The 72,089-nt window shown below is 43.4% G+C and overlaps 2 protein-coding genes across 3 annotated transcripts in view; both read right to left on the reverse strand.

Moving 5' to 3' along the window:
- The window catches only part of LOC310859608 (uncharacterized protein), a 14,277-nt gene extending 6,213 nt beyond the window's left edge, over window positions 1-8,064 (reverse strand). Inside the window, exons 1-3 of one of the 2 annotated variants that reach the window (XM_083766238.1) lie at window positions 7,767-8,064; window positions 7,504-7,674; window positions 5,010-5,119 (exon numbers count right to left, since the gene is read on the reverse strand). In XM_083766238.1, coding sequence (XP_083622364.1) covers window positions 5,010-5,119; window positions 7,504-7,674; window positions 7,767-7,803 — 318 coding nt within the window. In that variant the 5' untranslated portion in view covers window positions 7,804-8,064. Of the gene's footprint in view, window positions 1-3,051; window positions 5,120-7,503; window positions 7,675-7,766 lie in introns of those variants that run through there. The other variant, XM_083766237.1, reaches the window with a different exon arrangement.
- Window positions 8,065-20,292: 12,228 nt separating this feature from the next.
- Window positions 20,293-53,920, reverse strand: fhdc1 (FH2 domain containing 1; the record flags this gene model as incomplete). The annotated part of the gene is given in 14 exon segments (XM_083764379.1): window positions 20,293-22,521; window positions 22,984-23,148; window positions 23,966-24,083; window positions 25,692-25,762; window positions 32,167-32,274; window positions 34,121-34,191; window positions 35,459-35,559; window positions 41,460-41,545; window positions 42,138-42,240; window positions 47,358-47,419; window positions 52,171-52,214; window positions 52,217-52,385; window positions 53,089-53,341; window positions 53,838-53,920. Coding segments are annotated over 14 exon segments (3,663 nt in total).
- Between the last annotated feature and the right edge of the window lie 18,169 nt (window positions 53,921-72,089).

The following is a 72,089-nucleotide window of genomic DNA, read 5'->3' on the forward strand; positions in this document are numbered from 1 at the left end:
AAATGACAGTTTTCTGAAAAAGCTATCAGTCAGTCAGTCGTTCTTCGATTTTTCAAAAATAGCAGACCTACAAGCTCGTAGTGCGCCACCGTATGAGCTTGTAGATCTGCTATTTTTCAATAGCTAAAGCATAACATAATGTTAACACCAAAAGGGGTTCCCGCCCAAATGGGTACATAATGGAAGTGGAAAGAGGAGGAGCCAAACAGAGTTCCTGATTTGCACAAAAAAAGAGTTGGTGCCTCCAGACAGACATAGAAAGGAGGCAAGCTTCTGTGATGCACGTGGAAGCTTGCCAAGGGGGACGTTCGGTAAGCCAATCAGAGGCAACGTAAACGTTTGTTTTCTCATGCAAATAAAGCTCCTTTGGATTGAATTGAAAGGACACGCTGTGATTGGCCAGTAATCACTTGAGTGGCAGTGATTCAGTGCAATACAGGTCGCTCCAATGAACTGCAGCGACCAATGAGGCATCTAAGTTTTTATATGTATGCCCCCCAGAGGCATAAAAAACCATTACAGAACGCCTACCCAGATAACTAAGTGATGTCCAAACCGCAATGTATTTTTTACAAAACATAAAACTCTTGAATCGTAGGTTGCACAATCAAAATAGATAAATACAATAATAATAATGATGATAATAATAATAATATAAGTCAACTCTGGATACATCCAAACAGTTCTTAACATTTACTACCAAATGTATTTTGCCCCCTGTTCTTCTGCTGCCAACTCTATTATTTTGAAAACACCTGAGGCATGAATATTGTAAAAATTATTAATATTGTTGTTATTATTATTATTATTATTATTATTATACATGAATAGTGTAACCACGACCAGCGACACTTTAGTTATGAGCATCACTGTTTTGATTTAAAAAAAGACAGAGGGGAACTTTTTCACCGACGGACCATTTGCCATTTAGCGATCGCCTAGCAACCAGATGGTGGTCTGGACAGCGATCGCACTGAATCAATACAAAAATTAAATAAAGTTGTTAAAGTCGTCTTTGGCAGTGGAGACCAAAGTCGGGAGAGTCTTTGGCAGTAAACGTTACATCCAACATCAACCAACATCAACCACAGTGTTTATCTGCAGTTATACCATAGCATAAGTATGTAGCGTCATAATGCCACTTCTGTACCAATCTGAGAACCCATCATCAAAAACAAACAGCGCCCTCTGCTGCCCAATAGAATGTGAATAACAATGATGGCCCGTTTGACACATGTACACATGTTTTGAATGCCTCTAATATCTGTGGTATGGCAAAATAATATTTTAAATAGTGTTTACATGCATATGAATGCATAACAACATGTAGATGGAGGAGAAAAAAAAATCACAGGTCAATTTGTCTGCTAACATCAAAAGTGTCAGCAGGTTTCTAACACAATGCAAGTGTTAATAGTTGTCAATTGAAGTTGATGACATCGTAATTATGTTTATATTATCTTCCATAGAAATGAACAGCCACTAGCGGGAATCATGTTGCCAGACGCAGAGAGCCCGACCGATGGCAGATTTCTGGGTCTGATCCCGATGTCGGAGAGTCCTAATGATGTTTTGAACGATGTTTTGTCAAAAAGTACAATTTTCAAATCAATGTCATTCCTTTGTGAACAGTATGCAGTTTAGCTCAATTAGCAGGCACTCTCCAGAGTGACTTATAGAACTACTAGCTTGCAAAGTGCAATATAAGAGTAAATGTCAGGCAAGCAGGGGTTATTATCGCCACACCGGCTTGTGGAATCAACATTTTTAGAATGAACATACAAATGAATAGACAATAATATAACCAGAAACAGTAAGACCAAGCCCTGAATTACCATAACTGGTCTGTAACTCTGCAGAGTTCAAATTGAATCAAATTGACCCATAATGGTCCACTTGGTGATTTGAACACAGGGGTCCATGCAAATAAAATAAAAATTGAGAACCACTATTTCTAGTTTGAGTCCTAATATTGTCCAATATGACAATATGGCCCATTGTTATTGTAAATAAGCATTATATATTCTTAAGAAAACCTTGATACACCTGTGGTGTGCACAAATCAAGGCTTGGACTTAATGCTGTAGGAAATACTTGCCATATAGTGGTTGCAAAGGTATTAATTAATTAATTGCCTGCAAACCGGGGTGGGAGTTCTGGTCTGGTTTGCTGAATATATAGTTCTGGTCACTTGGTGGAGGTCTGGGGGCCACTCATTACAAATATATGAATCCACAAAACTAGCGTAATTTGTATTGTTAACCTATTTCTACGACATAGAGCAACATTCTTTCAACTTTGTCACATGGAACTATTGTTTGTGCCACTATCACCACACCAGCAGCAGCACAAAAAAATAGTTCCATGTGACAGAGGGGTCATAGTTGAACGAAAGTTGCACTAAATGGTAGAAATAGGTCAACAATACAAATTACGTTATGTGGATGAATTTATTTGTAATGAGTGGCCCTCAAGTTCCACCAATTGGCCGGAACTACTTGTAAACCACAGCACATGTCGGACTAACGGGAGGTCTGACTTCACTTAAGGGCAGTCCCCTATCTTTGAACGTGTCTTTTGAGTATGTGTGCGTGTGCATGTGTGTGTGTTGATTCACTGATATATAAGAAATATAAATTAAAAAAGGCTCTTAGTGGTTCCAGAATGATGTTATCACCACATTTTGATAACCTTGATAACCTTTCTTTAAATATATAGCACGGGGCATGGGGCGACTGTGGCTCAAGAGGTAGAGCAGGTCGTCCAATGATCCATGGGTCGGCGGTTCGAATCCCGGCTCCTCCTGTCTATGTGTCGAAGTGTCCTTGGGCAAGACACTGAACCCCAAATTGCTCCCGATGTGCTGGTTGGTACCTTGCATGGCTTCCGCCGCAATCGGTGTATGAATGTGTGTATGAATGGGTGAATGTAATGCACAATCTATGTAAAGCGCCTTGGATAAAGGCGCTATATAAATGCACCATTTACCATTTAGCACAAATAAAGTACCAATAGTGAAACCTTTATTTAGGTACAAAGGGACATCTCTTTACAAAAACAACTCTACAAACAAACACAAAAAAAGCTTTTGAATCTAACTCCAATTTGTGCTATGATAATGTGACAGTTATAAATGTTTCAAAACAAATTTAGGCATTTAGCAGATGTTCTTAATCCAGAGCAATTGAAATATAGGTAAAATATAAAATGCATAGAAATAGCAATCTAGGATCATAGATAAACCAAAAACATCAGTCTAAGCAGTATAATATAAAACAATCTGCTCATCAGCACATCGCATAATAAAAAACAGTATTTCTATACAAAAAATGAGAATTAACATAAAATATTCTTTCCCCTTTAAATCTGTCAAAAAAGTCACATTTATGAACCAATTACTCAAATGTGCCTATAAGTATGCTCTTGATGGATGGGTTTTCTCCTGTATGAATCATCATGTGACTTTTCAGATTACCCATTTGGCTAAAGCCTCTGCCACACACTGTACAACAGAAGGGTTTTTCTCCTGTATGAATCCTCATGTGTATTTTCAGAGTATCTATGCGAGCACATCCTTTGCCACAAACTTTACAAGTAAAAGGCTTTTCGTCTGTATGAGTCGGCAAGTGTTTGCTTAGACCAGCCTTTAGACTAAAACCTTTGCCACAAACTGTACAAGTAAAGGGTTTTTCCCCTGTATGGGTCGTCAAGTGTTTTGTTAGACTACCATTTACGCTAAAACCTTTGCCACAAACTGTACAAGTAAAGGGTTTTTCCCCTGTATGAGTCATCAAGTGTCTTCTTAGATGACCCTCTTGACTAAAACCTTTGCCACAAACTGTACAACTAAAAGGCTTTTCCCCTGTATGGGTCATCAAGTGTTTGCTTAGACTACCCTTTTGACTACAACCTTTGCCACAAACTGCACAAGTAAAGGGTTTTTCCCCTGTATGAGTCTTCATGTGTCTTTTAACATTATTCATGTCACTAAAGCCTTTGTAACAAACGGTACAAGTGTAAGGCTTTTCCTTCATATGAATATTCATGTGTGACTTCAGGTGTGTATTGTAGGCAAATCTTTTGCCACAAACTGTACAAGTAAAGGGCTTTTCCCCTGTGTGAATCTTCATGTGGTCTTTTAAGTTACTACTATTAGCACAGCCTTTTCCACACATTGTACATTTAAATGGTTTTTCTCCTTTATGAGTCCTCATGTGCTCTCTTAGATGACCTGTATCATTACAGCCTTTGCCACAAACTTTACAAGTAACAGGTTCTCCCGTATGAGTCCTCATGTGTGTTTTTAGAGTATCCATGCGAGCACATCCTTTGCCACAAACTTTACAAGTAAAAGGCTTTTCGTCTGTATGAGTCGGCAAGTGTTTGCTTAGACCAGCCTTTAGACAAAAACCTTTGCCACAAACTGTACAAGTAAAGGGTTTTTCCCCTGTATGAGTCTTCATGTGTCTTTTAAGATTGTTCATGAAACTAAAGCCTATGTAACAAACAGTACAAGTAAAAGGCCTTTCCCCTGTATGACTCCTCATGTGTGTTTTTAGATCTTGCTTTCGACTACAGCCTTTACCACAAACTTCACAAGTAAAGGGCTTTAACCCTGTATGAATCATTGTGTGCCTTTTCAGACTTGCCTTTACACTAAACAATAAGCTACACTCTGTGCAATTAAACCTTTTCTTCCCTATAAAAGTCCTCATTGAGTGAGTTTGTTTTGACTTCAGATCCTGGGATGGTTTGTTGCTCAAAGACATTAGTTGTCCTTCCACATGTTGTGTCTCGTGTGATTTTAGTGTGTCTAAACCTGATTGATCATCCCTGTTCTCCCACCCATCACCGTCTTCAGTCTCAGATTCAGAACAGTGTGAGGAGAGGCTTTTCGGTCCTTGTTTTTTAATGTATTCAGTTGAGGTGCTAGCAAGAGGCTCTGTGTCTCTGTTTTCATCATCATCCTCTTTTTTCACTGCCAGTAATACAATTGGTCTTTGAAGTACCTCCTCCTGTTCGTTTTTAACGTGCAGAGGTTCAGGTTCCTCCTGAACCAGATCGGGGCTCCTCTCCTGTTGTTCTGGGAAAACCTCCTCTTTAGACACAGAGAGGAATTCTAGGCAAAGAATGAAATGAGAGAAAGCCATTGAATGTGTTGTACTTTATATTTAGTTAATATCTTGTTCCTCATTTCAAAGGTTGTGTATATGTATACCTATGTATATGTTTGGTCATTGGATGGAGTTAATTCAGATAAATAATGTAAATTGATACGAATAGTTTTGACTGTTCAATATCGCACTCTCGACAATTATGAAGCAACACCACCTCTCCTCATCCTGTCTACCCTTCACAATAAAGTGTCTCCCCTTTACCTCCCAATGCCGCACATTTTACCCAGGTTATTAACAGGATATACCTGTAGGTGTAACTTAATTAACATCGTGGGAGAGAGCAAGGCATCGAGTGAGTGAGAGAGCCTAGGGTGGTGGTAGCCGCAATTTGCAACTCTAGATTATTTTATAATAATGGGATGAATCTAGAGTTGCAATACCCTCCATTGACTCCCCACTCAACCAAATTGCTTTTGCAATCTGCTTGTAATAAACAACGTTAAACTCAGCAACATTGCAGCTCTAGGCTGAGCTTGAATTATCCTCTTTCAATCTGCCAAGCTTTTGTTTCATATTAACGGGCTGCGCTGCTGCCTCCTGCATTATGTGCAAATTCGAAACAGGTAGTACGCAGGACTGTCCAGTGACTTTGACGAGTGCTTCCAAACTCCAACACAAAGAATCAATTGCACAGAATTTCTTGACAGAAAGTAGCTCATAACATGTCTACGGTGGATTATTATGAAACAAAAGCTTGGCAGATTGAAAGAGTAATTTAAGCTTGCTGCAATGTTGGTGAGTCGATTAATACAAGCAGATCGCAACAGCAAATTGGATGAGTGGGGAGTAGGCATGCCACGGTATACCGAATTTCGGTAATACCGCGACAGTAACAGCCACAGTGTCAATTTCCGAGTTTACGGTATTTGAATACAGCGTCGATGGGCGACGCATGCTGCACATATGCTGTGCAACTCCACTCACAGGCAAAACATTTATTTTCACCACACAGCTGCAGTAGATTGAAAAGTTGCTTCCTACCTTTGAGTTAGTGTTGCTGAAAGACACCCAGATCCAATTGTATATTTCCATATGTACTAACTAAGTGTGAACTGTCAACACGGAGACACACATAGTTGTTTGGGGCAGCGGTGGCCGAATGGTTTGCGGAGCGGTCTTGATATCGGAAGGTCGCTAGTTCGTATTCCCGGACCGGCACGTTAAAATTACCACCTCAAGTGCCCTTGAGCAAGGCATTGAACCCCTACCATGAAATGTTCTATGAGCAAGGCCTGGCTCTAAACAAGTTATTGAGCTTAGTCCAGTTACCCTGGGTAAACATGGTAACTTTGCTTTGCTTTGTGAGCATGCGCACTAGCTCTGCTGCAGCGTGCAGGGTACACGTACCATAAACGGCCATTAGGGAGAGCCATAGTACAGTGTAATAAAGTGGGGAATAGCTATTGATTCATTGATTGAATACTCTATTGGCAGAAATGTAATCAGTACAGGGTACAGTCAAACACATGTCCAAAGGGATCACTGAAAACAGTCCTTGCAGTCTTGTTTCCATTCAGGTCCTGGGTAATCAATTCATAATCATGACATGACAACTTGCAGTCTTGTTTCCATTCAGGTCCTGGGTAATCAATTCATAATCATGACATGACAAATAACAAAATTCAAATTATCAGGTCAAAATAAAAAATAAGATATGTAGGCCTACAGGTTGGGGACCAAAGAAGGGCTTATAAGGAGGTGGGGGTAGTCACTAGAAATAGGTGTGTGCCACACACCTATTTCTAGTGACACATTGAGAGACAGTTCAGGTGTTTAGACTTAAGAGCTATACGTGGTATGGGTGGCCTAGTATTATTTCACTGACATTTGTGCTTTATATTGTGTTCCTATAATATATGCTACATTAAATGGTGACTGTTGGACATTACATTGTGTATATAGATGTGGCCTGCCCTACCTGATATTGTAATCTGTGTATATTATTCAACCGTTTGGTCATGGCATATGGGTGTAGGCTATTCTCTGTGCACATAACTGACTCTGTTTGTCCAAGTTGAACAAACGGCCCTGTAAAGGACTGTTGTCCCTTTTCCTTCTATTTTAGATGTGATGTGTTTTGTGAAATAACCACTTCTCCCCATTTTAAATACCGTCTCAAACACTGCTTTTAACATGTTTTTGATATGCAAACAATTAAAGTATTTTGTACCTTTATATAAATACAACTATTGTTATGCTTGTACCAAACTCCAGTATTCCTGTCCAATTTATTTATTTAGCGGGGTCACACTGGTGAAACATAGCAAAGGCCTCTATGAGACAAAAACATCTTGTTTTTAGAATAGTACCAATAAAAGTTTTTAACCTGAGAGAGTGTCATCCCTTGCCTTGCCATCTAGTAATGTCAACATTGATCCATCAGACTCCTCTGGTCCTTGAAGTAGCTCTTCCTGTTCCTCTTTTATCTGCAGAGGCTCCGTTTCCTCCTGGACCAGATTGGGATCCCACTCCTCCTCTTTACACACAAGGAGGAGGTCTAGGCAAAAAGTTAAAGAAAACCATCAAATGTTTGAGAGAGACACACTGACATTAAAAAGAAGAAGAAGAAGAAGAAGAAGAAGAACCAACCTGCTCTGTGTAGTTTGATGTATGGCTGTAAAAGCATGTCCAGTTTGTTTTGTTTCTCCAGCAGTGTCTCCACCTCTCTCTAGTCTAGAAGATCGAGGTTGCACATGAAGTCTTGAACCGCTTTGAGTCGCTCCAATTCAACATTAACAACTCTGACATTAAGCAGCTCCACACTACAAACATCAGAACCACGCTGCTGATATCTCCTCAACTACCGACGGATGTCGTGTGTTCATGTATCAACTGCCGCAGTGCCGTACGGACTCCATTTGACACATTTTACCTATTTAACTTTTTTTTCACCCGTGTTTTTCCTCGCCACGAAAACAACAACAGTTTACATCATGGAGTGGGTTTACATCCAGGCCAGAGTAGTCTGATCCAGGCGGGTCAAAGTGTTTCGCACATGCGCAGTTAACCTACGGTTAAAACACTGTTGCCTTATGCCTATCGCCACCTGGCGGAGGAAGTGTGTATGATACTAACATTAGGCATGTGCTGCCATGACAGAAGGAGATCTGCGTAGTCCCTTGAGCTCTCTCCCCTGAGTAGAACCTTCAAGCTGTACACAATGCCACATGGGCAAAGTATAGCTGCCCAGCCGGGCACGCGCAGCTCGCCGCGGGCACGTGTATGTGGGTGTGTGGACAGTCAGTCGCACACACACACACACACACACACACACACACACACACACACACACACACACACACACACACACACACACACACACACACACACACACACACACCACGTCATGACATGATGAACAACATTATAAATAAACATATTATAAGCTTTTAATCCAGAATTGATCGATGTCACCATGGGCCACATGCTATACACATACAAATAAATTATATAAAACAAGAAAAAAGTGTAAAAACATTGACGTTCAAAAGGGCATGTTGGTCCAGAGAGGGCCACTAAGGGGTGCTCAAGCACCCCTTAGCGTCTACGTATGCACGCCCCTGAAAGCATGTCACATTATTACAGTGGAAAGGTTTTTCTCCCGTGTGGATACGCTGGTGTTTCTTCAGGTGACATATCTGACTGAAACTCTTGTCACAGTGTTTACAGAGGAAAGGTTTTTCTCCCGTGTGGATACGCTGGTGTTTCTTCAAGACACCTAAGTGACTGAACCTCTTGTTACACTGTTTACAGTGGTAAGGTCTTTCTCCCGTGTGGGTACGCAGGTGTGTTTTCAAAGAATCAAGACGACTGAAACTCTTCTCACATTGTTTACAGTGGAAAGGTTTTTCTCCCGTGTGGATCCGCTGGTGCTTCGTCAGGTTATTTAAATGACTGAAACTCTTGCCACAATGTTTACAGTGGTAGGGCTTTTCTCCGGTGTGGATACGCAGGTGTGTCTTCAAGTCACCTAACTGACTGAAACTCTTGTCACAATGTTTACAGTCAAATGGCTTTTCTCCCGTGTGCATACGCTGGTGTATTTTAATGTGACTAAACTGACTGAAACTCTTGTCACATTGTTTACAGCGGAAAGGTTTTTCTCCCGTGTGGATACGCTGGTGTGACTTCAGGGTACTTAACTGACTGAAACTCTTGTCACAATGTTCACAGTGGTACGGTTTTTCTCCAGTGTGTATACGCTGATGTGTCTTCAAGTCAACTAACTGGTTGAAACTCTTGTCACAATATTTACAATGGAAAGGTTTTTCTCCAGTGTGTATGCGCTGGTGTATTTTCAGGTAACTGAACTGTCTGAAACTCTTGTCACATTGTTTACAGTGGAAAGGTTTTTCTCCTGTGTGGATACGCTGGTGTGTCTTCAGGTCACTCAAATAATTGAAACTCTTGTCACACTGTTTACAGATGTGGGGTTTCCTTCCGGTGCAGGTTGTCTGATCAGTCTTCACTTCTCCTGGCTGAGTTACAACAGTCTCGGTAAGCTGTTGACGAGAAGGCAAGCTTGGTTGGTTCGTGTCTTCTTGTTTCTGGCCGTTTAGACAGCTGTTAATCATCTGACAGGCGGCTGTGGGGATCTGGCCTTTGCACTGCATTTGGCAGTCCAAGTCATTCTGGCCGCTCTTTGTGTATTCATGAAGGTGGACCTGAGACATTGACCCATACGGCCGCTCAGTAAAGCTGACCTGAGTCTGGGGAGACCTCATACCTTACAATTCTCAGAAAGGCTGCTATAAAGGGACTGTGATGGGATTGAGTCACAAAGAGTCTTTCTGAAATCGTAAACGTTTTTTCACACATTATATAGGCTGAGTTCAGGGCTGGCCGACATCACACACAACAAACCATCACCTTGCATGACAACCAAGAACACCACTTTGTTCAGGTGCTGCTGCAGTTTGTGCATGTGTCCTGGATTTGGCACAATCTTATTCTAATGTGGTTGCAAACGTCGGGTTCATGGACCACCAGGGATCCAAATGGTCCTTTACCTTTCTGTACAAGGTAAAGGTAAACTGAGTATACAAATGGACGCTTACGGGCCAATATCTACAAGGCAGGCGGGACATGTGAAAAGTGAACTGGACCCGTGGCTTCTCTGATTGCCCTGTGGTGCGTTTGACGTTGTATCAATGTGCACCGCAGATCTACTGCTGTTGCCCTGCAACGTCACTTATCATTCACTAAACTCACCCCACGATCATAGGACTACTGAATCAAAATAATGTTTACTTTTTACCGTAGGTTTTTCCTCTCGAGTCTCAAACTGGTGCTAAACCAGTGAGTGTGGATAGAGTGGCACTGGCTGATGACGTATCAGCAACAACGTGGCTACATAACAGGTGACGTTAGTAAATACGAGTCTGCTGCCTACTGGCCACTGGCCAGACTGAGTAGCACAGTGACAATACAAATCCACGGAACACAGCGAATCAGGCTGGAACCCAGGATAGCAGTGTTGTTCACATTGCCGGGTCTGAACACAGAAAAGTAGTGTTGTTGTACTTGAGTCCTTGACTCGTCTCGAGTCCGGTCTCGAGTCCAGATTTTCATTGACTCCATCTGGTCTCGGTATGGTCTCAGTCTCGCCCTTGATTGGACGTGGACTTGACTCGGTCTCGGACCCAGGACTCCACCCCACCAAGTTTACTCGAGTCACATGTCATGAGGAGTCCATTTGCATTATAAGAGAGCTGCCTGGAGCTTATAGACAGCTATCTTGTTAAGTAACAAAGCACAGCTGACGTACCTGTCTGTACCTGTTTATCATATTCGTAGTGAACTTTTTTGAATCCTCATCTAGTGTGAGCTGCTGATAGGCCTGAGACATGTCCAGTTTTGTGAATATCTGTCCGCCCCCCAACACAGCCAGCAAATCTTCTGTCTTTGGAATGGGGGTAATTGTCTAGTTTAGACTCTGGATTCACTTTATAATCCCCACATATTCTTGTTGTTTTATCATGTTCTAGTATGGGCACTATTGGGGTGGCCCATTCTGAAATATTCACAGGCTCAATGATGCCTTCCTTCTCCAGTCTGGATAACTCTGTCGAGCTACTTTTTCCCTGAGAGCAGGGCCTGGCTTTGATATAATGTGGCTTAGCCTCTGTGTCCATTGCTGTGGACCCCACTAAAGTGCCCATCTCCCCTTTGAACACCTCTCCATGGCGATAGCAGTGTATTTAACTCCTGTTGTTAGCCAATTTGAAATTTGAAAATGGCTCTCCAGTCTAGCCTAATAGCTTTTAGCCAGGTTCTCCCAACCAGATTTGGACCAGCTCCTTCTTTTACAACCAGCAATGCCAGTCGATTGGTTTGCCCTTTGTAATTGACTTTTGCCCCCCCCCCCCCCTCCCCCATCTTTATGTAAGTTTCCTCATTCAGAATAGTCATACCTGTACAACAGTGTCAATTTCAAACTCAATATCATGTCCATTCACTGACATTGTCTCTTTGTATGGCTCCACTCTCTCTTCATCATCCAGGTTGTACAGCATGTGAGCATAGTCCGCCTCCGCTTCATCTTCCGCCAGCATGTGTGTTGCACCTCTTCTGTCACCAGGAAGGGGTTAGACAAAAAAGAAAAGGATGAGCTGTTATGTTATAATTGCTACTTTTTTTGTGTGTAAAAGGTGTAATTACAGAGCTGTCTGTACTGCGGCCCGTCCGCACCCACGTTGCAAAATGTATGTGTAAAATGTCAAATGTAAAAGAGATGAATTGTAGTTAACACAGTACCTCAGTTCAACCAGTAGGTGTCCTACTAGACCACAGATCATGGAGATCAATGGCTCTGATGGAGACCAAAGCACTGGAGATGGATTAACCTCTTCCAAGTCTAGATTCCATAGAAAACCAGTGGATTTCAAACTTTTCCATATCAAGGTCCATTATTGTCTCCACCAGGCCGAAGGCATGGGGGGAGAGTATGTTTTGCACTCCGTCCGTCCGTGTGTCCGTCCGTCCGTGTGTGTGTCCGTGAGCAGCTAATCTCCGGCACCGTTAACCCGCTCGATGCCAAATTTTGCACACACACTCCCTGGATGCCAACGATGAACCTCTGCCCCAAAACTTCCAGAACGGCCTGTTATAGCGCCACCAGGAGGCCGCTTTGTGCAAAACAAGTTTTTGCACAGTACACCTACAGATTTTGTCCAAACATCGCGCAAATTGGTAACAGTCTCTCTAGAGCCATTCAACGAAACGGGTCTTTCAGATTTCTCAGACTCCATCCTGATTGGTTAAGATTGCCTTCCAAAGTTCACAGGAGTGCTCAGTTTCAAACAAAATGCTGCAAATCATGAACACATCGCGTGATTTCCGTGAAATTGTGCACGCACATTCCCACTAGGCCGAGGAAGAAATGCCACATGAACAATTTCAACTCAGCCTCAAGGTGGCGCTATAACTGGCCGAAAAGTGTTTTTACCTCTAACTGCACGGATCTGTGGATAACTTTGTATGCCAACTCCCTAGAGGCCAAGGAAGAACCTTTGCCTGGAAATTTTTACTTTTGTTGCCCTTTTATCCAACCACCAGATGAAGGCAAGCTGCAATGTCCTACATTCCTATCCTGGTGGAGGAGACCTGTGCCCAGAAGGGCACTTTTTCTAGTTTATTCTGCATCTGAGCCATTTGATGAGATTGTGTTGTCGTCGGCTACGATTTTGTCTACAATTCCACTGTGGGTTTTTTTCTTATTATTTGACAAAAGTATTTATAAAACAATTATTCACACGCACGCACGCACGCACGCACGCACGCACGCACGCACGCACGCACGCACACACACACACACACACACACACACACACACACACACACACACACACACACACACACACACACACACACACACATTTCTACATTCATCTAAAGTCTAATTACCATTACATCCTGATATATATGAGAGAAAATATTACAAAAGACACCAATACAATAAGTTGTTTTTGTATAGCCTATGGACAATGCAAATCAGTTGGAAATATTACATTTTGACACCACATGTAGACGTATTTAAATTGTATCTTGTATTGGCATAATAACCACAATCCAGCCAGTGCTTTATAGGTGACACAGCAATATGTGATTTTATTGATTTCTTATTTTATATCATCATCAGAAGTACATCAACTGCAGTAGAGTACAGTAACAATACACAGCCCTGTGGTATGACATCATATATGATGATGATACTCTGCTCTCCATGGAAACCAACCATCACACACACATCATGTTGTAAAGCTTAATTTATACCAGAGCCATTGAAAGTAGAGTTCTGCAATTATTAAGGGGGCAGAAAACGGCCCGGTGACATGGTTTGTGTAACTCGTTTGTCCATAGACTCCAATGCATTCCGTGAACTTCCGGTTCACGGTTCAGTCCGTCAGTTCGTCACACTTCGCCAATAGAAGTCTATGTAGAAGAGTCCATTGGACTGGGCCCATGAAGTGAACGGAGTTGTTGTAACGCTCTCATTTATACGACTGTGATTTGTACCAGTGCTTTTCAAACTGATGTCTGCTGTGGACCAACGTGGGGTCCTTGAGTCCGCAAGCAGAGGGTGCAAGTACTGCGATCGGCTGGGTATGTATGTTGATGTTGTCCACCGGCCAATAAGATGTATGTATGTCAGTGTTGTTGCCAGTAAGGGAGCTCCAAGGTGACGTAACTCAAGGTTGGTATAAGGTCAATAACGGGTCTAGGATTTAGAACAGCAGTTGTATAATAGACATTACTTAGTAGCAGCACAAGTAGGCCATGAATGGCCTACTTGTGTGCAAGGTGCAAGTTGGAACCTCGACGGTCATGTGGTCTATCCCGATGGTTCTCAAACGTTTAGATGTCAAGTTAACTCTTGACACACATGGAACCAAATAGACCCTAACACAGGGATATTTCGTCCCATGTGTGTCAGTGTTACATGGTCAATTTAGATCCCCCGCCTAAAGGAACCTAACCTGACTCCGCCAGCTGGTGGCAGTAGTGAGTTCCTCCTCCTGAGAATCTCTGGAATCCACTTGAGAACCACAGGTCTATCCTAAAATTAAACTGGGGGTCTGTGGTCTGATGCGCATCTTTTCTGGGTGTCCTTGACACGAAGAAGTATGGAAACGTGACACTGACACACTTGTCTATAAGGATGGAGAAGTAAGCTTTACAACAGGGCTCAAGTAAGTAGTACCACCAGGGGAGCAGAGCAGCTATTTAACCTCCTCAGAAGGTGTGAGATCTACAGCAGAAACATGCTCAGAAACATATTTACCACACAAGAAACACTTTTTAGAACAAGCAGAGAAACACCTTGGACATTTCCCCTCTGTGTGTGCACAAACTGTCGCCCTTAAAGCCTGATGCTTCCTTTTGCCTATCCACAATGCGACACATGATGTGAGCTTGTAGATCTGCTATATAAAAAGAGAAGAAAACTAAAATAAAAGGTTTTTGGCGTGCCCAAAATAGGGACACCAGGTTCAACGTGACTATAAGAAACCCATGCTGATGTGTGATATTAACATGTAGCAATTGTGGTGGATGGTACACAGATGAAACGTTTCACATACTTCAAACATCAAAGTCACAGTTGTCATTGTGCAGGTGACTGTTAGAAAGAGTGTGGGCCAAAAGAAGCTGCTGACATTCAGGGTCAATAATGTCACAGGCGTCAATGGTAGTGTGTGGGTGAGTTGGGGCGCCAGGGGTTGTAACTCTGACAGGATTTGGAGGAGGCCTGCATTGACTGCAGCTTTAGAGGGCCATTAGTTTTAGACTTTTAGTGTTTCTTTCTCTTTTTTTGTCTCCCGTCCATCAGTCTCCTCTATGGACTGTGTGTTGCAGACTCCCCCTTTTAGCCCAGGTTACTGTGGCAACCAGCCCATAACTAGGGACATGGGAACGGTAGGAAGGGTGACTGCATAGGGTACTTTTTTTTAGGGTACTGCAACTTTAAAGGCAGCACTGGCTTCATTGCATTTCTTTCTTTCTTTCTTTCTTTTTTATCCCCCAACGTCAAAATGTTCATATCTATCATCTACCAAATCTATTAGTTTAAATCCAGAGTGGACTGGATTTGTTTTTACGTCCGTATACCCCGTCCAGGACAGTAAGAAATGTAAATGCCGTACTGCGTTTTATCATTGAAACATGTTTCACCCACGTGAATTATTATTTGTTTTGAATAAAAAATCGTTTTTGGTCCAGCATCAAGAATCAAAGACAAAAAAAAACAGAAGCACCCTATGCTGGTCAAGTATAGGTATTCAAATTCCACAGAGCCTCATAGCCACCCCTCCCACTGTCGTTGGTCGGCGACATTTAATGTAAAGGCCACCTATTGTAGCAGCCCTGCAGGGCTCCTAGAAAGGACTCGCAGCAGGAGGCATTGTGGGATAGTCTTGGGAGGTCTTCTCTTGAGAGGGAAGCCTGAATAGAAAGCTGAGGATTGGGGGGGGTATAAATTGTGTCTGTCCGTGTGTGTGTGTGTGTGTGTGTGTGTGTGTGTGTGTGTGTGTGTGTGTGTGTGTGTGTGGGGGGGGGGGGGGGTTAGCCTGGGGGTAGACCGGAACAGAGCAGCTCAGCTGTGATATGGACTGTATAGTAAAGTACAGTGTATAACGTCATGTCTGGGCCAGACTTGTACAACAACACACAGTATTACGGGCGGCAGTGGCTCAGGAGGTAGAATGGCCCTCTGGGGGATTGCCTATAGTGTCCATGAGCTAGATGCACGATTAGTCTTTCATCATATCGGCTGGTATTTACTTAAACCCATTTAGGCCTGGAATCCCTTTTGGTGTTAGCATTATGTTATAATTATGTTATAATGCCACCGAGTGGCGCGCTATACGAGCTTGTAGGTCTGCTATTTTTTTTTAATCTAAGCACCACTGACATAGAAACATAGCTTTTTCAGAAAACTGTCAGGATGTCGAAGACATTTTTTGAATCTGATCTCAGGTCAAAATGGGTTAAACATAAAAAAAATTGGTAGGCCATTTCCCAAATAATCCCATTATCTTTAGCCAATATTTTATTTCATAATCTTTACTTTGAATGTGAATCTGAACCAGCCTTTTGTTTCTGATACAAGATGCAAGAAGATAGCAGATTCAATCAGTGTTTTCTGGTTGAGCTTTCAAAAGGGTCCAACCTGTGGAGAATAAAAAGCAAACGAGTTGTAAAAAAAAAAAAGCTACATCTTCAGTACATTTAGTTATATTATTCAGAGTTATACTATGTCTATCAGAAGACCTATACAAATCAGGTGATAAGAATGTATTGTGTGTGTGTGTGTGTGTGTGTGTGTGTGTGTGTGTGTGTGTGTGTGTGTGTGTGTGTTTTTAGAAGTCTTCTGTACCTCGAATCACAGTTACTGTAACAACAGGTGTAAGTAAAAAACTTTACCGGTTGTCAGATGTACCCTATCAGACAAAATGCCAATAATGTGCATCATAAAGCCCAAACCACACCAAAGGGTAAGGGTCGGGACAAAAGGTTTTTTTAAGGTCAACCACACAGATGCAACTCCTTGGTGTGGTTTAGCTTAAAAATGGGTTTTGTCCCGACCCGACCCTTTGGTGTGGTTTGGGCTTTACAGAGCGGGACACTTTAACCCACAACTGCACCACTCGCTCTGGGAAAATCACCACTGGGTCCAAGGAGAGTTGTCATGTTCAAATCCTTCCTTCCTTTCATAATGCTGCAATCATCACACCGAGTGAGGTTGAGATAAATATTATGTATGCTGAATCGTCACTTGTCAGACAGAAACCTTATTTCCATATTACCGTGGGTTTCTTTTTAATAAATTGATGCCCTACTTGATTTGTGTGTCACTCAAAAGTATCAGAAATAGCAGATCGACAAGCTCAAAATGCATCGCACCGGGATGCGTTTTGAGCTTGTGCATCTGCTGTTTTACAGTTTTGGTTGCCACCCAACAGCAACAACATGTTAAGGCAAAAGACACATGGATATTGCATTAATGTATGTGACGGTGTATGTGAAAGTTACCCCCCCCACACACACACACACACACACACACACACACATACTGTATGCAGTGTGCACTGTTTGTAAAATGTTTGCATGTTTGCAGTGACGGCTCCAAAAAATTGTGACTGGGTGTGCTATGGGGTGGCTGGATATTTAGAGGGGGGGCTAATTAATCTTGGTTTACATAGTAGTCAGTCAATTGGGCTTGTTTTGAGGGGGGGGGGCTTAGGGGGGCTAAGCCTCCACCAGAGGGGGCTAAAGACCCCCCCTTGCCGTCCCTGGAGCCGTCCCTGCGTGTTTTGGGGGGGGAAAGGCCTACATTTTGATTTTATAAAAAAACGTAATTTGACTTTACACAAACGCTTTACTGTGGGAAATAACAATGCTGTCTGTCTGTTGCTGCATATGCTGTTCACAAACAGTGACATACAACATAATCTAATCTCAGTATGCTGTACTCGTTGTCAGTGCTTTCTTTGCACAGAAGTGTTTAGGAAAATAAGTGAAAGTATCAGCAGTCTGGCTCGAGAGACTAATTTTGCATCTTACTGTGTAACCCTGAGTGTTAGTTATATTCTGAGAGTGCACATTGTAAACTAAATGGACCCACAATTTGAACACTTACAAGTGGATAAATCAAAACTGAGGATATTGGTGTCCACAGCGATGCAGTTTTTTCATCATTATTTGTAATGAAAGATATGCAATACCTTCTTTCAACTGCAGAGCCAGAGGAGCGATAAAGATTATGTTTTATATATTTATTAATATTGTATGATTCATGGTCACTGTGTTTTTTCACCCTTCAATGTATGCTATGTAAACATATTGATCTAGCTCTAGATATATAGTCCAAAAATACTATGTCTTTACATTATTTACAACGTGACTTACTAAGCAGGGTGGATCTCAACATCCACTTGTGTTTTAGGCGTGATGGAATGTAAAGGGTCGAGTTCTACTAACTCATATTTACAATCAAGTGTCTACTGGTGATGTGTTTTTGTGTTGTTGTTGTTGTTTTTCTTCTGCTGGAGCGGCTACATTAGGCTTTATGGTAATGTCCCGTTGTTTTGATGTTGCTGTTGTCTAGGCAATGGCGCTGTGTGAGGAAGGCAAGCGTGTGAGGTGCAAAAACAGGGCTGGAGTATCCTATAGTCTATAAAAGAAATGGTATGTCATGGTGGGGGTTTCAAAATGTACATACAGTATATATATATTCTTGGCCAGGTTTTGTACATTTGTAATATAACTATATACACATTAGTATAATTGTTTTGGTATGGGATGAGCAGCTGTGTTGATCATTTTCTATTATTGAGATGCCAGCGCGAGTTCGCACAAAATAAGAGAAAATATTATATATAAAAATATAACAACATTCACCACAGGAAGAAAATGAAATCAAACATTACAGCAAGAATAGCATCCAAAATAATTACATTTAAAATATCATGTTTGTCAATAATCACGTCTGGGGTTATTTAAATTCCAACGGCTACAGTATGTGTTCAATGCTTTTGTTTCATAGCATTAGCGTTGATCTACAGGATTAGTCTATAATACAGGAAAAAATACTTTTCCTACGTGCAGTCTACTCCATATCCAATGGAGGTGTTCTAAAACATTTACACATTGTGACCACTGATATACATATTGTACATACATACGTATTGTACATACATACATACAATTAGTGGAAGATGCACCACAGCTGGTTTGCACTGGTATAATTCCAGTAACCCCACGTAATGCAACAACAACAACGTTGCACTGCAGATGAAATCACAATGCCGACTTGAACAAGAACCAATTCCAGGCTCTGTTAAGGCTCATACATAGTCTGGATTTTCGGTGGTTAGGTGACCACCGAACTACAACATGACGTCACGAGCCGCGGTGAAGAGCAAACCACCGCCACCGCTCCAGCCCTTCTCTCTGTTTTTTACTCACCACCACTCAACGTTATTTCAGCTCCGGTGGTCAGCTCACCACCGCAGCGGTGGTCACCTCACCACCGAAAATCCAGACTATGTATGAGCCTTTAGGGTCCCGATCAGACAGCACGCATTTGAGCAGCTTGGGCCAAGCAGCTTTGTAATTCCTTTTAGTGAAGCTTTTTCCCGGGGCAACTTGTATTCTTGTGCTCTATGTGCCTTGATTGTTTGGAGTGCCCTGGACAACTCAAAACAGTAAAACGTCACACACCCCCCCCCCCCACACACTGTCAAGACAGTATGCTGTAGTTAAACTTTTTTAACTAGCCGTCGTACGTACATGTGATATTAATAAACACTGAGCAACTGCATTGGCGCATTTGATGCCTATACAACGTTATCAGCAACAGATTATGTAAAATTGAGGTTGTTTGCACACATTGCCGCCACAGTCACCATGCAACAGCTATAGCGACAAAAGAGAGTAACAAGTTGCCTCTCAACACCAATAGAAAAACAACACTGCAAGCTGCTGTAGGCTAGACTGTACACTGCAAAGCGTGTCCTGTTTGATCAGGGGCCCTTAGTCGTTCTAGTACAAGGCCACTACAGTCTAACTGAGGTATGAAGCAGGGAGATACGTAGAAAAACAGAACAGCATTCAGGACAAACAAAAAGGCAAAGAAAGAACAAGCAGCCAGGTAAAGTGTCACGACCCTGAAATGAAAGACAATCACATGTCTCACATTGTCAAAGCTAATTACAGTAGCAGCATTATATATTTCAGTAGTGTTTGTTTAGCCTACTTGGACCGAGTCATAACAGACAGTAGTATTACAGTAGACCGCTAAGCTGGCCATGAACGCTCTGTGTCGAATGTGGGATAATTTGCCTTTCATCAGTTTAGTTCATCGTCTGGTATTATTTCTCTTCGCAATTCATAAACCAAACAATGAAAGCAAAGTGGCGCATCCTCACACAGACGAGGTGAGGTCAGTCACCACTTGGTCAATCATACATTGATCTGTGATTATATTCGTACCTTTTTGCATCAAATATTCGGTACACAAGTTGAACGTTCAACGTGTGTTAAGTCAGGAAGGAAACTAAACGTCTATTGAAGGGAATCAGTCCCCCTTCATTGAAGTTCCCGCAGGTCTATAGTTCTATTTCCAGCTTGGTTTGGGGTATTTGCTGGATGGTACAGAGTCTTTGGTCTGGACGGACTTCTCAGTAAAGCTATTACTCTTGCGAGCGTCTTCTCGCGTTGAAGGTGCCGGTGGTGGTGGTGGTAGTGGTAGTGGTGGTGGTGGGGTGTCGCTACAGTAGGAACTCTGTCTGGGGGACTTTGCGCTCTGTGCCTTACGCAGACTGCCTGTCTCACTGTGTGGAGCAGTGGCATGGGTCGTAGGCGATATTTTATTCTGTTTGGAGGAGGCTGTCCGAGCCAGAAGCGAGGGGCTCCTGGAAGGAGTGGAGGGTACAGATGGGGGGCCGAGCTCCTTCTTGGTCCTGGAGGAGGAGGCTACGGTATTCCGGGCAAAGCTGGGAACCTCCGAGGTGATCTTGGGGACAAGCGTCTGTGAACCGCTGACCTCAGAGGAGCTCACCCCGGCCTGGTTCAGGTTCTGGCTCTGGCTATGGGCCATGAGGGCCAGGGCTCTCATGGTGGAGCGGCACATCTTCTCCTCCGGTGCCAGCTTGGGGATGTTCCTCAGAGGCTTGGCGCTGGGCTTGCGGAAGGAGGACTCACGCATCGCCCATCTGGAGACGCTGCACGTGAGGCTGCCTGACCTGACTTTGGACTCGTCCGGAGGCAGGCTGGAGTGTCGCGGGGTCCGGCAGGTCTTCTCACTTCTTCCTCTGGCCGGGGTACTCTGGTCACGAAGGGGCCGATGTGGCTCACTGCCATCCAGGCATGCGCCTCGCTCTGTCCATTTCACGTGGATGCCGGCCCTGGTGGATTTGGTTATAGGCACGACCTTACGCATGCCCTGGTTCTCACTGGTGGTCAACGTTCTGATGCCATGAGTTCCACTGGCCTTGGATGCTTTGGAAGCCACCTTGCTCTTGAAGTTGGTCTGGACGGCTTTCTCCCCCACCTGTTTGCCTTCGGCAGTGTCACAGCTATCAGTGTCCCACTCTTCGGCCGCAGCACGCAGAGTAATGGACGCCACGCCCGGAGAGCGTGGCGCAGAGAGCTCATTGGTTGATGTGGAGATAGTCCGGTCATTGGTAGACATGGACTCCAGGTTAGATGACAGGGAACTGGGATTCTGCTGGTTCTCCTGGCTGTCCTTGTTATAGTCTAAGGTTCTCAAGTCGGACGTCAGTCCTTCTCTCGTCAGCGGTGAGCTGTCAATGTCGGAGCAGTCGAAGGCAACGGAGCAGTCCGTTTCTGTGCAGTCTAGGATGTAGAGTACTGGCTTCTTATTCGAAACCGAGGGATCCAGAGGGAGGGTCGTATCGCAGGTCGTGGATGAGACGGTGCTGTTGTTGTCTTCATCTTCTTCTTTCCCTTTATGAAGAGACGTCACCAACTGGGCATGAGGGACCGTGTTTCCTTCCTTGGGACTCACTGCTCTTCCTGAGGTCTTATGACCTGGAAGGTTGTCCAGGACAGGTGACTGTGGAGGGGTCTCCATCTCCAAATCAGTAAGAAGTACGTCCCCTTGGTGGACAAAGGGTGTGTGACGATTGTTATTGTTTGGACTGCACAGGTCAAAAGCTTGTGGCACGCGGACCAGCAGGTGCTTCTCAACGCTGACATTCATATGCCCCATGGTTGCCAGGTTATGCGCTTGACTTGTCTTCTGAAAGACATAAGAGTTGCGAGGCAGGACGCTGCCCTCGGACACAGACGAGTAGCTTATCGTGTTGTTGTTGAACGGGTCTTCTTCTGCGCCGAACCCCGAGGTGGAATATCTGACCAGCGGGCTGATGGGTTCCGTCTCGGCTCGCGGGGACGTCGCCGCGAGCGGCCTGTCCCGGCCCGTCAGCTCGCGGTTGTCGTCCTGGGACAAGAGCCAGGGGGTGGTCCTCCGCTGAGGGGTTCGCCCGGAGCGAGGCAGGCTGTTGAACTTGGAGTAGTCGGAGGAGCTGCCGCCGAACAGCTCCAGGTAACCTTGGAGCTCACGTTCGGCGGCCACGGCGGAGACAGTGTGGCGGTGGCGACGTGCGCTGGCGGAGCGTCCCAGAGGGCTGTGGGGGCTCTGGGACCTCTGCTGGAAGAAGTCCAGGAGACCCTCCTTGGTGAGCAGCTCCATGTCGCTCTCACTGCTGCTCCGGCCGATGCCTCCGCTCTGGTCGGCAGCTGACCAAGCGAATCGCTTCTCCTCCAGCTCTCGAAGGCGACGCTGCCTGACCTCCTCCTTCAGCTCCCGGTCCAGGTTGTCCTGACGGTGGAAGGTCAAGAGGTCAAAGATCAAGACTTTGTTTCTAGCTAACATGTTAAAGGAGTAGTACACCCAAAAAATATTCAATCAATTACACACCTCATGAAGCCTTGAATTCATGTAGATGTTTTAGTTTTTTTCGGATTCGTAAGCCAATAAGCCTAAAGAGTTTCAGAAGGAGACTCAAAGGGTCTCTTACTAAGACTCCTATTGATCAATAACCCGGTCATCAAATGATTGGCTCAGCAACGAGACAAATAATAATAATAGTAATAAAGACTTCATGGGGTGTGTAATTGATCGAAAATAAGTGCTTTTTTGGGCGAACTACTCCGTTATGACAATCTTTGCCCCAAAAGGGATGATCAATACAACGATACAACGAAATAAGATAGAAAAATGATTATTTCGGGAGATTGTTCAACCACCTCAAGTAAGAAAGTATGTTAAAGAGAAGCTCACCTTCACAGCCTTCTTGAACTTGAGACAGAAGTCCTGAAAGATGCGAAATCCCTCGTCCAGTTTGAAGGTATCCTTGTCTTCACAAAAGAAGTCAATGAGAGCGTTTCCTTCTTTGCGAAGGTCCAACCTGCGCCGCTGCAGGTCCTGCAGGGTCCGTACTGAACTCTGACACGCACGCACGCACGCACGCACACGCACACACACACACACACACACACACACACACACACACACACACACACACACACACACACACACACACACACACACACACACACACACACACACACACACACACACACACACAGAGAACACCATTAGATTAGTTAGATCACTGTTTCCCCAAACACTGGGTCGGGAGTCTGGACCCATTTGTGTTTCGTGGACACATTTGTATGGGTCCTTTTACTTTTTGTTTTCTATATTTTGTTTAAAATTATTATTATTTCAAAACCTTTATAAAAAAACATTCCCAAAAAAGCAAAACATTGGAGGTGATGGAGGGTAAAGGAACTGGTTAGAATAACGTGTTTCTTCCACGCGCTACGTCCAACCAGGGAAACTCCCCCCTGTCAGGTGAAAAGAAGCGGCTTTGGACTCCTCATGCATATAAGTTACCATAAGGTCAGTCCGTTGCTCTCCCCAGGTTGGCATAGGGAGTGTAGCACCCAGGAATACATTAGATAATTGACACTGAGTGTAAAAAAAAATGGGTGCAAAATCGCAGTGAAAGTAAGTAAGTAATACATTCCTTTTTTGGGTCACAGTCTAAAAAGTTTGGGAACCACTGTGTTAGATGACAATTGATACAATAAGATTACATACGATGAGAATGAGATCAGATCAGATGAGAGTAGGCCTACACAAGCAGTGTAGTTTGTTGGTCTGTGCGTAGTTGCGTGCGTGCGTGTGCGCACGTGTGTGTGTGTGTGTGTGTGTGTGTGTGTGTGTGTGTGTGTGTGTGTGTGTGTGTGTGTTTCACCTGCAGAAAGGGCTCCAGCTGCAGCAGGAGGTCCTGTTCTCCTTGGACCTTCTCCTCCATGGACCTGGTCCTCACATAGAGGGAGGAGAAGTCCATCTCAATGTTCTCCACTGAGATCCTGTAGGAGAACATGGACACACAGTAGACATTACCAATAAATACTGACCCTACTGAGATCTTATAAGAGAAGACAGTAGACAAATAGTCACTGAATGTGTGGATTTTTGTAAATCCACCACATAAATTAATCGACTAAAACGGCATATTTAATGCTGAACCCGATTTTGGAGAGCCCTAGAATTACTGATGTTTTGACCAATACTTAAAAAACCCTACTTAAAAGTATTCAAAAATAACAGAGCTGTTTTTTTGTTTGTTTTTACTTGAGTAATGACATGCCCAAAATTGCGACACCTTGTTGAAAGTGCATGGTCAAAAAATTAGGAGACATTGGCTGCATAATAATATTGATGATGTGAATGTCGTCCAATAAGTCAAATAATGGCCACAATACTGTATATCAGCAATAATGTCTGGCTCTAGAGAACCAACAGCACATAAACCCCCTCCTGCTGCTACTGTATGTGTGTGTTGAAGCTCTCAGTATTATTATCATAATGTTGAGCATTATGCTGTGTCATTATATTCTGCAGCTTTGTAGACTGCAGTCTAACAGCCTGCGGAGCCTGGGAGACGCTTTAAAGGACTCCACAATACAGCCAGTACACTACAGTATGCTGTGAAACAGCCCCACACGCAAACATTGTTTGTCATACACTGGTTAGGTTTCAGAAACCGAAAACATTTCATTTTCCCCACCGAGTCAGGCAGAAAACTCGTATGTCCATTGTCCATATTCTAACTGTTTGTGTTTATTTGTAAATTAACGCCCTACTTTATTATACCACAGCCGGTGTCACACAAAAGTAGCAGATTGGCAGCGTTTTTTCAAGCTTGCAGATCTGCTACTTTTGCTATTTTTGAATTTGAACAAAGTAACAGCTTTGGACATATGAGGTTTCCACCTGACAGAGACGATATGTATAGTATACTGTAGTATTAGTATAGTATATATAGTATATAGATTTTAGACACTACTACTAGTATTAGTATAGTAGTAGTAGTGTCTAAAATCTATATTTGTGTTGACTAATCCTTGTCTCTCCGACGTCCATCCATATGGCATGATGATTACTAGTCATGTTAGTACCATGATGCTGCCATGCAGCGATGACCGTGACAAACTCACACAGAGCCTGGCAAGCCACTGCCTCCCAGAGGGACTAGAGTACAAACAGACAAACAATAGTCTCTGTCTAAGTACTGTACTGTACCTGGCTTGCATATTAATGTGTCTGCAGCATGCGCTGTAATGGCTTCAATCCAACAATTAAATACACAGAGCTCTATGTTTAGCAGATTCTGATTCACACCAAACATGTGCACAGACAGAAATACTGTATGTAAAGCCAATTACAAAAAAAGGGAAAGAAAGGTAGAAATATATGAATTGCTGCAGAGGTGAATTCAGTTTCAGCTTCACCCAGCTGAAGGCTGCTCACAACATGGTCAGGTGAGGAGCTGTTTATAGTTACTTTAGGGGTTAAGTGTTTTATGAAAGGACTGTTTATCAAACACTGGGTTGGGGACCCATGAACTTAATATGGGTCGCAAGTAAAAATAAAATAAAATCTCCAGCAGTGGCGATCAGGCCACTATACTATACCTTGCGGCACTCTGAACATGTTGAAGTTTCTCTGGAAACTTCAGTAGCTTCTCATCTTTCTTCTTTGCCTCCTACATGCATGTATGAGAGAAAGAGAGAGAGAGAGAGAGAGAGAGAGAGAGAGAGAGAGAGAGAGAGAGAGGACATAGTTTACATCTTCATCATAATGTTGTTAAGTTTATTTTTACTGAAGAAGTGACTGCTGTCTGTCTGTTATGCAAGTGTCTTCTGGGTGCCATCTGCTTCCTCTCCGGCCCCTCCTGCAATATTAATCACGTCTCACGCAGTTTACCCGTCATCACCCCCCCTGCCGTGAACGACACACAACTGTTTCACCTTCCAGGCCTCTCTTCTGCACATTGCTTTTTTATTTTTATTTTTTAAGTGTTATATAATCATGCCAGCCAAAGAAGTCATCAATCAATTTAAACGTTCAAATCAGAGCGATTGCTTTTTTTCCCCAATATGAAATATTCATGTAGAAAAACAGAGAGAGGAGGAAGATGAGTAAAAATCCACCAAGGTGCTCTTTCGTACAAGGGTGATAAAGATGAGCTCATGTATCGTATTGTATATTGTGTTTATATGTGGGTTCTAGGGCTGTCCCAGACTAAGGATTTGTATAGTCGACTGATAGATGAATAAATTTGCTGTTAGTCGACTAATAGTCGACTGAGCACAAAAAAAAAAAAAATGCCCCAAAGAATTGTATATAAAAATACAATATTTACAAAAATATACAAAAATATTGTATTATTCCACTAGGTCTGTGGGGGACATAAACACATTTGAACATTCTGACTGTTCAAATCTCCAATGTGCATGTGGAGTGTGTCTGCCTGTGTGGCAATGTGCCACTGCCTGTGACTTGAATCTGGCCTGATAGACTCCAGAACAACTGAGAGGCTTGTCATTAGCCAGATTGAGCACAGCAGGTGAGACAACAGTTTGTAGAATTTACAGTACATTTTAAGCACAAACTCAATACAAAGACTGTTAACTGTGAGTGGACGACCCAATTAAGCATTACACTTGTTTACAACAGGGTCCACATTGTTCAATTCATCAAAACATTTAGAGACATACAAATAGACACTTCTATGTAGCTAAAGAACAGAACAGGAATTCATCATATAGGAAGCAAAAAGGGAAAAGATACATATACAGTGAGGGGAAATGGGGTGGGGGGGGGATTCAGATTTTACAGAGGCCAGTTTCGAATTGCAGCCATCCGTAGGTGCCCTTTGAGAGCGGTTTTGAAGGAGTCAAGGGATTCACATGTCTTAATGACTGTTGGTAGGGCGTTCCACATTTTGGTGGCATAGGAGCGAAAAGAATTTAGTCCCTTGTTTGTGCCGAATCTGGGTTGTACATGGTTTGTTGCACTCCCTCTGGTGTTGTGGGTGTGGACTTCGTTTACATTAAGGAAGTATTTAGACAGGTACATGGGTATCTTGGTGGTGTATCGAATCTTGTGGACCAGACCCATTGCAAGATGCTGTACTCTGTCGTCGACCCTAAGCCATCCCAGCCTGTCAAAGTGGGCAGGGGTGAGGTGGGTTCGGGGGGTGAGGCCAAGTAGGAGCCTGACCAGTTTGTTTTGGGAGGTCTGGAGCCTTGTTTTAAGGGCCTTTGAGGTGCTGTGGTACCAAGAGGTGGATGCATAGTCAAAGAAACCTTGTACGAGGGCTCCTGTTAAGGTCTTCAAGGTGTTTTTGCTGACCAGTGAGGAGATCCTGTAAAGGAATCTTGTTCTTTGATTGACTTTTTTGATTACGTTGGTGGCCATCTTATCACCGGAAAGATTGGCCTCCAGGATGGAACCTAGGTAGGTAATTTGGTCTTTTCGTGTGATAATATTGTCACCCACTCTAACCAAGAAGCCATCTGCCTTGCTGAGATTACTATTTGATCCGAAGAGGATGGATTCAGTTTTTCCCAGGTGTAAGGATAGTTTGTTATCAGCGAGCCAGGTGCAGATTCTACCGAGTTCAGAGCTGAGGGTCTTTTCAACCTGCAGTTTGTTCCTGTCCGAGACCAGCAGTGCTGAGTCATCTGCGAACAGGAACAAGTTGCAGTCACAAGCTGAAGTCATGTCGCTAACATATATTAGGAACAGTAAAGGCCCTAGTATGCTTCCTTGTGGGACGCCACAGCTCACTGGGAGGGGAGGGGACAGTGTTCCGTTCACCTCCACCATCTGTTCTCTCCCCTCCAGGTAGGATTGCATCCAGCTCACTGATGTGCTATCAAAACCAATAGCTTTAAGCTTGTTAACCAGTATGGAGTGGTTCACGGTGTCAAAAGCCTTTTGGAGGTCCAGCATGACCATGCCGCAGTATTTTCCAGCGTCCACTAGGGCATTAACGACTTGAGATTTTTCCCAGTCGACTTGTCGGACAGTAAAGTTGAAGTCGTATCGATTTATCGTTTCTGGCGGGGGGGGGGGGGGGGGGGGGCGGACGCGCGCGCGCGCGCGGGGGGGGATTTAACAGGGGCGGGTGGAGCTGCCGCGCGCTCAAATACGGAGCATGTCAAACAAAGCACTGTCTGCGCAAGCACATTCAGTGGCCTCTCCAATATGACACAGTCACAGTGCATGTATCTTCTATATCAGAGGTTCCCAAACACCGGTGCCGGTCCGCGGGACACGTGGCACTGGTACGCAAGAGGGGAATTCTAAGTTTTGCGTCGTTTAAAAATGTCCAATCTTTGGTATCTTTAGCAGCAGCAGCTGTAGGCTATTTTGTGACGATCGCGTTAATGAAACCAAACGCTACACGCGGTTCCGGTACAGGATTATTATTTCATGTGAATCATGTCAAAATGAAAATAATCAAAAGATGATGTTATCCAGGTAAAGTAGTGGTATTGGCACACAGCGCAACAGCAGCACCGAGAACACAATAAGAGATATAACTTACATTATTATTCTCCTCCTCCTCCTCCACAACTCGATAACGTTCTCATGTTAGTTTGTTACTCATTTTCTGAGCCATGCAAATAAACAACAACCCGCACTGACCGGAGACGGAGAGGTTCATGTGCCCTGCGCGTAAAGCTTAGCCAGAAACAGACATTGCGTCAGCATGAATGTAGCCTCGGGAACACAGACGTTATATTTCCAACACGGAGGTGAGGGGGATATCGTTTGGGGGTAACGTTTGCGTGCTTCTATCTGTTACTCCTCTGACACAGCGCAGTTCAAACAGACTTCAGCCAGTCTCAATAGTGGGACACCGCGCGCTGAGAGCCACATAGACTACACAGCTGCATTTGGTTTTTAATTAAGGGCGCGTTCTGAATGCAATGAAAAAAGGGGAGAAAAAAAAAAAAAAAAGCTCAACTTTCGACTCGCTTCTGCTGCGAGTCGACTCGTGATAATTTATCGATAAATCGATTTTTTGATGAATGCCCTAGCGTCCACCTCGTGTTTGATGTGGTCGCTCAAATAGAGGAGGCATGTGTCAGTGGAGTGGGATGTTCTGAAACCAGATTGGAACTCGTACAGCAATTTATTAGTGGCAAGATACTTTTCAACCTGTTCATAGACTATTTTTTCCATCACTTTCGAGATGGAGCTTAGAATAGAAATAGGGCGGTAGTTGCCGGGTTCTAATTTACTCCCTTTTTTGTACAAGGGGGTTACTTTGGCCAGTTTAAAATCTTGGGGGACCTGTCCCTGTTTGATGGAGAGGTTAACTATGTGGGTGATGACTGGAGCTATGGAAAAGGCTGAGTCTCTGAGAAATTTGGAGGGGATATTATCATGGCCAGTGGCCTTGTGGGGTTGGAGGGCACTCAGTTTTTTAAGTACCTCCTTGGTTGTTACCATTGCCATTTTGAAATCATCTTTACAAACACCAAGGTTTTTGTAGAAGGCTTTGATGTGCTCTACACCAAAACGCCCAGAGCGGGAGGGCAGTTTGCTAACCAGCTTTGTTGCAATGTTTGTAAAGAAGATGTTCAGGTGGTTGGCTACATCAAGCTTGTCAGTGATGAGGGTGTTATTCGATTTGATGTTTATGTTAGTAAACCTGGTTTTTAGTTTCTGACCACAGCCTAGTTGGTTGTTTAGTAACTATCAGGCCAGCGCACTGTGCGATTCAAGTCACAGGCAGTGGCACATTGCCACACAGGCAGACACACTCCACATGCACATTGGAGATTTGAACAGTCAGAATGTTCAAATGTGTTTATGTCCCCCACAGACCTAGTGGAATAATACAATATTTTTATATATTTTTGTAAATATTGTATTTTTATATACAATCTTTTGGGGCAAAAATAAAAAAATAAATGTTTTTTTTTTTTTGCTCAGTCGACTAAGAGGTGGTCAGTCGACTGAGACCCGTTCCGATCGATTAGTCGACTATTTGACTAATCGAGGTCAGCCCTAGTGGGTTCCCACCCTCATTTGTATCATCCGATAAAGGCTGGTGTTTGCTGCAATGTGTTTTTTGTTTTTGTTTAATTTTTGTACCCATGCTACTCTTTAGAGTGTCTGCCTTGAGACTGGGAGGTCGGGGGTTCGATCCTGCCAGGCCAGGTCATCATAGTAAGTAATAAAATGGGACCCGATGCCCCCCTGCTTGGCACTCAGCAAAGTCGGCATCAAGGGTTGGATTGTCGTGTAGGGCTGTCTTGATTACAATTTTAAGTTGGCGATGAATTGTATTGGGCATTGAATATTGGAACAAATGAATACAACTTTAACATTTTGTTTGGTTTTTACTAGGCTTCATTACCACAAATTGCACAACAGCAGATATGACAAATAACTAACTATACAAAGAACACTTTTAATAATATACTTTCAAGACCATTTTTAAATAGAGGAAATAGCTGATCTTCAAGGAAGCTTGTAGATCTGCTATTCCTGATATTTGTGTAAAATATTTGAAAATGTATGAACATTTTTCATCATGGAATTAGACCAGGGGTAGGCAACCTTAGGCACCAGTGCCAACATTGGCACAAAGGAGGGTGATCACTGGTACACTGGCAAGTGTGTGAGAGAGTATTTTTGGTTTTAAATAAACTATTTAAAAAAATGCAGTCAAATAAATGTCCCTCACATTTGTGTGTAAATTACATCCTGCATTCTACATTCATTAAAACTGAACTCTATATTGCTCTGAGTCTAATGATCAACAACGTGAAAGAAAATATTAAAAAACTGTACATTTGTGGACAATCCACAATTTTGGAATTTTTCACGTGGTGTCATTCCAATTAATTAATGTTGATATGGCACACTGACGATCTAGAAAATAAAAACATGGCACTTAATTTAAAAAAAGGTTGCAGACCCCTGAATTAGACGATGATGTAATAATTGTGACAGGCCTAGGGGTAAGTCCCTGCGACATACTAGCATCAAGTCCAGAGAGTGCACTTGTACAGTACATCATGTCTGGGGGATGTACTTGTACATCAAGCTGCCTCACGCTGTGGGAACAGGAGATACTGTAGCTACGCTATGGGCCACATATCCTGCATGGGAACCAACATGGCTACTTACTTACTTAGTTACTTACTTACTGTATGCATTAGCCATACAAACACAAAGGCTCAATAGAGTGTAAGCGTGCCTTGGTCAAGATTGATTTAATTGGCCCAGGCCGTAGCGTAACGGTCTGGGCACCGGACTGGTAATCCAGTCGCAGTGTGCCGCGGGTTCGACTCCCGGACCCGACACGGCCTTTACTGCATGTCTCCCCCCATCTCTCTCCCGTTTCCTGTCAGCCTACTGTCTGTCCCTTCAAAAATCAATAAAAGGCGTAAGCCGCAAAAAAAAATATCTTAAAAAAAAAAAAAGATTGATTTAATTTAAGCAACAAAATAAATGGAATACTGAAACTATAATATAATATAAACTGAAACTACTCAAAGAGGGTTCCCTTACTCTCCTGGAACTGTACGACCCGTAACACAATGAAAGTTAATAATGGAAATGTAACAAATGACTAACAATTACGAAATTAATTAATATATAAAGGACTCTGGAAACATAATATTATAATTTCTTCATTTATAATACAGTATTATCACATTTATACGTACACATTATCCCATTTTGAATGGGAACCCCTTTTGGTGTTTTAACTAAGCATTATGTTATACTTTAGATATTGAAAAATAGCAGATCTAAAAGCTCATAGCGCACGCGCTATACGAGCTTGTACGTCTGGTTTTTTTTTTTTATCGCAAAAACTGCGGCACAAATCTTTAAATATTAAAAAAAAAAAATCGCTCTGAAAGAATATATATATATATATTCTTTCAGAGCGAACTTATTTTTTAATTTCGACATCAGGCCAAATGGGTTATATAAAGAGATGGGTCTCTCGCTCGGAGACCCCATCTCCACAAGGCACATCTGGTTGCTGGAGACAGTGATTGGCAGAGGAACATTATGGATGGCCTTATGGATGCCATAAATATGTAAGTATTTCTATAAAGACGCACTCACCAGAGCCACAAAGTGCAGGAGGTTCATGCCTGGTTTGTTGGCCTTGGTGTCAGCCAGCGAGAGGAGAGAGGACAGCTTGAATCCCACAGCGTTGCCCGCATAGCCTCCCTGAAACACACGACACAACCATAAGACACAACGCAACCATAAGACACAATACAAGAACAATGGGCGTAGTGATATGGACACAAAAAATGTGATAGAGGGGTAAAAAAATAACGAAAGTTGCACTAATATTTTAGAAATAGTTCAAAAATACAAATAACGTTAGTTTTGTGGATTCATTTACCTTTACTGCGTGGCCCCCAGTGCCCCCCACAAAATGACCGGAACTACTTGATATTTCACCAAAACCAGAGCAGAACTCCCACCACGGGACTCTGGCTATCAATTAATACAGTTGCAACCACTATATTAATGGCAAGTATTTCATACAGCTTAAGTTAAAAAAATATGAACTATCCCTTTAACAATGTTTTGTGACACAACCAGATATCTTATAAATCAGTTACTGTGGGTTTGTAAATCAATGATTTGTCAGCAAACAACACCATTGTGAGTGTTAGAGAGGACCTGGGTAGATGATGTTGCAAAATGTTCCTTTAAAAGTCAATTAAACTCAAAAGTCCTAGTGATGAAATGTCCTCCTTTCCTTGGCGTGGGTTGTAATTTCTTTCCATGGCTCCTGAACATGACAGTTCTAGGACCAGAACTCTCAGAATAGCCTACTTGGTGCTCTGCATTTAGGAGGTCTACTGTCACACACACTATATCCTAACTTTGTTACTTGTAGTCACTTGTTATGTAGTCTCTAGACTGTTGACTCTTTTTTTTACTATTTTGAAAAACATTAAAAAATTGTTCAACTAGCCGATTTGTGATCGGCTATTTTAACTATTCAAATTACTATTTTGAAAAAGTTTTCAAAGCAGATATGGAGATAAGATGTTTCTGTCCAAAATCAATGATAACATAACATAACATTGAGACCGGTACAAATAGTAAAACAAATATAAAAATAACATTAAAGATGGAGTGCCACGATTCTTTTCCACCCTAAAACATGATCATCAGGTATTATTATAATATAAGGAGGAAGAACATTTTACAAAAAGTGTACAGTATTTGTTAAAATCATGCTTTTATGTGGACACGCCCACCAGTTAATTAAAACTGTTTCTGCACGTAAGACGTCCCTAAACGTCTTAAGGATTAAAAACGAGCTGAGCCGTCGCTGGACATCCTAGCCTAGCGCATCCTCAATGGCCCGTGCGCCTTTCGGCTGCCGTATGCTACGCTCTGGGCTCATATTAGCTTGGCGTTGATTTACATGTTAGCGCGGCGGAAAGAATGACTCGTATCTCCTAATCCAGGGCGCTCTCCGTGGTTATGAACGGATCGATATGCTGGCGCTTCATTTCTGCTCCTCATCCGTCTCTCCCGCAAAATATGAACGCTTTTTGGATCATATATCGTATAAATTAAAATGATCGCAATGTAAGCTAGCAATGTAAAGTCAACTTTTTTTAGTAGATTGTTTCCGGGTCATGGCTTTCAGAGTAAAAGCGCTGAGACAACCCCGGCCACCCAGAGCTCCTATTTTGAAGCACTTCCGGCACTGATAGGGTTACGTATGCTTGGTTTGCCTGGTGGGTGCGGTGATGGGTGGTGATCCACCTGAACTGAAGCCACACCCACAGCTGTAGTTGTATGATAACGGGGTTAGGGGAGGGGCTGATAGTGTCTGTCACAATATTACTGTTTATTTCACTGGCCCGTTTGACTGTCAAGGGTTCAGCCTCCAGGAAGAAACCCTAAATACAAAGTTAATACACCATTGCACATAAAAAACAACTCCAGGGTGTCTAATGTATACTGTTACCTCATAGACACATGAAAAACTGGAAAAATGCATATAGAATACAGTATAGACGCAGTAGAGCTGTGTACTCACAGCGTTCATGATGTTCCCTGCCTGCAGCACCAGGTGCAGGATAGCATGAAGCTCCTCACAGTTCATCAGCTCTACACAGAACAAAGACACATCAATTTCACTGCAACACACCACCTATTGGCACCCAGTACTGTATGTATTGTCGAAAAAGAAAACCGGGCCCATTGCAAGTTGCTATACTCTCTATCTGTCCTCGTCTACCCCAGTGGTCACCAAACGTTTTATTCCGTGATCCAAAAGAGAAATCATGTTTATGTTTGCCCGGGACTCAAACGAGTTTTCACTACTTCTTAAACATTTGTTTTTTAATTTATGGAATTCCTTTGATTTTGTTTAATTTATTCATGAAATTACTGAAAAAAGAAAATCATTGATTTTTTTTAATTCCTGGGAAAATATAATTATTTTGGAAATGTTTTTTTGAAAATGTTTTTAAATAGGCCTAATAATTATTAAAAACTAAATGTAGGAAACAAAAATATAAAGGGACCCATAAAAATGTGTCTGCGACCCACAAATGGGTCCCGACCAGTGTCTGGAAAACAGTGCTCTACCCTGAGCCATCACACCACAGCATAACAACGAGCAGGGTTTGATTGATTGATTGAAATATTTATTAACAGTTTGCAGAATTACAGTACATTTCAAGCACAAACTCAATGGGGTCATAGTGTTTCCTTTTCCTCGTAGAGCAAGGTTTGGGATACAGTTATGCTTGTTGCTTCAACTACAAGGACAATGCCCATTTAACCCATTTTGGGCGGGAAACCCTTTTGGTGTTAGCATTATGTTATGCTTTAGCTATTGAAAAATAGCAGATCTACAAGCTCATAGCGCGGCACTGAGTGCCGCACTATGAACTTGTAGGTCTGATTTTAGAAAAATCAAAGAACGACTGACATATAAACATAGCTTTTTCAGAAAACCGTCAGGATTTAGAAGACATTTTTTTTAATCTGATCTCAGGTCAAAATGTATAACATCGTCAAACATTGGTGAAAAATGCAACATCATCACTTGGTTGTTGCCCTCTGTGTGTGTAACTGTACCTATACCTACACTGGGTCATCTCGGGTGACACATTCCAACCACTTCACATAGTTCACTGCTGGCTCAGATAACTGGGTCACCTGTCCGAGTGTGTGTGTGTGTGTGTGTGTGTGTGTGTGTGTGTGTGTGTGTGTGTGTGTGCGCGCGCGTGCGTGTGTGCGTGTGTGTGCGTGTGTGCGTGCAAGCGTGTGCGCGTGTTTATACGCATCACTTTTTAGTGTGTGTAGGTTTACACAGATTGCGAGTTAGAAGTTGCGTGTGCGTGCGTGCGTGCGTGCCAGCCATTACCTTTAGTGGCGACGTGGATGACATCGATATCGCGGCTCATCACTGCACAAGACGGAAAGAACTCTTCGCGCAGGACCATGGCCTCGATGCGCACCTCAAAACTACACAGGGAAACACAAGTACACAGGTGTCACATTCATAATATACTATCATATAACCTGCCATTATGTCACCTGAGGTAAGAGGATCGATACAAGGACTGAGAGGGCGATACGGTAAGCTCGTGCTGATCGGTCAGTTGCCGTATAACCCCTATAGGGTGGATATGGAGGATGGCCAATCAACACAGCTAAAAGTGGCAAAGCTGGCTGAACTGGCATAGCGAGCCACTTCTCAAAAATCTGAGGTCTGGGACAGGGGTTCTTCAAAGTGTTTCAGGGCAAGCACCCCTTAGCTGAGAGAGATGAAGCAAGGTACCTATATATATGTACTACATATATTGTATAAAATTGTGTGGCATATTATATACCTTATGTTTCTGTATCAGTGGTGCTCAATATTTCATGTCAAGGACCCCAAAAATGATATGTAATATGCCTCCGCCCCACCGTCTGAAAATATGTTGTTCCGGTGACCTCCCCAGAAGCAAAGATTTGAGTTAAAATGTTCACTGTAATAATATATATTCAAAGATTTGAGGCACATTTTCACGATTTTTCAAAAATAGCGGACCTACAAGCTTGTAGATCTTCTATTTTTCAATAGCTAAAGTATAACACAATGCTTTAAAGGTATATTCAGTGATTTCACTTAATTCAAATATCACTTATTTTTTTGTTTTGTTGTGATAATCCTCTCTACTATAGAGTGTGCTGACCATATAAGGAGTTCCTCCCTGTCCCCAGTTAACCCCTGGGGGTCAAAAACCCTTAGGTTTCGTTTTTGACTCTCTATCCTGATTGGACGAAAGGCTGGGTCCCACAGCCAAAAACGAAACCTAAGGTTTTTTGAGTGAAATCACTGAATATACCTTTAAAACACCAAAAAGGGGTTAAACTTTTTTGCCAGTTACTTGAAAAGCGGCTGGACTACATTTGCTACTAAGTCTAGTAGCGACCGTATAGTGGACACATTTCCATGATAGGCTGCCTCTAAGCCAATGGGAGACTTACCCATAAAACCCATAGTGTGAACGCCGCAATGTGAAGCCGTGAGCTGATAGGCAGATCGAGGCTGCGGCACACAAAACGGATTATAGATGTTCATAAACTGCCAGTTTTGACAGAGTCATTTTTTTTTAATGTTTTTTTTTGTGGCTTTCGCCTTTATTTAATTATTTTTTATGGAGGGTCAGACAGTAGGCTGACAGGAAATGGGGAGATAGATGGGGGGGATGCAAGGGGCCAGTGAGGTGCTACAACGTTGAAGCGCTGGGCCCTAGTGGTAAGAGGAAGGACTGCAGGCGGACCCATGGATTCATGACGAGGAAACCCCGTGCAGCTGGGCTTTAACATTGAGCGCTCGGTTGCACTTCCGCATTTGGGGGGGGGCGGAGCTTCGCGCCAGATCAGTCTCTATCCTTTTAATACTCTATGGGCGGATGACATGCAGCAAAGGCCGTCGGGATCGGGAGTCGAACCTGACCGAGTCATTCTTGTCTCATAGATTTTATAGATTCATATACTGTATAGACGTTTATTTTATTTTATATATTTAACCATTTAAACCCTCAATCCATAGTACACTTGACCTTTCACTCTGCTCTTTCCCCCCCTGTACAACAAACGGATACCGGAGAACTCACCAGTTTACCAAGTCGCCACAGCAAAGATTCTTCATCAATGTCTTCATCGTTATGCTAAACATGCTGTCTTCATCAGTGTAGTATGTCAAACTATAGTTCATTTCCAAAGTGATCAAATTATGTTGTGCAATTAAATGGTCAGCATCTAGCTGACCATGATAAAATTCAATTCAATGCAATTTAAATGAACAAAAATGCACTAAATCGTGGCGAGTTCTCCGGATACACCCATCAAACCTCTTAACTCCTCGCAGCGCAGATCTACAAGCTCAGACGGAAGTCTATTTATTTTGTATATTATTTATCTCTACTCTATCTGTACCTATACTGTATCCTGTGTGTTTCATTTCTTACTGCTGTTGCTGCTACAGTATGATGACCCCTGACCCCCCCCCCCCCCCTCCCCTACAGGGATCAATGAAAGGTTTTAACGTGACACGTTAAAACCTTTCAATAAACCTTTCAATCCTGTGAAAACACCGGAGTCATTCAGATATCAAATGTCCTCTGATTTCTCCGGTTTCTCATTTCAGTGGTGTACGTGGAATCTTGGATGCTGTTCAAGTTCTTAAGCCACAGCCAATTTTGACTGAACGCCATCTTGGCTGAACTGCCTGTCCCTTCCTTCCCTCCCTATGACACTCTGGCCAATGCTCCAAGCATCCTAGACTCTTCTCCCTTCCTGGCACCTCCTGGCTCCCAAGCTGTACAATGACCCCCCCCTTCTCTTGGTCATAACTGCAGACTCACTCCCCATTTTCCACTGCAGTCTGAAAAACTCGCCTCCTAATTCTCTACCTCTAGCACACACCTCTTCAGACTCCACCTCACCCCCTAGCACTCACCTCTTCAGGCTCCACCTCACACCCTAGCACTCACCTCTTCAGACTCCACCTCACCCCTCTAGCACTCACCTCTTCAGACTCCACCTCACCCCCTAGCACACACCTCTTCAGACTCAACATCACCCCCTAGCACTCACCTCTTCAGACTCCACCTCACCCCCTAGCACTCACCTCTTCAGACTCCACCTCACCCCCTAGCACTCACCTCTTCAGACTCCACCTCACCCCCTAGCACTCACCTCTTCAGACTCCACCTCACCCCCCTAGCACTCACCTCTTCAGACTCCACCTCACCCCCTAGCACTCACCTCTTCAGACTCCACCTCACCCCCTAGCACTCACCTCTTCAGACTCCACCTCACCCCCTAGCACTCACCTCTTCAGACTCCACCTCACCCCCTAGCACTCACCTCTTCAGACTCCACCTCACCCCCTAGCACTCACCTCTTCAGACTCCACCTCACCCCCCTAGCACTCACCTCTTCAGACTCCACCTCACCCCCTAGCACTCACCTCTTCAGACTCCACCTCACCCCCTAGCACTCACCTCTTCAGACTCCACCTCACCCCCTAGCACTCACCTCTTCAGACTCCACCTCACCCCCTAGCACTCACCTCTTCAGACTCCACATCACCCCCTAGCACTCACCTCTTCAGACTCCACCTCACCCCCTAGCACACACCTCTTCAGACTCCACATCACCCCCTAGCACTCACCTCTTCAGACTCCACCTCACCCCCTGGCACACACCTCTTCAGACTCCACCTCACCCCCTAGCACTAACCTCTTCAGACTCCACCTCACTCTATAGAGCGTCGCAGTCCCGCCCCCTTTCATGACGACGCCAGGCCCAGGAAATAGTTTCCAATGCATTTTTCCCATAGACATTTCAAAACGTATTTATTTAAAGACCTTATAAGCGTCGTACGAAGCCAACTCTTGTCGTGACAAATCATGACAACAAACACAATATTTTGGACCAAACAAATAATTACAGAGAAGAAAAACAACAAAAAAAGTGTTTAAACCTTCCGTTTTCTTCTTCTTTCTAATTATTTGTTCAGCCCGAAAAATTGTGTTTGTTGTCACGACAAGAGTTGGCTTTGTCCGTGGCGTAAACGTCTTTAAATAAATACTTTCTGAAAAGTCTATGAGGAAAATGAACAGGGATTTCTTTTCCGGGTCTCTCGAGGGGGCGGGACTGCGACGCTCTATAGCACTCACCTCTTCAGACTCTACCACACCAGCACTCCTCATTCCTTGATTGTATAATTTTTTGTTGGCTATTTTGTGACAGCTAGTTATACTAATGCAGATATGTTGGCTAATTATTCATACATGTTATTAAGTTGTTAGATACGTACAGTAGGTATAATGTCTCTGTCGGGTGGACATAGGCCTATTGTGGGCCAGCAATGTTTGGAATTCGCCAATCAGGATGGAATGAATGAATGGTTTATTTCAGTCTTTCAGTTAGACATTATAAAGAAATATATATATTTTTTAACGTGATCGAAAAGGTATAGGCAGAAGCTTATAGCTTATTAATGCCTATCCTCATTACATAATGACAACAAATAAAATGTAAAGAACCGACACAATATGAAAATTCAAAAGGATCTGTCTTGATCACTTGAAAATAGAGCACCGATTTGCGTGATGTTCGGAAAAAAATGTTTTGCAAAAATCGGCCTCGTGGTGGCGCTATAAATGGCAGATGTGAATGAAAAATGTGAAAGACCCGTTTTGTTTAGTGATTTATAGAGAAACTGTGTAACGATTCGAATGATTTCTGGACAAAATAGTACTGTAAAAAGAAAAATGTTTTGCAAAAATCACCCTCCTGGTGGCACTATAACAGGCCGATGTAAAACAAATTGTGGCAGAGGTTCTGCTCTGGCAACCAGGGAGTGATAAATAAATGCTGGCCCTCTACACGGCAGGGTCTGTGAGTGACACCTATAAATGGAGACATTTCCATCTATCTCTCACCACCCAACGAATGGGAACATGTGATATTTTCTCCTGCTCTTAACCACTTACTTCATCATACAACAAATTGCAAAAATGTAACTGCTAGACCGGTTATTTTCATTATTTCATGAAACATTTTGTGCCATTTTTGCCTGTAATGGAATGTCCCAAAATAGGGACACCTGGTTGAAAAAGCCCATTTTGGGCGGGAACCCCTTTTGGTGTTTTAAACATTATGTTATAATTTAGCTATTGAAAAATAGCAGATCTACAAGCTCATAGCGCGCCACCGAGTGGCGCTCTACGAGCTTGTAGGTCTGCTATTTTTTGAAAAATCCTGAAAATATTTATTTCAGAAAACTGAAATAATAGTTTTATTTTGAGGTCAGGCCTACATAAATGGTTTAACCTCCTAAGGAATGAACATGCATGCTAGCAGAACTCATCCCAGCTCACCTTACTACAACGCCAACCAACCCAAACAGAGATTAAAGACTAAATTAAAGACTAAAGACAACAAACAATGGTTGCTGGGTAACTCGGCACATATATCAACAAAGGAGCTGATGCTCTAAACAGCTTTTACTGTTGACTATTTAACTATGGACCAATATAAACACAATGCTTACCTGGCTTAGCATGGCTAATGTCACCAGTTTACTGTTTGCTTGTCCACAAAATGTCAAGAATGGTAGATAGCATGCTGCTTTTAGACAGATGCTAGGTTTGATTATGCTGGTATCATAGTTACTTAATTGTTTTCTTTGCGTTTTATTTACGTGATAATTTGCCCTGACTTTGTTGACTGTGGTTCATGACATTTCACTCAAATTTAAAATCTTGTAAATCAAGAGAGTCTGCCTGCCCTATACCATTGCACCATATTGCACACCATTACATTTCCCAGGCTAAATAGACCAGTTACACAACAAGTCAGGCATTTATCAAACCTTCTTATCCAGATTGACTTTAGAAAGTGTATGTTTAAGAGTATACAGCTTGAGTAAGGCATTGCAAATAGCAGATCTACATCCTTGTCCTGCTGTGTTTGGTTCGTGGCACCAACACACAGCCGAGTATAAATCAGGCATGAGAGACACAAGCTTTGTCATGTGATCGAGGTACAAAATCCAAATAAGCATATATCTATGAGTAAATAAAGACGTGATAACAAACACGTCTACTTGACTTAGCCTGGAATAAAACCCATTTTGGGCGGGAACCCCTTTTGGTGTTAGCATTATGTTATGCTTTAGCTATTGAAAAATAGCAGATCTACAAGCTCATAGCTCGATAGAAAAATCGAAGAACGACTGACATAGAAACATAGCTTTTTCAGAAAACTGTCAGGATGTAGAAGACATTTTTAGAATCTGATCTCAGGTCAGAATGGGTTAAGAATAGAAGGTAGAGTTGCATAGTAGAGATAGACGTTACCGTGGGATTTGGATGAGTTGGTACATGAAGTTATCCACCAGAGTCAGCTTGCTCGGGTCCCCTTTAAAAGACTGCAGCTTCTTGACCTGAGGACGCAACAGAGACACAAACTTGCAGGTTATAAAAGGGAAGCAAAAACGCAAAACTCCTCAAATGCTTCTACTGTATGGAGGCTACTGTATATAGAGCGTCGCAGGCCCGCCCCACGACGAGCGGCCCCGGAAGAGAATTTCCAATTCATTTTTCCCATAGACGTTTCATAAAGTATTTATTTAAAGACCTGTAAGCCTCGGTCAAAGGCGACTCGGATCGTGACAACTCATGACAACAAACACCATTTTTTGGGGGGGCCGAAAAAAGAATCGTCATGAAAGGGGGCGCTCTACATGGTTCTTCATAAAAGAACACATCTGGGTTTCTTTATTTGTAAAAACTGAATTGGTTACATTATCAACAGAGCAAGAGAACCCTCTTTTTTGATGAGAATATATCGGTTGATTTACAGTATGACTTTTCAGCCATCCACACCGACTTAGTTAAAACCTTAGCTTTAAAATATCTGTACATTTTCATTGTTGCTAATATGATGCTGTTTTGTATCATATTGCTGTTTCTCTGAATGCACGCATGCACGCAACGCACGCACGCACGCATGCACACACACAGTCACACACACACCTCCTCGATGTCAGGCAGCAGTTTGAGCAGGTCTTTGAGCAGCTCTGCTCCGTAAATCTTTCCGTCCCCTTGTCTGATGTCCTCTACGATGGAGATGTTGGACCTGCCAGGACGTCACACAAAAGCATCAAAAGTAGCAGATCCACACGCTCATAATGCAGCGCGAAGCAATGCGTTTTGAGCTTACGTATGTACTGTAGATCTGCTACTTTATCTATATAGTCTGCATGGAACAAGCTCCCACTGTACCTTTGTCAGGCAGCCTCTGTAGACATTTTTAAAGCACAGCTCAAGACCCACTTCTACAACATTGCTTTTAATTGATATTTAATTTTTTGTTATTCATGTCCTCACTGTATTGCATTACTGCTTGTTTTTTAATGTCGTTGCCTTGCTTTTTTTTCTTTTTTCTCCATTGCTCTGTAAAGCACTTTGAGCTGCATTCCATGTCATGAAAGGTGCTATACAAATAAAGTGTGTTATTATTATTATTATTATTATTATTATATTTGAATCCTGAAAAGTAACAGTTTTGGGACATACAGTATGAGTTGGTCATGCATGTGACAGAGATGATATATCAGATTTGATTCTCTTAGTTTGCATAATTCCATACTTTAGAGCTCTGTAGATGTATTCCATGAATGAATCCATGATCAGCCTTAATGCTTATTCATATATGTATCTGTGGCTGCTTCAGTAAAATCTGACAGCTATGCCAGGGTACTATTCCTATGTTAATTGGTGCTGTTGACGCTTCGGCAGCTTTTGTAAGACGGTGTATGAATGGTTGTTTTGGTTGTCGTTATTGTTCTAGGTATACATGGAACGCACTCTCGCGGGCACGCACGTACACGTGGCAACAACTAGTGGATGTAGTGGATTCTATAATTCAATATTACAATATTTTTGGACACAGAATCAAATGTTTTATGGTCATGAATCATGATTGCATGATTGCATGGATGCGCTGACCAGGCTTATAATAATGAATATGTTGTCGGAAATCACTATGGGAAAAATTGTGCAATGATAACATGGCCGCCGTAAAAAGAAAAAAAAATCCCACTACTGAAAGCTACTGTACTTTTACTGTGCTGGGAGAAGCCCAAAGGAAGGTTTTCTGGCCAAGACAATAAAGTTCTATTCTTTTCACTTCAGTGAAAAAGAGATTATCACCTGGCCAAGGCATTCGTCGTTGCCCAAAGGTTGCCTGGGTGATCATTTGTTTATCAGATATACCCAATACCTAATTACAGCAGGGAGCCAAGCTGTCTGGGAAAGGGTCTGTCAGTCTGTCTGTGTGAGTCTCAATGCAAAATGTCTTGTGCACTAGTGCCAGTGTAGGCCACAGAAGTACCCTGTCTAGTTCATTCACAATATAAAGTGAAAACATCATTTGATCAATGCCATGGTGACAGCTGTTTGCTCATGGTTACAGATTATTTTTTAGATATCTTTGGGGCTTTTCCGCCTTTATTTAATGACAGGAAACAGGGAGAGAGAGAGCCTGCGTTGCGACATGCGACTTGTTGCATTAGACGTCCTACATGTATGTATATGGTATACGCCACTATAGGACTAGGCCATCGGCACACCATGGCTACAGTTTGAGCACCTACTGGCAGCTTCTGCCATAAACGTTGCACTGTAAACGAGTGTACAAATGGTCCTAATAAACCCATCTTGATCTTGATTCTTGGTATGTACACTCTCATTAAATGAAAAATGCACTCTCATGATTTCACCCCCCCCCCCCCCCCACACACACACACACACACTTACATATCAGTGTTGATTTTGACAGCAAATGTTGATTTAGTTTTAGTCATAGTCTTTTGACTAAAATTTCCTTTATAGTTTTAAATCACATTTTAGTCATCTGAAACGTTTTAGTGTCAGTCTAGTTATTAAAAAAATCATCAGGTCGTATCATCATACATCATCATTATCTACATTATCTCATTCCGGCCAATCACAATTTGCGTCCTCACCTTCGTCTTCAATGTTTGTATTAACACAATATTTGTGTCGACTAAATCTACAGTAAATTTAGTCGACTAAAATGTATCTTAGCAGGCCATGATGATGTCGTAATGCTTTATTTTTTACTTAGCTGCATGCCGGAAAAAGCAGATCTACAAACTCACAACGCGTCGTCCTGCACATTGTAGATCTGCTTACTTCTTCTCCACTAGTCCCTCCCTAACATTTTAGTCTAGTTTTTATTTGTCGACGAAGTTGTCAATATATTTAGTCTCAGCCTTAGTCATCATAGCTTCGTTTGTATTAATTTTGGCAACGGACATTTTTCATCATAGTTTTAGTAGACGAAACCAACACAGCTTCAATCAGGACAAATAATCAGTGATTCAGTGTGGTAACCAAGTAACGAGAGACTACGTTTACGTGCATGCAGAGTGTGATGACATCACGGATCATGCTCAGATTAGTGGTGTGTAGACAATGACAGTCAAATGTGATGGAAATGAGCCATATGCAAATGAGCTGCCACGCAAATAAGAGTCTCAGACCTGCCTTCGTCAGTGCAGTGCAACACTACATGGTACAATACAGTATACACAGTGAATACACCCACGTTACGTAATGAAGAACACACACCCGCCAGATTCATTTCAGCCATTAGAAAACCTGAAGCCGATTCTAAAAAGATCTTCTAAAACGTATATTGCTATATGTGCTCAAAATGTTTTCATGTCAAGGACACCCAAAATTATATATATTTGGCCACTCACCCCCATCTCAAAATATTTTGTTCCCGGGTTTTGAGTTTTTGAGATTTGAGTTAAAGATGTTTGCTTAAAAAATATATTCAAAGAAAAAAAAATCATACAAGCTTGTAGATGTGCTATTTTTGAAAAGCGAAAGTGTAAAATTAGTGGTTACACAGATGCTTTCCCGCTTTGAATGGGTTAAGCCAGGGGTTCTCAATCGGTGGGTCGCGACCCCTCGGGGGGACCGCCAAATTATTTTTGGGGGATCGCCAGATTATTTTCCGAATGTGTAAAAAAAAAAAAAAATGTAATGGCTTTTGACACAATTGGACTAAAACAGTGAAGGTTTTGTATTCCCAAGTAGGGACGCCATGCAGGGTGAAACAGGTGAAACAGGTCTGTGGGGTTTATATATCACAGATGAAAAGTATTAAAAGAGCTTGTGACTAAATAATAATGACGCTGGCTCCATTGGAACACAGGTTATTACATATAACAAGGTTTCCAACCGACCGTGACGATATGCAGTACCAACTATGGATTCTGTTTCTAATCTTCGTTAAAACATTTTGGGGGTGGGAACACCTTTTGGTGTTTTAAGCATTACGTTATGCTTTAGCTATTGAAAAATAGCAGATCTACAAGCTCATAGCGCGCCACTCGGTGGCTTGTAGGTCTGCTATTTTTTGAAAAATCGTAGCACAAATCTTTAAAAATGTAATATATATATATTCTTTCAGAAGACTTTTTTCTTTTATTTCAACATCAGGCCTAAATGGGTTAAATTGGCTTCCGAACTCAAATAAAACACACCGCCATCCTGCTGAGATTGCATCATCAGGGAGCGTTAAGACCTGAAGCAGGGGTGTGTGCTCAGTGAATACATTTAGAAACTCCTCTGATCAAACTATGAATCCATTCAGTCTGAGCAGCAAAGTCACCCTTGGGGCCAATTAACATAAATTTTGGCCTCCTCCGAGTGGCCAAACAGGAGGACATGGTATAAAGAACGGAGCGCTGGGACATTTTCTGCAGGAAATGATTTCCTGACACCGAACTAGCCTCCTGTATCTCTCCTTATCTCTCTCTGTAACTCTCCCTGTAACTCTCTCTCTCCCCACTATCTATCTGTATATCTATAGATCTATACTTCACGCAGTACCGTTTCCTTTCTTTCTTTCTTGCTCCGTTTTATTGTCTCCCTCTCCATATTGTGAGGGCCGCTATAGCCCCTCCAACGCGTGGCTTTCAGACATGTCAGACATGTGGCAACCAAGTCTATGGACTGTATTGTTTGCTTTAAGCAGTGACGTCATGGGGCAGCCACAGTGGGCGCCCCTCACTTCACGCAAGTGTGATTTTTCTCATGCTCTCTCTCTCTACTTCTCTCTCTTTATCTCTACCTCCCCCCTCCATTCCTCCCTCCCTACCCCCCCTATCTCTCTCTCTCTCTCTCTCTCTCTCTCTCTCTCTCTCTCTCTCCCTCCCTCCCCCCACTCCCCCCCCCCCTCTCTCTCTCTCTCTCTCTCTCTCTCTCTCTCTCTCCCCCTCTCCCTACCCCCCTCCATGCCTCCCTCCCACTCTACCCCCCACCCCCCCCCTCTCTCTCTCTCTCTCTCTCTCTCTCTCTCTCTCCCCCCCACCCCTCCATCCCTCTCTTTCACTCCCTCTCTGTCATTCAAGCCACTGTTCTTCTCACGCTATAGAACATAAAGAACTATGACGAGGCACTTCGTAACACTCTCCCGCCTCTCTATACTCTCCTCCGCAGTCGGGAGGAGTGTGACGTCACTCCTCATTCTGTCTCTTGTCCCCTCGCTGTGTGTGTGTGTGTGTGTGTGTGTGTATGTGTGTGTGTGTGTGTGTGTGTGTGTGTGTGTGTGTGTGTGTGTGTGTGTGTGTGTGTGTGTGTGCGTGTGTGCGTGCTCTTGTTATCAAGCTGCCTGACACTTGAACCCGTTACACAACCGTGTTGTGTTGGGAGACCAGGGGGACGCTCCCCTCCTCTCCTGTCCTATCCTGCAGCGATCAGTGGAGTTGTAACGATATGCACACGCTCCGCTGGGCTCTGCGGATGACGACCTGACCCTGCACCCCACCCTCCTCCACTTGGGGCCGTCAGCAGCTCAATCCCCCCAGTACTGGACACACATTTTCTAACGTAAAAAAAACAGACGTTTGTTTGAGGGGCGCTAGCCCCCTCCTATGTCCAGCTTTCCGAAGTGAAGATGGAAAAGTGAGGACGCAATATGTTCCTAACGGTCCGACTCCTTCACAGTTCCCTGGGTTTCACGATTCATATACCTCACTGTACCTCACTGGTTCTCAAAGTGAGGTATATACTCGTGCTCTGGGTTACCTTGATTTGTATACTAGAGTTATGGGGTTTCCTTGAAGTGAAAAGGCCTGAGAACCATACCGGTATTGTGATGGGTATAGCAGGTGGACATGAAGTCGAAGGCATGCAGATAGACAGTGCACTTACTTCTTGAACTGCTTGAGGAAGATGCCAACGTTCATGCCCCTCTTGGAGTCCAGGATGCTGATCTGAAAGCAAAGCAGCACAGAGACCAAAACGACTGAGTCTCCAGGGACTGACAAGCCAAGTCAGATTTAGTTTCTGTCACGTCTTTCCTTTCCTTTCCATCCCGCCTTTCCAGACTCGCCCGGCAGACTACTGGGCGAGTGCTGGCGCTTTGGCATTGGGGGGGGTTAGATCAACATATGGAATGAATTCTGTACTGGCCATATATGGAGCGTGTCTTGAGTATATAGGGTTTGGTGAGGTCTGGCCATATATGGAGCGTGTCTTGAGTGTACAGGGTTTGATGAGGGCAGATCAACATATGGAATGCCAGAACAGGTCAGCACCATATATGGAGATCTAAGGGTAGCAGTGGGGGCCGTGTCTTGAGTGTATAGGGTTTGGTGAGGTCTGGCCATATATGGAGCGTGTCTTGAGTGTACAGGGTTTTATGAGGGCAGATCAACATATGGACTGCCAGAACAGGTCAGCACCATATATGGAGATCTAAGGGTGGCCCAGGGGCCGTATCTTGAGTGTACAGGGTTTGATGAGGGCCCAGGTAGGGCCAGGTCTTAATTTTCGGGCCTGTTGAGAACTGCCGGGCACTAATTACTTTGGGGCGGGCCCGTCTAGAGTTTGAATGGACAGGTATCAGTCAAAAGGGAGACATCGAAGAGGAAGGGGCGGGGGGGGAGGGATCAACATATTGAATGTCAGAACAGGTCAGCTCCATATATGGAGAACTAAAGGTTTGAGGTCAGACGTAGAGTTGCTGGCCGGCTCCATATAAGCAGATCTAGGTGATGATCCAGTCTTCTCCATGTATTGTCATCCAATGTTTGATGAGGTCATCTTCATATATGGAGACGGCCATATAAGGAGCGTGTCACTATAGGCATGACGGACTGACGACCATATATGGTGATGTGATGTGTCATGAGGCGTGGTGGGCTGACAACCATATATGGTGGCGTGACAGAGTCACTGACAGGGTCACTGACATGTTTTACAGGTTTTCATAGTAATCTGCGACCTACGGTCACAATTACTATTATTATTATTATTATTATTACATAAGTGTTTTCTTGCATGTTCCCTGTCACCTGTGTGACACCTGTATACAAACCTGTAACCATGTCACCCTAACAGAGCCCACATGCATGCGTGCAACATGCCACCCGCACCCACCATGGAATTGCCGTCTTGTGTTGCCATCGAGTGAATGGCGAGGTGGTACTGTGAGTTCTGGCTAAAGGAACCGTCTCCGAGACTAATTATAGACTTTAGCATGCACAGCTGTGGGTCAATGAAAGAAATTGGAATGAGAGAGAGAGAGAGAGAGAGAGAGGGAGAGGGAGAGGGAGAGGGAGAGGGAGAGGGAGAGGGAGAGGGAGAGGGAGAGGGAGAGGGAGAGGGAGAGGGAGAGGGAGAGAGAGAGAGAGGAGAGGAGAGGAGAGGAGAGGAGAGGAGAGGAGAGGAGAGGAGAGGAGAGGAGAGGAGAGGAGAGGAGAGGAGAGGAGAGGAGAGGAGAGGAGAGGAGAGGAGAGGAGAGGAGAGGAGAGGAGAGAGGAGAGGAGAGGAGAGGAGAGGAGAGGAGAGGAGAGGAGAGGAGAGGAGAGGAGAGGAGAGGAGAGACCTCATCGGGGAAATGTTTTGATCCAATCGAGGTTAACTTGTCTGAGATGCAACTATTGAAATAAAGGTTAGCAAGAATACACTGTTTAAACAATACAAATATTTGGATTTCTTGTGCAGTGTGCACAAGAAATCTGGCACTGAGATTAGCCACAGGCTGGCGTACTACATATACTGTATGCAAATGGGTCAAATCCTGTTCTAATCTGGCCCATTTAGGCCTGACGTCGAAATAAAAGAAAACGTTCGCTCTGAAAGAATATATATTCAAAGATTTGTGGCGCATTTTTACGATTTTTCAAAAATAGCAGACCTACAAGCTCGTAGCGCGCCACTCGGTGGCGCTCTATGAGCTTGTAGATCTGCTATTTTTCAATAGCACCCAGTGGTTCCCAATTTTTTTTGCCCGTGACCCAAGGCAGAAATTCTTCGGGGACCCAAACTGGTGAAAATAGCCGATCTACAAGCTCTACAACGCTTTATGAAGTTACCCTGAAACAAATCATATCATTGTGGTTTAATTCATGAAAACCTTTGCTCTTTTTGGGAATGTAAAAAAAAAAAATTGAAATAATAACTAAATTTAGGGATAAAAAAATAAAGGGACCCATAACAATGTGTCCGTGACCCACAAATGGATCCCGACCCATGTGTTTGGGAACCAGTGTCCTAGCCGATCATAGAATCCCAACAGAGCTTCTCCACCTGTTGCAATGCCGGCCTTCCTGACGACACAAGCTGCCAAACAGGGTTATTGTTCTGTGTATATACTGTATGACTGTGGGTACACTCCACTACTACACTGGTACTATCTAATTGCGACCATAGGAATTACTAGCAGACCAACGGATTACTTAAGGCCCTCATCAAACCCTGTACGCTCAAGACATTGCCCGCGCTGCCACCAACTGTAAATATGAACTAATAACTAAAGTTTTCAAATACATGTAGTGGAGTAAAAGTACAATATTTGAATCCAAGACGTATTGGAGTAGAAGTATAAAATAATGGAAATGAGTAAAGTGCAAATACCTCAAGTTATTTTGCACCACTGAAGGAGATTATGGCCTGCTTGCGTCAGACAAGAGACAACCCTGGTGTGTCTGTGAGCACAGCACAGGAGGCTATATTTGAAACCCCCGGTGGCCCAGTAAAACTGTCAGCGTTAATATGATCTATTTGTAACTCAGAGAGCGTATAAAACGGAACCGAATGTACGCTCAGAGTTGAATTTAGGCCGAGGATTTTACTGTGTAGTAATATGCGGAGGTTTCCAAGAGACTTTTGTGTGTGTTTTACAGCAGACCTGCGTTACACACTATTGTGGGAACACAGAAAGGGTGTTGTGTCGTGACATAAGTGTCCCTTAAGCCTCACACGGATTACTTTACCTCTCACACATTACTCTCCACGAGCGCACATTGACGGGTGAACGCTATTGTGTTGGCGATAAGTACAGGCAGCCTAAATGTATTTCCTCTTCTACACTTCTCTGGAGAACGAGGGTGTGAATTAGCCCCTTAAGGGGGAATTTGGCTTGTCAGTATTATAGGTAAGTGGTTCCCAGGTGTGCCCTTTGATTTTGTGACAACCACACATTATTGTTGTCAACGTAAAAAAAAGTTGGTCCATATTTACAGAGGACCTTCCAGACCTGCCATCTCTATTTTGGGCATTCTGGTGGTGGTCAAACACTGTACTGTGTAATTGTTGGGGTCCTTGACATGAAAACGTTTGAGCACAAATGGGTTACACGTGAGGATTTTAGAGTGTGGGTAGTCCGCTGCAGATTGTAGCGTGAATACATTTAGATCATTTGAGCAGAAAGGCGTAAGGATTGGCAGCATGGAGACCCAGCAGAGGAGTTTGGCAGGAGTGGGTTCTTGTCCATCTGGGATAGACATGGTTGGCTAGACATTGTATGGCTTAATTGTGGGCAGAAAAAGAAAAAAACAACTTTGGAAATATTTATTTTTGACATTCTTGGCAGAGAGGACAGGCACGAGAGACGAGACGGGAGTTGGATTTGAACCCGTGTTCTCATGGCCGCAGGGAGAGCTGTGCTATAACTGGCTGAGCCACCAAGGAGAACAAATTCAGCTAAAAATCACTTGTGTGACCTTTGTTTCTTAGAGTGTGTGCATTCACTAATGTATACCCATACAATTGACACTTCCATGATTAAACAATCCTACTCCCAGGAGTGCAATAGATGCATTGTTCACTCCTGTACACTGCTTGTAGAAGCGGTTTTCCCCACAAACACCTGGGACAAGTTGTTTCTTTTACTACTGGAGCAGTGGTTCTCAAACGTTCTTTATTATTGTTCAATATGCTTCCTGCTACTGACACCACATTTTTGGTGTTTCTGTCTTAACCCATTTTGGGAGGGAACCCCTTTTGGTGTTTTAAGCATTATGTTATAATTTAGCTATTGAAAAATATCAGATCTACAAGCACGCTATGAGCTTGTAGGTCTGCTCTTTTTGAAAAATCGTGAAAATGTGGCGCAAATTTGGAATATATATTTTTTCAGGACGTTTTAAACTCAAATCTTTGTTTCTGGGGGTCCCTGGAACAACATATTTTCAGATGGGGGTCGGCGGCCAATTACATATAATGTTTGCGGTCCTTGACATATATTGAGCATCACTGACCTAGAAACAAGAAAACTGGAGGATTTAGGAGATTTTGGGTTAACTTCTTTTTATTTTAGACCTCAGAAATACACCCGCCAAGTGATACGTCTATCGAACCTTCTCGAGATATCGTTGTTGTCTGGCAGAGACCTACTTAACTCCATATTCTATCTTTTTGTGTTTTTTCGTAAATTAATGTCCCACTTGTTCATACCACAACGTCACACACAAGCATCCAAAGTAGCGTATAGAGCTTGTAGATCTACTAATTTAGCATTTGATTTGATTCGACTCCTGAAAAGTAACAGTGTTGGACTTTCCACCCCTACAGGGGACATACATACAAGCCGTACAGTACAGTACAGTACAGTACAGTACAGTACAGTACAGTACAGTACAGTACAGTACAGTACAGTACAGTACAGTACAGTACAGTACAGTACAGTACAGTACAGTACAGTACAGTACAGTACATGGTGTCCTGGTTTCCCACTCACCTCGTCCTTGCTGCTCTCCCTGAAGGAGCGTGAGCGGGCGATGAGGCGGGCCGTCCGGTGACAGGCGGGGACTCCCCCCGGCCCGCCCCCCCCGCGGTCACCGCCGGCCCCTCCTCCTCCTGCTGACCGAACAGCTCCTCCACGGAGCGCACGTCGATCTGGTACTGCTGCTGCTGCCGCACGGACATCGTCCAGATGTTGGGCCTCCCGCGCACCTGGACAAGTCACAATTTTATCCAAGAGTCAAGATTCAATCAAGATTCAAGATTCAATAATTTATTTGCCATGTCAACAAGTTGATAGGAATGTTTTAGCTTTCTTTGAGCCAGATGTACTGGCTCAAAAAAACTAGGATAAGAAATTAACCTGGCATCTTTCTAAACAACATACTATATTATATATATTTGCCATGTCAACAAGTTGATAGGAATTTGTCTTGGTTCATACTCAACATATACAGACAACCATACACAAACAAGAAGGACAACACAATACAAAAACCAGCAGCATAGGAAATTGCATTCAGTTTTTTAAAGTGCTATTTAATGCATATTTCTACGAGTTCAGATGTCTAATGGCTACGGGGTAAGTGCTATCTCTGAAGCGAGATGTTGAGCTCTTGATACTTCTATATCTCCTGCCTGATGATCCAGAGTGAGAGATCAGAATAAGAGTGAACAAGTAGAGTGGCTCAAGTACTGGCTCAAAGAAACTAGGATAAGAAATTAACCTGGCATATGTCCAAACATGTTACTTTTCAGGATTCAATCAAAAGTATAGCAGAGCTTGTGAATCTGCTATACGTTTGATACTTTGACACTGTATGATCAAGTAGGGCGTTCAAAAAACACAAAGAGATGGACATAAGAGGTTTCTGTCCGACATGCAACAAAACGTAAATACGAAAAGAACTAAAACCTTCTCCTCCGGGATGGGCTTCCAGAAGAAACTCCGCACGCGCCGCTTCTTCCGCACGCCGTGACTGGCCGGCGGCGTGGTGGAGGGGGGCAGAGGGGGCGGGGGAGGGGGCAGAGGGGGCGGGGGAGGAGGGAGGAGGTGGTGGTGGTGGGCGGAGTCTGACTCATGCTGGGAGGAGCCCTGCAGGGCGTTGAAGGCGTGCATGGACATAGGGGACGGGTCGGAGGTGCTGGTCGGCGTGGAGGTGCAGGGGCTGTAAAAAATAAACGTCATGGGATATTAGTTGGTCGCTTCAGTGGTTCTCAAACTGTTTTTTTTTTTTTTAGCTTGTAGATCTGCTATTTTGGCCAAATCTTTGAATATTATATATTCTCTAAGAGCAAGCTTTTTAAACTCAAATATTTGCCTCTGGGGGGGTCTCTGGAACATATTTCAGATGGGGCCAATACATAGTTTCTGGGGTCCTTGACATGAAAAACTTTGAGAACTTTCAGAGACATTTTAACTTAAATATGCAAAGATATGACTGAAAATAATAATAATCAATTATAATGAAAATAAATTCCGGTAATGTACTGTATACCATGGGCCAAAACAGGCCAAATATATATTAATGTGATACGTTGTGAGCCTGTACAAATATGTACAAGCTCACGACATATCGCATTGCATATATATAATAATTGCGATGGTCTGAAATCAATTGCGATCAAGGCGACGATGCAATGAATATTTTTTGCCAATCCTACGTGGAGACGCTGGAGAAGCTGCTTCCCTCGCTGCTGCAGGCCTCCGTGTCATTGGACGGAGACGGGCCACTCATCAGAAGCATCACAGTGGGGGGGGGGGGGGGGGGGGGGGGCCTCCTCAGTCCCGAGGGTGAGAGGTCAGCATATGAGCCTCGTCACAAACCACCTGGTCACAGCGCTGCAAAGTTCTCGAAAAATGATTAACAAAAAAAAAAGTTAAAAATGAACTATAGCTAGCTTTCTTTCGGTCGTATCAAGTCGACTCAGAAGTCTTCTTCACCGTGAGGAAACATCACTGTATCGCTTTGCCCAGACGTCAAAAATGTCCGTGGTGGGGTTTACGGTGTATAGAAAAGATCCACTTCGTTCTCAAAAAGTTCTCTAAAATTATAAACAAACAAAAGAAATGTTCAAAATGTAACTAGCTATAGATTTCTTCAGGTCGCATGCTATAGGTCGACTCCTAAAATGTCATGATGATAAAACATCACTGTATATGTCGCCGCCAAAATGGCTGCCGGTCGCAGGGGTCAAAGTGGAGGGAGCGCACAGCCAGGGGAGGCCGCGGCCGTGTCCTTTGATGGTGTCCGTCTCCATCACTCAGCCACTCCTCCGCCACCTCCGCCAGGCCTTTGAAGGGCGCCTCCCGGGACACGGCGAAGAAGAAGCAGTGGGGTTGTTGTGGGTGTAGCGGCGGTATAAAAGGGCCATGGAGCTGTAACAGGACGAAACCAAAAAAAAAACAAGAGACGGGACGGGATTATGAGGAGGCAGTCATGCGTGATGTCGTGACCCGTGTGAGGTTGAAACCCGGGTCAGCGGAAACCGCTTGCAACACATCCAGGGCCAGTCACAACAGCTCACAATCAGGGAAATGGCAAATAATCCTATTGTGGTTTTCCTTCTCTCTCTCTTTTTTTTTTTTGTTGGCCTTTGAAGTCAATCTGTGGGGTGTAAAATGACCGGTGGCACACTGGGTACGATGTACATACAGCGTGATATCCTCTCATTGCTGAGAGCGCTCAAACGGAACCAAATGACGGTGCTGTATAAGCGATATTTTTTGGGGTTGAAACGAAACGTTTATTGTTGTTGTTGATAGTAATCATTACTATAGAGTGTTCGGTAACGGGGGTCGATCTCCCCTTCTCAGGGAAATACATGCATATGGTGGGTTACAAATGTAGTCCAATCACTTCCTGATTCCATTGTTTATCATGTTGTCTGTATGAGTTCTAACAAAGGAAATAGAGCATGCACCTCCACTCTAGCCCAGGTGCTGGACAAAAGGCAGTACAAGAGGAAAAAAATAGAGTCCGCAACACTGGTATGAAAAACTCAGCTCCACTGGTTTATTTGACTCAAATAAACCAGTGGAGCTGAGTTTTTCTATTTTTCTCCTTTTCCGTCTGTATGAGTTCTCCCTCCTGATTGGGATGAGATGTGTATCCCAATCAGGGAAAAGTGCTGGAGAGAAGGGGATACACACCTGAGAAAAGCAGTGGTTCTCAAAGTGGATTATGGCCTTAAAAAATCCTGACAGTTTTCTGAAAAACCTTATCTTTCTGTATCAGTGGTGCTCAATATTTCATGTCAAGGACCCCAAAAAATATATGTAATATGCCTCCGCCCCCCCCCCCCCCCCCCCATCTGAAAATATGATGTTCCAGGGACCTCCCTGCAGAAGCAATATTTGCGTTAAAATGTTCACTCTGTAATAATATTATATTCAAAGATTTGAGGCACATTTTCACGATTTAAAAAAAAATAGCTAAAGTATAACAATGCTTTAAAACACCAAAAGGTGAGGTCAGTCCGCTGCCCCCCCAGGTTGGCAGAGGAAGTGTAGCGCCCAGGATTACATTAGATAATTGGCACTGGGTGAAAAGAAAACTGGGTTACAAAATCGTGGGATAAAACTTTAGTTAAAAAAAAAAAACACCAAAAGGGGTTCCCGCCCAAAATGGGTACCCCTGAATTACATTGGTACTATAGCACATTATAATTATGTAATATTAACAGTAGGTAAATATTTAAATATTTCCCCCTAAGATACTTAGGCTAGTCACGAGGAAAACTTGAGAGAATATCTCTTTCCATTATAGGACAGATTGAAAATACATGTTATACTTGGCGTTTAACCACTTGAAGCATCCCTATTCTGGGGGAACATACACCCCAAATAGAAGATCTACAAGCTCACAGCACGTCACAACACAACGTGACTTTTTGTAAGCTTGTAGATCTGGTATTTGTGGTAAGGAGGCTCTCTCTCTTTCTCTCCCCCGACAAGGTGAAGACAGATGGCCGCCCACTATAGAGTCGGGTTCTGCTTGACGTTTTTCGTTACCACTGTCGCAAAGTTGCTTGCTCAGGGTGGGATCTCTGTCTGTCTTTTGCTCTACATGTAAAGTGTCTTGAGACAACGTGTTGTGATTTGACACTTTAATAAAAATTGATCTGAATTGTACTGTACTGTACTGTAGGCTGAATACCAAGAACAGTGCAGCTCAGGTCTGTTTTACTATATAGAGGGTCTACGTGGCTGAAGTGATACTGATACTGAACAATTCCAATTATCAAAGTATTCTAAGGCACGCCTGGACTTGCGTCAAGGCACCCTAGGGTGACATGTCACCCACTTTGAGAAAACCCTGCTTTAGGAGGACCTTACAGGTCTGTAACTCTCACAGTAAGTTAATATAAGGGGAGACTTTGAAAAGTAAAAGCTTTAGAACCAATGATTGCTATGGGAATATATAGCTATTTAACACCGTCCCCAATAAAGTAACACTAATGATTTTACTCTGTAGATGATAGTGACCGTTATGTGAAAAGACCTCTTCAGCTAAACCGGACTTTCCCCAAGGCTCGTCTCCCCCCAAAAATCCTTGTTCTGTAGGTCAAATCAAACCGTCTCGATTTCCAGACAAACAGCCCTGCGTCCCTTCCCCCCCACCCCCCCGTCCCCCCCGCACGACGATAATGATCCTCGACTCTGTCTCAACAAGCACACAAAACAAACAAGACAGACAGTTAGTGGATATGATGAGACGCGCGAGCAGCCGACGGGCCCCAACTATAGATCTCTCTTTCAGCAACCCGAGAGTCAGATTTGGGGCTCGAGGGCAAACAGTGTGATTGAAGAGGAGACACCCATAGTGTCCCGCAGGCCGACATGGATGACAAGAGAGGAGAAGGAGAGCAGAGACCGTTGCTCTCAGGTAGCAGCTGATCAAAAGCTCCGCTCCACGGCTACTTGTAAAAGAGGAAGCTGTCTGTCTGTCTTTCTTTCTTTCTCAAGGACACCCTGACCCCCTATATACAAAAGTATCTGTTTCAATCTATAAAGCCATTTTTGTCAACCTTGGAGAAAAAAAACTGGTGTGGCTTAAAAATCGCAATATATTTAACATTTTAAAATTTAACATAATTTCTCCGACTATCTTTTGATCAGCCAGTTATCATCTATAAATAAACCTATGGATTATATTATATTTTCTGTATAGGAGCCCACTACAATATAGCCTACTACCGGTACTACTACTACTACAACAACAAATAAACGACGGAAATCTAACTATTATTTTGGTGCTGGAAAAAATAAAACACGCCTATAAAAAATGTAATAAAATAAAAGAAGCTGGTGTAGCTGTCTGGGCACCCTGACAGCATTTTGCAGGTTGGACTCTGGATCAGTCAAAAGGGAGACATCGAAGGGGAAGGATGGATGGGGAGGGATCCATATATGGAATGTCAGAACAGGTCAGCTCCATATATGGAGATCTAAGGGTTTGAGGTTTGAGGCCAGATGTAGAGTTTCTGGCCAATATTGATGACATCAGGGATCTCCATATACACAGTATGGGCTTAATATTGATGACATCCCTGATGATGTCACATGCTCCATCCCTGATGATGTCACGTGCCCGACACACCAACTGGCAGGAAATGCACAATTCCATAGTTAACAGCGACCTCCGGTCGCAACTAATATTATTAAAACAAACCCTATAACAATAACCACATTATGAAAACACTTAACAACACTCCTCTGAAACAGGTTGATGACTACCTAAGTATTTGGGTTCATATACTATATCTTCTTCCCAAAAGGACTTTCAAACTAGGAAGGGTATGGCCTGGACAGCCTGCAATGACATGCATAAGATCTGGTCATCCCAGCTTAGTAAGATGTTAAAAGTAAAAAATATTTAGGACGACCGTTGAGCCATGTCTCGGAGCCTACTGTATATGGCTCCGAGACATGGACACTTTAAAAAAGACTAGAGAAACGGTTGGATGGCACTTACACCCGCCTTCTAATGAGAGCGCAAAATCTGTCTTGGAAGAGCCACCCATCGACTAATCTAATATACGGCAACCTTCCCTAGTGTGTTTCTTCACTAGTCCGATCCAGAAGAACACAGTTTGCCGGCCACTGCTACAGAGCTGACAATGAGGTTATATCTTCCCTTATTCTCTGGAGTCCTGCCTCAAAGCAGACCAGAGGTAGAAAACTCTCGTTCCCTGATGTCATCGCTAGGGACGCAGGCATCAGTAAGCAGGAACCCCCAGTTCCTGCTGTTGATGGCAATGAAGGACCGGGAAGTCTGGCGTGTTATTGTGAAATCCAATGTCTTGACCGCGGTCGAAACATGATGATGACGACTAGTAATATTAATATTACTTTTACTAGTCTAGTCTACTCTACTAGTTATAAGTCACGGTGGTAAGGAGCTGGTCTACCTGATATCCAACCTTCATTACGAATTAACACAGGAGCTGACATCACTGATGGCCTCATGTTGCATGCATGGTCTCCTTCTAACACACACACACACGCACACGCACACACACACACACACACACACACACACACACACACACACACACACACACACACACACACTCACACACACGTCCTCCACTCATGTGTAATTCATTGGATCTGAGCTGAGGTTCAACCTGACCTCGCTCCTGCATGCTGTGAGTAGAGGAAGGTGACAGTGACACAGCAGCTCTGTCAACGAAGACACTGCCATCCAAAACCAAAATAAATAATACCAAACCACATCATATTTGTTCACTCACACAAATAACACCTTTGGGGGATGTGAAGTTAACCATGGCTGTCCTTTCGATCTGATAGAACCGTCATTATGTTGCTGCTGTCGGGAAGAAACCTCTTATCGTCTTAGTTTTCTTCGTAAATGTGCGCCCTACTTGATCATCACACAAAGACAAAAGCATCTTACTTTTCCGCTATTTGTTTTTTTATTTGAATCGTGAATACTATAACCGTTTTGCACATACGAGGTTTCCACCCGAGAGAGACGATTTACACTTGGTGTGATTCTAGAGACCAGACAATATCTCAGTTTATTATTATTTAACCCTTTTTTTAAATGACATCAGCATTGAAAATGTCAAACTATGTAGACGATGTGTCACGTTTCTTTAACCACTGTAGCCCTGGCATGGCATTCTGGGCATGCCATAATAATAGGCGAAGATTTTCTAAAGTTTTCAAAACATTTAACATAGCTATAGTACAGTATATAGATTGAGTCCCAGTCAGGGTCTGTGTGATTGTGTAGTGATCAGTGGCTCCAGACACCGAGGTGTCAAGATCAGGATGGAAACATGGAGAGACAGCGTTCAAATGTCTGCTCTCGGCCTGTCTTCACCGTCCTCTCTTTCATCTGCAGTCAGCTTCACTGCAGCGTCAGCTGTTTTTGAACCAAACAGACTCACACACGCATGCATGCACAAATATACACACACGTACACACGCACGCACGTGCGCACACGCACGCGCACACACACGCGTGCACGCATGCACGCACACACACACACACACACACACAGTCACACACGCGCACTCACACAAACACACCGTCAGCTGTTTTTGTGCCAAACAGATACATGCACAAATACATAAACGCTCATACTGTACACACACACACATACACACACGCGCGAGCGAGCGCGCGCACGCGCGCACACACACAAGCACCGTAGTGCAAACAAAACATAAACAAAACAAAGTGTGCACACTGCTAATTTGCACCCACTGTGTATTGCAAGTCGTTGCCGTCGGACAGAAACCTTGTTATCTTTCAACTCTCTTTAAACTAATACTAGCCATACTTCATATAGGACAAGATTGTTGTGTGAAGTAGTGGAGACTATAGAGCTTGTAGATTAGCTGTTTTAACAACACCAAATGCCCTTATGGGGGTTCCCTGGCACAAAATCTTTTCAGATGGGGGTCCGTGGCCAAATACAATAACAATTTTGGGGGGGTCCATGACATGGAAAAAGTGTGAGAACTACTGACCACTTTAAACGACTTGAGCTGGAGGGAACGCGGGTACTACCACTACTGACTGACAGGGCTAATGTGTCCCACAGACAGAGTGTGAGAGGGACAAAGCAGACATAAGTCAGAGGGTGTGATTGAATGACGGGCAGCCACCTGCCAGCAAGCCACCTGCCAGCTGTCACCCTGCGTGCACCTGTAGCAGCTTGGCCCTGATGGGCCCTCTGGCTCCAATCTGTCTCCATTATACTGACACAGACCTGACACACCCAGGACCTGAGGAATGCTCCCCTGACCGCTGGAAACTAACCTGTGTGTGTGTGTGTGTGTGTGTGTGTGTGTGTGTGTGTGTGTGTGTGTGTGTGTGTGTGTGTGTGTGTGTGTGTGTGTGTGTGTGTGTGTGTGTGTGTGTGTGTGTGTGTGTGTGTGTGTGTGTGTGTGTGCGTGCATGTGCGTGCGTGCGTGTGCGCGTGCGTGTGCGTGCGTGCGCTCTTGAATGCTGGTAACATGAGGTCCAACACGCCTTTAGGCCGATGGTCTCTCAAACAGTTGAGACCAGAGATCACAATGATGGAGAAGTGAGAACTGTGGGTGTGCGTGTGTGTGTGTGTGTGTGTGTGTGTGTGTGTGTGTGTGTGTGTGTGTGTGTGTGTGTGTGTGTGTGTGTGTGTGTGTGTGTGTTTGTGCCATGCGTGCATGCACAATGTGCTGCTGTTCTCCTGCAACCAGCTTTAAGTCTCAAAACAGTGGTACTGACCTCCAGTCAGTCAGTGGAAGCACATTAACGACTTCTCAAACCAGTGGTACTGACCTCCAGTCAGTCAGTGGAAGCACATAAACGACTTCTCAAACCAGTGGTACTGACCTCTCCAATCAGTGCCGTCTCTCACAATCATGACATGTTAGGCCCTGTCCACAAGTACAGTATATCGTTGCTGCCGGGAAGTAACCTTGATCATACGGGGCCACACAAAAGCACCAAAAGTAGCAGATACGCAAGCTTGTAGATCTGATACCATGCCTTTTTTATCCTGAAAAGTACCAGTAAGATATTGATATATGACAACACAAAATCAGCATTTCTGTCTGCCAAGTTATAGTGTGATACCACAGCTCTTGGCTTGTGGGGGCATCTCCTTGGTTTAAAATATAACACTGGTTGTAACACTGCTAACATTTTACATGTTTACTACGCATAAACGTGCCGTTACTATTCCACAATATTGTGGAACAGGCGTTTTGAATGTTTTGCACTAATATAAAATCCCGAACAAGGGTTGAAAGTGGTTAAAAGAGAGTGGACAACACAACATGGAAAATTGGAAACTATGATGGCTATATTACATTTCTGTTAACCCATTAAGACCTGCGGCCGATTCTATGTCTTCTAAATAGAACAGTTTTCTGTTTTTATACAGACGATTGGAAAATAATCTAATGATTAAGCAAAGAATAATTGTGATTACTGTATAGCTCAAATAATAACAGGTCTCTGGCGGGTTGAAACCTCATAATGTCCAAAACTGTTACTTTTCAGGATTAAAATGAAAGATTATCAAAAGTTGCAGATCTACGTTGCGTCGCGCCACGCTTGGTGAATCTGACACTTTTGATGCTTTTGTGTCGTACAAAACATTAGAATATGGAGATGCAGGGTTCCAAACACATTTGGAGTTTCAAAATGCCATACTTTTTCTATAGACCCCATAATGTCAGGCCCTTGGGTCACTCCCGGGCAAGTTGCGGCCGATCAAATTGAGGCGTCGGAGAGGAAAAGTGGACGATTCAGTGTCAGAGGGACTTCCAGGGTGGCCAGGGGGGTGCTGGAATAATCACTGACCCGGGCAGGGACCAGGGGGCGTCCCCTGCCGGGAAAACAGAACAGCAGTAATACAGTAGTCTGGAAACATACTGTAAGTATTTTTTTTTAATCACACCCGGGTGAAGTGAGGGGCGCTCTTCATTGTACATCGTCATGCCATGACGTGTCGATTTGCTCAGATACATGTGACGTAAATTCTCCATTCATTGTCAATGGGCATTTAATGTTTGTCTCCCCTCAAAAATGTATGAAATGAAATTCCATACTTTTCCTTTCCATACTTGCGTATAGGGAACCCTGGAGATGAGAGGTTTCTGCCCGGCAACAGCAACGTTATGTAATGATTGTGATAGGCCTATACCCGGCCGGCACTGACCCCCCCCCCCCCCCCCCCATCTCAGAAGGTGTGTGGCTGACAGGGGAATTTGACCCGATCTTGTGCCGTCACCATCGTCACGGAAACGCTCGTTAGCGAGCAGCAGCTTTGTGCGCACCCAGTGGGAGTAATCACTATACTCCACTGGGGGGGAGGGGGCCGGGGGGGGGGGGGGGTGTTTGTTTTTTATCCCGTTTCCGACCCCACTGACCACCAACCAACCGCCGTGGGGGTGCGGGCGGGTGGAAGACCGGCCTTTTCATTCCCACGTCACTTAAACACAGCTAGGAGCACAACAGGAGTTGTCATGTTATGGATTGACTTCTTTTTTTTTGTGTGTGTGTGTGTTTTTTTGCTTTTGTTTGACCTGAAATTATTCATGTAAACCTGATATTATGTTCCATATTCGATGAGTAGCAAATCTGTGGGTCAGATAACGTGGTAATTAATATTATTAACCGATGACCTCAGACAACCTTTTCAGAGCTCATAAACTGCTTTATCAACAAGGTGAATTGGACGGACGGATGGTCGGACGAACGGAGAGAGAGATAGATACTAGTTAGGTAGAAACAGACATACAGTGGATACATAACAAGTACAGAATAAGTGGTAACACTAGTAAAAAAACATTAGGCTAACAATATAATATGCAAAAAGATTATAAAGACCTGGGAGTAAAGGAACTAAGAATTCAGAAAACAGACGTGAATATATTAAAGTAGTAAAATTAAGTCAGTAATGAGACTGTGATGTTATGTTTGTTTTATCTTGTTTAGTCACCCTGATAAAGGCATTGTTGCCGCCCGCAACGTGCATGTGCATTTAAAATATTCTTGCTATGCGTTAGTCAAATTATTAAAGTGCCTTGGTCTTGTAATGTATTGGCTTAAATACAGATATACTACAGTCTCATCCCTTTTTGTTTTTTGCATCAATTCTGTCACCCTGCAGTTGTACCAAAGAGCACGTTGTCAGATATTTTTAATCTACCCAAACAGATGCCGTCCTTTTTCCTGTAAGCTACTGACACGCACGCACACACACACACATGTGAATACGCGCACGTGCGTCGTGCACACGTGTGCACACAAACACACACACACACACACACACACACACACACACACACACACACACACACACACACACACACACACACACACATACAGATGCTACTTAGGACAAAGAAAATAAGCTACTTAAAAATAATGTGCACAATTTGGCTGTTTTCAAGAAATAACTTGAAAATGTGTTTTTAAAAATAATAAAAAATATGTAATTTGGGTTGTTCTTGACCAGAAAATGTTTGAGAACCACTTGTTTAACCAACGTTAGAGAGCAAGCTCAACTAAGAAAGTACACATTTGCATATAATTTACACATTTGCAGCTACCGCCAATATTTACGCTTATATTAAGCAGACCTGGCAACACTGACGTCGTACACCCCCTAACAACAACCCGGAGACCAGACAAAAGCAGCTCATATAGCCCAGACATGCTCATTCACACACACACACACACACACACAGAGGTGTATGAAATGACATCTTTCAGTTGCATGTGTGTCAAACAGAACAGACATTATAACGCCGGCCTGGCAACGACTCAGCAGACTCTTGCTCTGCACTACTTCACACCGTGTGGCTGAAGGCGACGGATGACAACAATGACCCTCTCTGCTCGCACAGGTCTTTCCTGTAATGTACTCTCTAGTAGCATGGTAAACCATCCACAGGTCTTTCCTGTAATGTACTCTCTAGTAGCATGGTAAACCATCCCGGTCGCGTCAATTCACATTATCGTGTGTCTTCTGCAGACTGCCTCTGGCCCCCCAAGCACTGGCATGGTAATGGGCGTTTTGCTGAAACCAAGATGTGGAGGAGCCAATCGGTGTCCCTCAAACACAGGGCCCTGAGTGCACACACCGATTCCACGAGAAGAAGTACGGTAGAAGTAAAAAAGAATAATAGCGTTTGTTTTGTGTGCTCCTTTTTCGATCTATTATCTCAGTAGAATGTGGAGATTACTAACTGCTTGTTCCTTTGTGTTGTTTCATTCTCAATATTTGAAAGAGTGGCTAATTGTATTTTATTTTGCAGATTTTCATACCTGGCTACACTGGCATTTGAACAAAAAGACAATTGCACTGTAAATAAATAATTTCAAGTGTGTGTAAAAATAAGGCTGAGCTACGTTTGTTTTATTCAAAGCACAGATGAGTGGCCTTCGGGCGGCTATAGTACACTGCCAACAACAGTTTAATATTGAACTGATGGTGTATTATTCATTGTCTCCACCAGGCCGAAGGCATGGGGGGAGAGTATGTTTTGCACTCCGTCCGTCCGTCCGTGTGTCCGTCCGTCCGTGTGTGTGTGTGTGTGTGTGTGTGTGTGTGTCCGTGAGCAGCTAATCTCGGCCACCGTTAACCCGGTCGATGCCAAATTTTGCACACACACTCCCTGGATGCCAACGATGAACCTCTTCCCCAAACTTTCCAGAACGGCCTGTTATAGCACCACCAGGAGGCCGCTTTGTGCAAAACAAGTTTTTGCACAGTACACCTACAGGTTTTGTCCAAACATCACGCAAATTGGTACACAGTCTCTCTAGAGCCATTCAACGAAACCTGTCTTTCAGATTTCTCAGACTCCATCCTGATTTACTTTTGTTGCCCTTTTATCCAACCACCAGATGAAGGCAAGCTGCAATGTCCTACATTCCTATCCTGGTGGAGACCTGTGCCCAGAAGGGCACTTTTTCTAGTTAATTTCTGTTATGAAGCAAGAGGGAGTGAGAGCTTTGGACAAAGTAGCGTTTTATTCAGGAAGGCAATCCATCGAGGAAATCCTAGATTTATCGAATATTTTGAAAGATTGAAAGATTAGTAATCTCTCAGATTCAAAGCTCCACAGCTGATTTTTTTTATATTTTTATTTGGCCAATGTGTTCCCAGATTGAAAGATTAGTGACTTGTTTCTAGTTGCACTAAGATGGAGTAAGGCAAAGTTTGAAAGCCACTGTGATCCCATGAATAAAGTCATGATGTAATCCTCCTCCGTGGCGGAAAGTATATTTAATCAAGTAGTAGTACTTCAGTGGTACTCAAATGATCCCCAAAAATGTACAATTAATTACAAGTCACTTTGCATACTTTGATTATTATAAAAAAAACACACAGTAACCAATCATGTGTCATTTTGATATTCGCAAAAAAGTCTACTTAAGCTCACGACGCGGTGTGACGCTGCAACTTTCTTAGTTTCTTCTCTTGTTATTTCTGAAAGACATTTTGAAAGTATTTTGTAAAACCTTGTGAAATGGGTCACTTTTTGTAAAATTGTGAATTCAGAGACTTAACTTGTAAGTTGTAAGCCTTTTAACAGACTATTTCTATATAGTGGTATTTCTACTTGTACTTACAGGTAGGTGCAGACGCTCCTATGCACAGCTTTGTGTGTATTTCCGTTTAAGCACGGAATGTGTTTGTAGCACGGACTGTGATGATTTGATTGGCTGATGTATGATGATGTTCTCATCATCATCATCATCATCATCATGATAAAATGCACCGCCCACTTCACACAAGTGTTTTTTTTGTTATTTATTTGTTCATAATGTGATAATCTCCTTGTCACTCTAGCGCTTGAATAAACAGATTACAGAATATACATTTTACTAAGTATACCTATATACAGTATCAGTTTAAATGTTATGGTGTTCCGGTTTACATTTGTGTGTGCTCACTTCTTTGTGTCATTACTTCCGAAGTATCCTGTAAGAGTTCTCTCTCCTGATTGGATAAAACTTGCATCCCGGCCTGAGAGCAGCTGAGAGACATGGAGAGTGGACTCCAGTTACCGAACAAACACTATAGCAATGAATGCTATCAGAATATACAGCAATTTAACACATTTTTAACCCCTTTTGGTGTTAGCATTATGTTATGCTTTAGCTATTTTTGAAAAATCGAAGAACGACTGACATAGAAACATAGCTTTTTCAGAAAACTGTCAGGATGTAGAAGACATTTTTTTTAATCTGATCTCAGGTCAAAATGGGTCAACACAATTCCACCACTGGTTGAAAGCGACTGTGATGCCATGGCACGACGTTGGAGGTGCGACAAAGAAAAGTAGGAAGACAATCCTCCTCGTTCCAGATGAACTCATGCTGTCCTGAACAGTCCTGAGGCACTCGACCCCTGAGGCGAGACACCCCACTATGAAATATTCACAGCTCAACACTATAAGCCACAGGGACTTGTGGCAGCGGTGGCGGAACGGTTTGCGGAGCGGTCTTGATATCGGAAGGTCGCTAGTTCGTATCCCCGGACCGGCACGTTAAAATTACCACCGCTGAAGTTCCCTTGGACAAGGCATTGAATCCCTACCATGAAATGTTCTATGAGCAGGGCCTGGCTGTAAACAAGTTATTGAGCTTAGTCCAGTTACCCTGGGTAAACATAGTACCTTTCCTTTCCTTTCCTTACTTCACTCACTGGCCAATGAAACTATGGATTGTTTTAGTTCAAAGCTACACAGTTCTGCCAGTAATGCCCACTGACTATTTATATTTGATGATGATATAATTTATTTTCTTTGACGCGTGAAATCACTCTGGACAGGAAAATGAGTAAGGTGCTGTGTCACGATCATGACATTTTTATTACTTTTAATTGATTTGTCCCCTGTTTTATAATTCTGTTTTGACATTGAACATTGGAACATAAACATTACAGTAATTTGGCATTTAGACTTTGTAAACAAACAATTGCCGTTTGCACAGGGCAGATATGATACATAACTTAAATATGCAAGGAAATTAGTCTACTATTTAATAACTTAAAAAATAAATTAAAAAAAACAGCAGATCTACGAGCTCACAACATGTCACATCACGCCACGTTGTGATAGATCTGCTGATGATAATTTCAACTTGGAAGATGATTATGACGATCATTCAAAGATGATTGTGATTATCTCAAGTATATAATTGCAACCGGGGCACTTGCTTATACGTAATGGCTTGTGACAGGCCTATAAATGAGTTTAGACATGCAAGATTTAAGTCTAATCAAAGGTCAGGGTTGTGGTCGTTTCACTGGAGTGTGTCGGTATTGTTTAGGTTTGGGTTCGGTCCAATCCTTCTCCCTTGTGTTCTGCATGGCCTGTGGAATACAGTGGGTCCCTCTCGAGTGACTGTCCCTCCCTCCCTCCCTCTCTCGCCATCACGCACGCACACTTTATTATTGGAACCAAAACAAATAATTGTAATTCAGCGACACTGATGAATCTACTACATAAGATTCTTGTTATGACACAAGCTATACACAACATTATTCAGAATTTACCAAGAATCTTTTGAAATGCTTTCGAACATTTCCGAAAAATAAATACGGTGAATACAATTTTGATTAGCCAACGTAGAAATTGAAGAGGTGGTTATTTATGGTTGTCAAACATAAATAGGTTGTCAAACTTAAATAGCAGGTTGAAAGTTGTTAAATTAAAATCCCAAGGCCCACCTGGACTTTTCTCATTGCACATGGTCCCCAAATGATTTTGAGGGGGGGTCCCCAAATGATTGACTTAATGTGTGACATTGTTTTCTCACTGAACAGTAAACAAACCAACATACAGTATTAGAGTATGCAGGGTAAATGCAGATTAACCCATTCTGGGCGGGAACCCCTTTTGGTATTTTAAGCATTATGTAATACTTTAGCTATTGAAAAATAGCAGATCTACAAGCTCATAGCGCGCCGCGTTATGAGCTTGTAGGTCTGCTAATTTTGAAAAATCGTGAAAATGCGACTTTTTATTTTATTTTATTCGAGTAACTACACTAAGAAAAACATTCAAACATTGGCAAAATTGTCAAATCTTAGAAATGACAACATAGTTATGTCATAAACTACAGTCAGAGGGCACGTCAATTGGGTAACAGATTTGTTGCATTATTTACAATCAAGCGACTTGCAAAACAAAGTACCGTACATGTACAGAACCCCACAGAGAATGAAAGAGTGTGAGACTAATTGCCCCGCGTGGGATTAATAACGTCGTTTGAAGTTGAGGAACAGTGTGGATTATCGTGGTTGTTGTAACAAAACTCGACAGTTTCTTCACTCTAAAGAAATCCTGGAAATCAGCTTTGAGCGGATTATCATCACAGAGTACGTTATTATTTGTCAACAGCAAAGGAATGACCTGCTGCTGATGATGACGCCACACACAGACACGTACACGCACACACACACACACACGCACGCACGCATGCACGCACGCGCACACGCGCACACACACACACACACACACACACACAGTGCAGAGATCACTCCACACTGTAGGTTTGTGCTGTTCAAAATCAGAACCTTCTTGCCCAGCTCTGCCTATGCAGATCCTTATCCTCAGCCATCTCCAGGTTTGACTCTTATTGGGATCACTGATTCTTGCATCTCATTGGCATGCTGCCAATCAAACCACTACGACTTTGTATCGGCGAGAAGAAGCAAAAAACTTTATTTTCATTTACGCTAAAGACAAGAGGCTGGTCTGCATCCACGCGAGCCCCGGAAGTCATCGGTAACATATAGCTCTAAATGCAACGGCATTAGAGCTATGGACCAGAGCTACCAGCCTTGCCTGCCTCTCTCTCTCTCTCTCTCTGTGCGTCTGTGCCTCTCTCTACCATGACGACGCCGGCCTGTACCGATGCTTCTATAAATAGACGTGTATGTGTCATTGTCTCAGTCACGGCGAATGGACGGCGGCTCTCGTCGGCTGGAGGCGACAGTGACGACTCTTCAGTTCATACTGAACGACGCCCAATTATTCCCCTCCTCCGCCTACACTTTGTTCCGTAATGGATGGAGCGCCCGGCCTCCTCTGATCACACACAATGCAAATGAGCTGTGACAGGATCACACAGTGGGTCGTGTCTTGTTAATAATGCATGATGTTAGCTTTATGATAATCATCATTAATAAGATGGATAAACCCGTCAAACCATGAAGTGTTCACTAAAGCAAGTCGACCGACCGACCGACCGACCGACAGACCGACCGACCGACCGACCGACCGACCGACCGACAGACAGACAGACAGACAGACAGACAGACAGACAGACAGACAGACAGACAGACAGACAGACAGACAGACAGACAGACAGACAGACAGACAGACAGCAGTTCTTCAGCACTGTGTCAAGTGTATGATTGACAGCTCACTGCATGCCTGCTGCTGAGACACACAAGGAAGGACACACTCTGTGTCAATCTAAACAACACTACTGTGTTTTACTTAAGTAAAAGTAGCAGTACAAGTCCTGTATTCAAAATGTTACTTGAGTAAAAGTACTAAAGTATTGGCATCCAAATATACGTAGTATATACGTACAGTATATAAGTATGGAACTAAAAGTTTATTCAACACAATTTTAGTTTAGAGGGTGGTTCCAGGGGGTCCCCCATGCAGCAAAATGTTAATCACAAGCGTCACACTTCATACATTTACTATATACATTGACTATTCAAAAATGGCAGAGACACTTTGTGCCGTGCAGCGAAGCGCACCTTGCTATTTCTGAAGACTTTTGAGCAACATCGAAAATGTTTGGAAACCTTTGAACAATTTGTAATTTTTATTTGGACGGACGGACGGGGGACGGGGATCTGCGGCCAAATCCATACTCAAGCAAAGTAAATCTCAAAATTGAACCGAAGTATACTTGTTTTTATACTTGAACAAAATGTGCCACGGCTGGCTGTGACTTTGTAGCCCAGAGAGGACGTGCTGGCGCTTGGCCATGGCGCTGACTGACCGACCGTCACTCATCATCTCCAAGTAGCTTCTCTCTCCACGATCGTGCTGTGCTCAGGGCTCTGTGTCCTTACGTAACGTCGTCAGAGAGCAGCCATTATTAATGATGCGGCACATTAATATATTGGATCAGAAAAAGAAAACTGCAGAACGTCCCCTGGTGGTGCAGGGGATGATTGCACAACACCCTGTCACAAATCACATTATAGCTGACCTCAGCTCTTTCACACCAGCACTAGTGCAGGGTACAGGTGTGTGTGTGTGTGTGTGTGTGTGTGTGTGTGTGTGTGTGTGTGTGTGTGTGTGTGTGTGTGTGTGTGTGTGTGTGTGTGTGTGTGTGTGTGTGTGTGTGTGTGTGTGTGTGTGATCAAGGCTGATCAAGGTTCCTAGCTCAACACACTAGCTGCAGTACATGACCTGACCGTAGGATGTACTCTGTGTAACACACACAATATTTAGGCAGAGCTAGTGAGTAATACACAAATACCGTGCAGGCTCTCAGCTTGACCTCCCCTCCCGTCAAGCCCTTGCGCCCCAAAAATGGCATCCTTACAACCGTCAAGCCTTCCCTGCATACATGTATATATCTCCTATATCTACTACTGCAACAACACAAACAAACACCTCCAGACATTTAGAAAATGTTATGTGCAGGGCAGGGTGACACCTCAACACAACCTATCCCCCTGGCTTAGCGTCAATCTGCTAATAGCAGCCTGCGTGCGAAACCAGAGGTGCTCAGAATGGCCAGATTAAAGCTGGCAGGGGTGGCAGGGAAGGCTGTCCCGCGCTGCTCTGTCATTGTGTGTTCAAAGAGGCTGCAGACAGGTTCAGAGGAGACTTATCGGAATGACTAGCTGACATGTACGCTAACACATGGGTTCCACGCTGTGCGCCTGGGCTAAGCTGACCCGCAACTCTACGATATTGTCATAATGTTTGCAGAGAGAAAGAGCTATCAACCAGGTGCTCAAAGGAGATAAAAACAAGTTTAAAAAGCAGATTGGTGCTCCTAGGATTAACAGGAACCATGACTTTGGATTTCGAAAAGAGAAAAAGCATTCAGGCACTCAAAAATAGACAGGAGCTGACCTCTTCTGACATTCCATGTGTCGATCTGACCTCATCAAACCCTGTACACTCAAGACACTGCCCCCTCTGCCACCCTTAGATATCCATAAATGGAGCTGACCTCTTCTGACATTCCATGTGTCGATCTGACCTCATCAAACCCTGTACACTCAAGACACTGCCCCCGCTGCCACCCTTTAGATCTCATAGCGCTAACCCCGTTCTGACATATTCCATAATGTTGATCTGACCGCCCCACCACATTATTCATTATCATAAATACTATAGTTTTGTTATTTTAGTTTGCTGTCAAACTTCACTTGAAACTATCAATAAAGGCAGAAAAGCCAAAAGAAAGAGACACCATAGTCAAAGCACAAACAAAAAGAGACACTAAAATCTGTAAATTAACCGAAAAGGAGAGAGACAAGGAGGAAAAGAGAGTGCCACCATGTGAAACAAAAGCCATAGCGAGGCTGCCGGTGAGAGCAGCATGCAGCATCATGAATGGAGGTCCATTCACTGAGCTACACATCAAAACACAGCTTTGAATCTTTGCAGCCGTTTGTTCTTTTGTGAGCAGGTGATCAATGATCCACCCACACGGATCACTTCTTCTGTCTGTCCCTATGACACCATGCAGAGACTACACGGGAACACCCCACGGGTTCCATTTATCCATCCACAACACTAACAGGTCCCTTTGGTTACTCAGAGTTGAGTCAAAGGGGGTGTAAGTGATGTTTTTCTGTTAAAATAAGTGTTAAATACCTCTATATTTTGTAATATATGAAGAAGAAATCATTTGCTATAGAGCAGGGGTTCTCAACCCT

Source organism: Protomyctophum parallelum, assembly GCF_964188405.1.
Source record: "Protomyctophum parallelum genome assembly, chromosome: 5".
NCBI classification, from domain to species: Eukaryota; Metazoa; Chordata; class Actinopteri; order Myctophiformes; family Myctophidae; genus Protomyctophum; species Protomyctophum parallelum.